The 72,089-nt window shown below is 41.6% G+C and overlaps 1 long non-coding RNA gene across 1 annotated transcript; it reads right to left on the reverse strand.

Annotated features, from left to right (window-relative positions):
- Nucleotides 1-12,081: 12,081 nt before the first annotated feature.
- On the reverse strand, nucleotides 12,082-33,115 carry LOC117514116. Its single transcript, XR_004561809.1, has 3 exons — nucleotides 32,987-33,115; nucleotides 26,517-26,528; nucleotides 12,082-12,092 (listed from the first exon to the last, which is right to left on the reverse strand). It is a non-coding gene; the product is annotated as an uncharacterized LOC117514116 (long non-coding RNA).
- Between the last annotated feature and the right edge of the window lie 38,974 nt (nucleotides 33,116-72,089).

Consider the following 72,089-nt stretch of genomic DNA (forward strand, 5'->3'; position numbering starts at 1 on the left):
TTTTGCGTGCATGCGTTGTACGTGTGAGCGTGTTTATGTTTCTTGTTGACATGCGGTCTCCGACTTTCCTGTGTTGCCAAATTTCACACACATTCCCTCTCACTTACACATACAGCCCGGCAGTCGCTTGTTGGCTGCATGAGAAGTTGCTTTTTCAGCAGCCTGTAAATGTACACACTTGTTTATGTCTTGAACAACACTGACGGTGAAGGTTTCTTTCCAGGACCACAGACCACACCCAAACTCAGATGCCACACAACAAACCCTTGTTTTTGTTGATTAGCTGTGCATGTGTCTGAGTGTGTTAATGGGATTTCATTGTCATAAATTTAAAAGCTTACACCACACAGCCCCAACCAACACACACTGATGTTATTTATCACTTACTTTGAAAGAATGGCATCAGCCATGTGTTGTTGCCCAGAATAGAGAGAGTTTGAAGCCATTTTGTCAACAAATGTGTTTACTCTTTTTAAATCATAATCACAGTAGAAACTACCCAAATGGCCATGATCAAAAGTTTACATACCCCAGTTTTTAATACCGTGTATTGCCCCCTTTGACATTAATGGAAGCTTGGAGTCTTTTGTGGTAGTTGTGGATGAGGCTCTTTACTTTCTCTGATGGTAAAGCTGCCCATTCTTCTTGGCAAAAAGCCTTCAGTTCCTGTAATTTCCTGGCCTGTCTTGCATGAACTACATTCTTGAGATCACAGAGAGGCTCAAGGATATTGAGGTCAGGAACTGAGATGCCCCACTCCAAAACCTTCACTTATTCTGCTGTAGCCAATGACAAATCACCTTGTGTTTTAGATCATTGTCATGTTGGAATGTCCAAGTATGTCCCATGCGCAGCTTCTGGGCTGATGAGTGCAAATTTTCCTCCAGTCTTTTCTGATAAGATGCTGCATTGATCCTGCCATCAATTTTATCAAGTTTCCTGTGCCTTTGTAGCTCACGCATCCCCAAAACATCAGTGATCCACCTCCTTGCTGTGTACCTTCATGATAGGCCTTGTTGAATCCAACAAGGTTCAATTTTAGTCTCATTACTTGAAAGACTGTTTTCTGTGCTGTTTGGCATATTATAAGCAGGATACTTTGTGGCATTTGCATAGTAATGGCTTTCTTCTGGAGACTCAACATGCAGCTCATTTTTCTTCATATTGTGCATCTTGAAACAGCCACACCACTTTTTTTCAGCGAGGTCCTGTATTTCAGCTGAAGTTATTTGTGGGTTTTTCTTTGCATCTTGAACAATTTTCCTGGCAGTTGTTGCCAGGAAGTGGTTCCAACAGAATCCCTCATTTTCCACTTCTTAATTAGAGTTTGAAAACTGCTGATTAGCATTCTCAGTCCCTTGGATATATTTCCTGTTTTATACAGTTCAGTTACATTTTCCATATGATTTTTTCACAATTCTTTTGCTTTTCCTGTGACTCAGAAACAAGAAACGTCGGTACAGCACTGGATGAAAGATGCAATGGTCTGTCAGTAACCCAGAATCTCATTGACCTCATACAACCCTGGCAAAAATTATGGAATCACCGGCCTCGAGGATGTTCATTCAGTTGTTTAATTTTGTAGAAAAAAGCAGATCACAGACATGACACAAAACTAAAGCCATTTCAAATGGCAACTTTCTGGCTTTAAGAAACACTATAAGAAATCAGGAAAAAAAATTGTGGGCAGTCACTAATGGTTACTTTTTTAGACCAAGCAGAGGGAAAAAATATGGAATCAGTCAATTTTGAGGAAAAAATTATGGAATCATGAAAAACAAAAGTACGCTCCAACACATCACTAGTATTTTGATGCACCACCTCTGGCTTTTATAACAGCTTGCAGTCTCTGAGGCATGGACTTAATGAGTGACAAACAGTACTCTTCATCAATCTGGCTCCAACTTTCTGTGATTGCTGTTGCCAGATCAGCTTTGCAGGTTGGAGCCTTGTCATGGACCATTTTCTTCAACTTCCACCAAAGATTTTCAATTGGATTAAGATCCGGACTATTTGCAGGCCATGACCTTGACCCTATGTGTCTTTTTGCAAGGAATGTTTTCACAGTTTTTGCTCTATGGCAAGATGCATTATCATCTTGAAAAATGATTTCATCATCCCCAAACATCCTTTCAATTGATGGGATAAGAAAAATGTCCAAATATCAACGTAAACTTGTGCATTTATTGATGATGTAATGACAGCCATCTCCCCAGTGCCTTTACCTGACAAGCAGCCCCATATCATCGATGACTGTGGAAATTTACATGTTCTCTTCAGGCAGTCATCTTTATAAATCTCATTGGAACGGCACCAAACAAAAGTTCCAGCATCATCACCTTGCCCGATGCAGATTCGAGATTCATCACTGAATATGACTTTCATCCAGTCATGTCCACGATTGCTTTTCCTTAGCCCATTGTAACCCTTGTTTTTTTCTGTTTAGGTGTTAATGATGGCTTTCGTTAGCTTTTCTGTATGTAAATCCCATTTCCTTTAGGCGGTTTCTTACAGTTTGGTCACAGACGTTGACGCCAGTTTCCTCCCATTCGTTCCTCATTTGTTTTGTTGTGCATTTTCGATTTTTGAGACATATTGCTTTAAGTTTTCTGTCTTGACGCTTTGATGTCTTCCTTGGTCTACCAGTATGTTTGCCTTTAAGAGTTTGATAATCCTCTCCTTTGTTTCAATTGACATCTCTCGTGTTGGAGCCATGATTCATGTCAGTCCACTTGGTGCAACAGCTCTCCAAGGTGTGATCACTCCTTTTTAGATGCAGACTAACGAGCAGATCTGATTTGAAGAAGGTGTAGTTTTGGGGATGAAAATTACAGGGTGATTCCATAATTTATTCCTCAGAATTGAGTGAGTCCATATTTTTTTCCCTCTGCTTGGTCTAAAAAAGTAACCGTTACTGACTGCCACAATTATTTTTCCTGATTTTTTTATAGTGTTTCTTAAAGCCAGAAAGTTGCCATTTGAAATGACTTTAGTTTTGTGTCATGTCTGTGATCTGCTTAAACAACTGAATGAACATCCTCCGAGGCCGGTGATTCCATAATTTTTGCCAGGGGTTGTATACACACACTGATTACAAGCAAACATATTACAGGTGAGGCTGGTTACCTTTTGTAGCCATTCAAACCTGTTTGTGTTACTTGTGTGCATGTTATCAGGCCCAAATCACCGGGGTATGTAAACGTTTGATCAGGGTCTTTTCTGTTGTCATTATCATTTAAAAAGAGTAAACAGTTTTTTTGACAATAAATTGCGTCATACAACCACTAACCATGAGTGAAAAAAAGGTTTTGTGTTATCATTCTCATTTGGCTGGTATCAGTGTCACTACTGGTAGCATGTTGCAGTACCTGGACCCTACAGTGGTGCACAGGTAGTCCAACCCCTCCAGGATGGCACAACTCCTCCAGGATGGTTTGCTGTTTCTCCCAGCACAGTCTCAAGAGCATGTATGAGATTCCAGGAGACCGGCAGTTGATCTAGGAGAGCTGGACAGGGGCCGTAGAAGGTCCTTGACTCATCAGCAGGGCCGGTATCTGCTCTGTTGTGCAAGAAGGAACAGGATGAGCACTGCCAGAGCTCTACAAAATAATCTTCAGCAGGCCACTGGTATGAATGTCTCTAACCAAACCATCAGAAACAGATTTCATGAAGGTGGCCTGAGGGCCCAACTTCCTGTAGTGGACCCTGTGCTCACTGGCTGGCACCTTGGAGTCAAATTGACATTTGCCATAGAATACTAGAATTCGCAGATCACCACTGGCAGCCTGTGCTTTTTACAGATTAGAACAGGTTCAACCTGATACATGTGACAGATGTGAATGGGCCTGGAGATGCCATGGTGCATGTTATGCTGCCTGCAACATTCAACATGATCAGGTTGGTGGTGGGTCAGTGATGGTCTGGGTCCTGGGATCCTCCTGGTACACAACAATGCCTGGCCTCATGTGGCAAATGTATGCAGGCAGTTCTTGGAGGATGAAGGAATTAATACCATTGACTGGCCCCCATGCTCACCTGACCTAAATCCAATAGAACACCTGTGAGACATTATGTTTCGGTCCATCCGACATCACCAGTTTGCACCTCAGACTGTCCAGGAGATAAGTGATGGCCTGGTCCAGATCTGGGAGGAGATCCCCAAGTCCATATCAGGAAACAGATGTAGTGCATTTCCATCTGAATCAGGACAGCTGGGAAAGGGACTGGGGGGGGGGGGGGGGGGGCCTAATTGCACTCCCAGCCATCAACACTCATAGGACTAACCACCCTAAAGCCTTACAGTTACTCAGCAGCATATGAGAAGCCTCAATCCCCACCCAAAACCCCAACAACAAGCAAGCCACTAGAGTCCTCCAGAGGACACAGACAACGGTTTGAACCCCAAGCACCAGGGGCCCAAATCCTGCAACCCAGCACTACAGACGAGGACCCAAGAGAGGTGCCAAATGATGGAAACACCACCACCTCACCCCTCAGGGGAGGGGGAATGACTTAGCTAGACATACCAGCCAAATTATCACCCCTGCATCCAAATAGCACCGATCATCACCAAACAGCCAGAGAACAGCACACACCAAAGCTGACCACTGGAGAGATCTCTGACTGGCCTGGCAGTCGCGGCACTTCTTGTCATGGTCTGGCCCTTTTGATTCTGATGATTCTGGACCTTTTTTCATGTTCTGAGCCTCGGTGTCATGTCTTGTTATCATGTTCATATTATGATTGGTTTTGTTTCATTTTTTCTATGGTACCTTGCCACATATTTAGTTTTGCTTTATTGTTTGCTTTCACTCTTGTCCCTTGAGTTGCTTTAGTCTTAGTTTTGTTCTGTTTATCACATTTATTGTATTAGGCTTTAGTCACAGGTTTTTGTGATTATCTATTTTTTGCTCTTTCTGGTTAACAATTATCTTGTTTTCTGTACTGCACTATTCTATAGTCACCGGTTGCGTTTATTCTCTGTTTGATGTTGCTTTGCCACTTTCTTTGTTACTTTCCATACTTTTACCATGTTCAGTTCTGTTCTAGTTTTGTTCAGCCATTTGTGTTTTTTTATCATTTGTGATTTCAGTATGTTATAATTCGGGTTTTGTTTTCAGCTTTTCATGCTCATGCCTTGTCCTAGTCCTGGGTATAGTTGTATTCGGTCCATGTTTTGGTTATTGCTTCATCTTCTTGATTGCCCCTGCATCTGTGTTTTCATCCACCTCCGCTCTTGCACCTGCTCGTGTCTTTGTCTCTTTCATCACTCCACTCTGTGTTTTCCTGCCTTCACTATCTTGCCCATGCATATCTTTGTTCACTAATCGCTTTCCCTTCTAGCATTTTCACTGACACCTGCATCTTGTTTCACTGATTACACCACCAGTTATTTAAGCCCTCACAGTCTCACAGCTCACTGCCAGGTTGTTGTCTTTGTACATTTTCCAGCCCTGTTCCTTGCTCTGTTTTTGCCTGCATGTATTTTGACTCTGCCTCATTTTTTGACCTTGATTTTGCCTTGCCTCTGATAGTCCTTACACCGTGTTTTTGGCATGTGCCTGTTTATTGTATCACGTCTCAGCCTCTCGCCTATCTGTACCTTTGCCTCGCTGCTGGACCACCCGTTGTACCGAACCCCTGCCTGTTATTAAACCATTTGAACTTTATCAGTCTTGTGAGCTTGCATTTGTGTCCCTCTGGTTTGTGCCACTTCTGGTTCCTTAGAGCACTTATGGTTCTAGTCTTCAAAGGCCCTGTGTTAATTGTGGTGTTCATTAGCTCCAACTCAGAACAAACCCATATGGTGCACAATGTTCTAAGTGTTGTGAACACTTTTCAGTCATAGACTCTCATTCACTGTCTGTGACAGACTCTGAGCAAAGAGAAATGAAAAATGTGCAGGTTAAGGGACCCTGAGCGCCAGGGTTGGGAATCATTGGCATGGAGTAAGGGTCCTAATATTCAATACAGTATTTGTGCAATAGTCACCCACTGGACACCCCAAGGGCACACAGTCGTAGAACCTATCAAAGTCTACAACTTGCATGTCGCCTGTTCAGCAAAAGTATAATTCCTCTACCAAGGTCCTTACAGGTATTTATGACCCCTTTCCTCTTACAAGGGACTCTGCATTGTTCCTCAGGGTTGAGGATTGATGATAAGCCAAAGTCTCTTTGACTACACCTGATATATGCTTTTTTTATGGCCATCCTTAAAATGTAACAAAAACCTTGCAGGGATTTGGTGTAGGTACAGCATAAATAACTGCAAGTTGTGCAGGTCACTGTCTACTTCACACCGAAGGCACAACATACAATTACTCAAAAAAAAAAAAAAATTACATCAGTGATTACTACCTTTATTATGTTATAATGACTTTTATCACATGCATTACACGTTGTGAGAAAGCAATACCTCAAAAACTGAAGTACACCCTCCTGTCATCTGCATTAAAAATGGAAGCCACCACACCAGACTTGGTTTCAACATCCGTCCAATATTTCAGATCTATTCTATCTCAACCACATCACTGTGGTTAGGCTGTGTTGTCAGGCTGTATTTAATTTTTCTTCTTTTTCAGTTTTTGTCTGGATTTATTATTGTATTCTTCTTTGTCTGCAGTTGTCTGCTATTCATCTGCTGCTAACTTGCTTTACTTTCTGCTGTCTTTACTGTGAGGTCTAAACAGTTTGCTTATGTCCACAAGTCCAACAGAAGCGAGCAGTCATAGACTCTGTACATATGCACATCCTGTTACTCGCACACCCCTCAGCCTCTGTATATGTGTGTTTCAGTTATTTTCACAGTGTTCCACTGGTAGCTGTGGTTTGGGGCCTGCTTCTATTTAGACTTAAAGAGAGGGGAGAAGATGGGTTTTGTGTGTATGTGTGTGTGTGCATGCAGACATTATGTTTGCATGTGTAAGTTCAGAATACAGTATGTATAGTGGAGGTCATGTCTTGCGTGTAATCCTGTCCTGCTGTCTTTGTTCTGTCTTTGTGGGTTTTTCTAATTGAAGCGTTCTGCTCTGGGATGCTATATATAAATCAGATGAGTGTCATTTTTGGTGTGTGTGTGGGGGGGGGGCATTGTTTGAAGGGGTTAAATGTTTCAGTTTCTTGAAGGTTTGTCAAAACTGCGGCACTTTTGAGTGCTGCGAGCCATTTTTAAAAATGGGTGGTCATTTTATTAATTTCCTTGAACTGGAAGAAAATGGATATAATGATCTTAGAAAGTGTGTGTTTGGTATTTCACACACACACATACACCAGTTTTAAATGAACTGCATTTCCTTGTATTTGATGTGTACCTTCAAAAGCATGCCAGACTGTATGTGTAAATTTGTGGGCTGTGTGTGTGTGTGTGTGTGTGTGAGGAGGTATTGAAATAGCGTAAAGCCCACAGCCAAATTGCTGGTAACCACAGCAGCACTGTGTGACCCCATCTTCAAACCACAGCCCAGAATAAAGCAGGAATGTGATGGTGTCTCCACACTACAGACCAAGACAGCACTGTCTATTGGAAACAGCTTTACCCCCACAGCCAAGCTGTCCAAAACTGTTCCAAAACATTCCCGAAGCAACCCCAACCTTCACAGAGTCACCCAAATGGACCTGTATTGTCCCACAGTATCCCAAACTATCATGGGCTTTCTCCTCATGCAGTAATCACATTGTCGTAGACCAACTAAAACTTTCCCTGTTTTTATATCCAGTTTCTTCCAGAATGCTGCAAAATGTAATAAACCGCTCCAAACTGTATCCACCTATAAACAAGCTATTTCAACACTGTTCCAAATCTCTTAAAATGTCTCCACTTGTCAGTACACAGCCTGAAATTATACGCTTAACTATCTTGAAACTTCATTCAAAGTCTCTTGAACCTTCCAGAAATAGTAAAAATTTTCAGCTGTTGAACAAAGGTTCCTAAAACTGTAAAATTCTGTTCAGTGTCTCTGGTGCTGAAGTAGAACCGCACAAATCACTCTACAACCTGTGACAACCCTCTATAACCTGTGCCAAAGTACTGCCACGTTCTGCCATACTGGTCTTTGAATGGCTCTCATTCTGACCAGTAGCAAAGTTTTTTCACTTTGCTGTCCTAAAAAATTCTAAACAAACTGATGGACTCATGCCCATCTGTGTCTCCCTTATGGAGCTTCACAGATAACAGCTTTTGTGTAGTATATTATTTCTGTCCATTTCTTTGTGCACCTTTGAGCTTGGTTGTTGTCTTCTGTTGAATGAAGGGCTGTGTTGTAGAAATGACAGTAAGAACCGTCTTTGGGACCAATGCCAGAGTGGCAGATGGTTGTCTTTGTAGTGTGTGCACATTTTGCCATGCCTACTTTGTGCACTTCTGGTTTGTAGGTGGTTGATATGGTTCCATTTGGCTCATTATTCACCAAGTCTTTTGGAGAAATTTTCAGGGGGTGTCATCACCATGCTGTGTTAAGTTTTGCTTCCAGGGTGGCTTTCCATTGCTTTAGCAGTTCTTCAGAGTGGTTGGTATATGTTTCAGAATCCTTGTTTTTTTACATTTAGATTAAGTCTGTTCCTGCAATTCCTTGTTATGCAGTGTTTTGTGAGTTGTTAGTCTAATATGAGCACAACACAACAAATTGTGCACCTGTTTTTCTTGTGTTAACAGTTGTCACTATGATTAAATGGCTCTTGTTTGCTTGCTGCACATTGCCAGTGACTTGGCAAAGATTCAGACAAGGTTGCATCTCTGTTCACCTCTGCAGTTTTGTATCACCACTGAGGGAAGTGGTACATACCACTAATAGAAAATCTATCAACCCCAGAGTTCACATGTTTATGTCAGGTGATGCTCTCTCCACATCATTTGTCTTTGTTAAAGCCTTTCATGAAACGCTGCATTTTGTGTGAACCTTTTCGATGTGACTTTTAAAGTGCACATTCTGTTTGGACTTGTGTGTGTGTGTGTGTGTGTGTGTGTGTGTGTGTGTGTGTGTGTGTGTGTGTGTGTGCGCTTGCAGCATGTCTTCCCCCTCCACGATGTGTTGTTGTGTTGTTTTCTAATATACTAACTTAAAAAATTAATTATATAAATACGAGGTCTGTTAGAAAACTATCCGACCTTTTTATTTTTTTGCAAAGACCATATGGATTTGAATCACGTGTGATTGCATCAGCCAAGCTTGAACCTTCGTGTGCATGCGTGAGTTTTTTCACGCCTGTCGGTTGCGTCATTCGCCTGTGAGCAGGCTTTGTGTGGGGAGTGGTCCACCCCTCTCGTCGGATTTTTGTTGTGAATAAAATGTCTGAACGATTTGGAGCTTTGCTGCATCAAATTTTTCCAGAAACTGTGAGAGACCTCCAGGTGGACACCATTCGGAAAATTCAGAGGCTTCATCACGGCGTTGCTTTGCACCATGCAGCTCTGTCCCGACACACGAATTTCTCCGCACGTCTGTCTCAGTGTGCCGAAAAAGTGCTGATATCCACGTCTTCTGCAATTTCTGTGGTAGTCAGACGATGTCCCGGCTCAACACAGCGTTCAGTTTGGAAATGAATGGCACATTCCACTGTTACAGGAGTTTTTGTCATGGAAAGAGGAGCGGAGAAATTCGCGCGTCGGGACGGAGCCGCATAGCGCAAAGCAAACGCCGTGATGAAGCCTCACAGGACATGTTCTGGCATGTCCAGCTCATCCACAATTTCTCGGATAGTCACATGACTGAAAAGCCACCGAAAGCCGTCTGAAAGTCATCTGAAAGCTGTCCTGTGAGACCAACACAGAGGTGGTTTTGTCCCACGCCATGAGCGGCTCCGTGGCACTTCCCTCCGCTTCTCTTTCCATGACAAAAACTCCTGTAACAGTGGAATGTGCCGAAAAAGTGCTGATGTCCACGTCTTCTGCCATTTCTGTGGAAGTCAGACGATGTCCCGGATCAACAAAGCCTTCACTTTGGAAATGATCTGGTTGTTTCACAGCGGGGTTTCAGCCTGTCGATCGGCGCTCGGAGTGCGCCGCGCTCTCAGACGCTGTGGGTGGTCTTTAAACCGGCTGGAGCACTCCTTAATCTGTGTAATCCCCATAAAATCATCCCTGAAAGCCATCTGAATTTTCCGAATGGTGTCCACCTGGAGGTCTCTCACCAGTTTCTGGAAAAATTTGATGCAGCAAAGCTCCCAATCGTTCAGACATTTTATTCGCAATAAAAATCCGACGAGAGGGGTGGACCACTGCTCACCAAAGCCTGCTCACAGGCGATGACGCAACTGACAGGCGTGAAAACTCACGCATGAACACGAAGGTTCAAGCTTGGCTGATGCAATCACATGTGATTCAAATCCTATGGTTTTTTGCAAAAAATAAAAAGTCGGATAGTTTTCTAACAGACCTCGTACATATAAACTCACCAGCTCTGATTATAATCCTATCCCGGTAGTCCCGAGCGCTGTAGTTGTAGTGTTCAGACATTGGACAACGTCATGTGACCTGTGTAACTTTTGTTACGTATAGCAGCCGATTTGACTTAGATGGCAGGTGAGGACTGCAGTACAGACAGAGATGGGATCTCGCCACTTTGCTATTTATAATGTGGACGGTCATCAGTGAGATTAGATTTGATCAGATATGCTTTTATTCCAATTTCACATGGCAGTCTGAACAAAGACTTTAGACTGACCACGACAGAGAGAACAGACAGATATATGGCAGGATTCTGACCAGTAACTGAAAGTCTGCTCTTTCTATAGAGATAGGAAAAGAATGTTTAAAATGTAGTGGTGAGACTGAGTGTGTGCGGGTGTGGTGCGTGCATGTGTGAGAGAGAGAGAAAGAAAAAGAGAAGTGATTTTGTTTCATGGTAAGTTCCTCCAGAGGGTGGGCTATTTCCTTTCCCGATGTTGATGTAACACGAGGTTTAAATCGCATACACACAGGCGCACACTTTCCCCGTGAAATTGTAAGACAGCATTAAAAAAACCCTGACTTGCCTTAGAAAAACACCCTGCCCAATTACGAACGAGGCATATCCCATTTCAAACAACTGTGTGTGTGTGTGTGTATGTGTGAGTGTGTGAAGCCACAGGCTGTGCTTTCACCAAAGAGAACAAGATTGGCTTTAGAAAAGGTGAGCATAAATATTAGAGAGGTCTTAGGGTTAATCTACACAGACACATATGTCGACATAGTGTGGGAGACAGACACACCACATTCTCAGACACCTTCAGTGAGACATGGTGGCAGACATGCACGCTGTGTCACGAGCACATACACGGATGTTAACTGGAAAGTACCATGAAACAGGACACCAATCCTTTGGGAGGAGAGGAAATGAGAGAGAGGAGTTAGAGGAGGGCAAGGAGGTTAGCACGGCACTAAGGGGGAGAATGAGTAGACAAGGGGAGAAGAAAATGAGCGAGGATAAATAAGGAACAATAGGATAAGAGAAAAGGGAGGAGAGGAATGAGGAAAGGGGATGAAGAACAGACAGAGAGGTGGGACAGAGGAGAGACAAGGCATCCAATTCATCGGTTTCGGGAGCTCCCTAAATCCTGACTGATCCATGGGATTCTAGCAGAGATTTTCTCTCTCTCTTCTCTTTCTCTCTCTCTCACTCACTGACTCACAACACACACACACACACATTTGGAGACCACATGTTCAGCAGCTTTTTATCCCATGCTTTATTGCATATTCTGCAACTGTCCTTAATGTTTTGTAACCTTTACTTGGAAGATCCTGCTTGAATTTTGTTAGTGTTTGTCGTCACATTAAGTTTACACTCTACTGAATTCATTTAAAATGTGGTGCAGACTCCGTACAACTTTGAGCTAAAGACGTAATTTCACACTGTGCAATAGAAATAAGTAGAGATGTTTACCCAAGATTAATCGAAAATTAGCTTTAAAGTATAGATAGGACTTCATCAACACAAGAACTTCTGAACCATTGAATGTAATATGATAAATTTTGTTATCATAATAGTTTGAATTGATCTTATTTCACTGCAGCTTCCATGTTGACAAACTCTTGAAAAACCTTAGAGATCAGAGCAACGCTTTCTTAGACTTTGTGTGGTAGGTGGTATCCTTGTTTAAATGTACCTGTTTGAACTTGACATTGGGTTCAGACTTTGTTAATACGAGGGCTGTCCGTAAAGTATAGGTCCTTTTTATTTTTTTTCAAAAACTATATGGATTTCATTCATATGTTTTAACGTCAGACATGCTTGAACCCCTCGTGCGCATGCGTGAGTTTTTCCACGCCTGTCGGTGACGTCATTCGCCTGGAGCACTCCTTGTGGGAGGAGTCGTCCAGCCCCTCGTCGGAATTCCTTTGTCTGAGAAGTTGCTGAGAGACTGGCGCTTTGTTTGATCAAAATTTTTTCTAAACCTGTGAGACACATCGAAGTGGACATGGTTCGAAAAATTTAAGCTGGTTTTCAGTGGAAAATTTTAACAGCTGATGAGAGATTTTGAGGTGATTCTGTCGCTTTAAGGACTTTTTCACGGTGCGAGACGTCGCGCAGCGCTTTCAGGCGGCGTCATCAGCCTGTTTCAAGCTTAAAACCTCCACATTTCAGGCTCTATTGATCCAGGACGTCGTGAGAGAACAGAGACGTTCAGAAGAAGTCTGTTTCAGCATTTTATCGGATATTCCACTGTTAAAGGAGATTTTTTTAATGAAAGACGTGCGGACGGGTCCGAGCGTCGGGACGCAGCCGACGCGGCGCGGCGGCACAGGAAAAACACCTCCGTGTTGATAACCATTTGTTTAAAATCCAGTGGCTTTTGATGGCTTTCAGTGGAGTGAGTATATGAGAAATGTTTATCAGCTGGAGATGTTCCAACTTGTCCTTAAGGCTTCCAGCAGAGGTGTTTTCCTGTGACGGAGCGTCGCGGCGGCTGCGAGCCGATGCTAGCAATCCGCCCGCACGTCTTTCATTAAAAAAAATCTCCTTTAACAGTGGAATATCCGGATAAAATGCTGAAACCGACTTCTTCTGAACTTCTCTGTTCTCTCACGACGTCCTGGATCAACAGAGCCTGAAATGTGGAGGTTTTAAGCTTGAAACAGGCTGATGACGCCGCCTGAGAGCGCTGCGCGACGTCTCGCACCGGGAAAGTCCTTAAAGCGACAGAATCACCTCAAAATCTCTCATCAGCTGTTAAAATTTTCACTGAAAACCAGCTTAATTTTTCAAACCATGTCCACTTCGATGTGTCTCACAGGTTTAGAAAAAATTTTGATCAACAAAGCGCCAGTCTCTCAGCAACTTCTCAGACAAAGGAATTCCGACGAGGGGCTGGACGACTCCTCCCACAAGGAGTGCTCACAGGCGAATGACGTCACCGACAGGCGTGGAAAAACTCACGCATGCGCACGAGGGTTCAAGCATGTCTGACGTAAAAACATATGAATGAAATCCATATAGTTTTTGAAAAAAATGAAAAGGACCTATACTTTATTGACAGCCCTCGTATTATCATACTGGTTCAGAACGGGAAAATTATGCTATACTGCTTATGCTATGATAACAACATGTGGTTCCTTCTTCTGCGCTTCTTCTGTGCAGCATGTTCTGCAGCACAGTGTCTTAGTGGTAAGCAATCTTGCCTTATCACAATAAGGTCCATGGGTCAGTTCCACCCATGCATAGTTCCTTTGGTGTGGAGTTTGCATGGTCTCCTTGTGTCTGCATGGGTTTCCTTTGGACACGTCAGTTTCCTCCCACCATCAAAACAGCACATTAAGAAATCTACCTTTTCTGTCCTGACCAAGGTAGTGTTTTTCAGAGCAAGGGTTGGTCTCTGGGCACCACACTATGTCTGCACATTGGTCCTTGTGGTTGGGCTGTGTATAATTGCAATTAAGATGGTTTAAATGCAAAAGACAAATTTCATTGGCTGTATACATGTATATTCAGTGATAACAAAGGCCCCCTTTCTTCTTAAAATCAGAACAAGGTATCTGATTTTCATGAATTTATTTGAAAGCAAGCAATGCCACTTTTGGCTAATTCTAATATATGTGCAAAATGTCTGCATTAAACAAAATATTGTTTTGAATATGTCGTATTGCACCACTTTGAATGGCATTGAATCAGTTCATTCTTCAATAAAAACAAATCACTTGTCTTTAACCAAATCTCTGACAGACATCTTGTGGCAAATTGCCTATTTCTGACAGATTTTAAGAAAATATACAGTTGCATTTTTTTTCTCTAACTAGCACTGTCATTTAAATCACATTGGACGATATACCAGGAGAGGGTAAATAGAATTGCACTCCATCCATCAGTGTGGTCACTCATCCATCTGTCAGTCACATTTCATTTCCAAATTGTACCAGTGTATATTGTACAGTGTTGTACACATAAATGTAGAAGTTTTGAAATTTGATGCAGTTAGTTGGGATAGTCAGGTAATTCTTAATGAAGTTAATGGTAAATGGACTACATTCATATAGCGCTTTTCCATCTGCATCAGACGCTCAAAGCGCTTTACAATAATGCCTCACATTCACCCCAATGTCAGGGTGCTGCCATACAAAGCGCCCACTACACACCGGGAGCAATAAGGGGATTAAGGACCTTGCCCAAGGGCCCTTAGTGATTTTTCTGGTCATGCGGGGATTTGAACCAAGGAATCCCTGTTCTCAAGCCCAACACTTAACCACTAGACCATCACCTCCCCAAAGGTTCATGTCAGTGCTTCAGCGCCACTATCAAGTCAGATTTGGAGTTGTGTTTATGCATTCAGCTTTTAAACTGTGTTACCCAGTTTCCAAATCCCAGGTACTTTTGGAATCCTTGGATCAAGCAATGTTCAGTGGAGTCAATATATTGATATCAAATTCTGTCACACCAGATTTTCTGCTTTGTTGGATTTTATGGAAAAGTCTCAAAAATATAAAATTATCATGACTACACATTGTTCGAATAATTGTAATAAATTAAACTATAACAAAGTTTGTTGTAAAAAATACTAAGGCCTTGCAAGTAGTATTTTGTCAGTGCTGTTTGAGCAAAATATTCGATAGCCATCCATTTAAACTTTCCTCCTGCTTTTTTTGTATGTGTTTGAAACAGTTGTTTTGAAACATTGTCTGCTGTACTGTTTCAAACTAACCTTCATGAGTCTTTTTGTGCTTAAATGATTACTTAGGAGTGTCACCTTTGTCATTCTTTTTATTGACAAGCAGCATTAGCTTTTAGTTATCTTGAGAGCAGTATGAATGTTAGGGCCCTGTCACACTGGCGTTTAGAAGGATTTGCGTATGGATTGCGCACAAAATTGACCCATATTCGCCAAACATCTGCAATATCCGTGTAACATGCCTGTATGAGTCGGCCGTCATCTTAACACGCCCGTGATCATCCGCAGAGGCACGCATGTCCGCAGCCAGGATTTTTGAGCTGTTCAAAATCTGAATGCGGATGACATCCGCCTTACATACTCCATATATACTCAATTCATACACAATACATACTCACTCTATGCGCTGTATATCTGCCGTTAACCGCTGATATCCGCAACTGATGGGGATTTGCGGCTTGACAGTGGACTGGGACAGTGTGTAAAACAGATATATTGCGCGCCCATCATGTCCACATCACAAACTAAAATATGTTGTAGCGAATGCATACAAACTGGCCACGAATAAAGCGCTTTTATTACAAAGCGACATACCTGCCAGTCAGTGCCAGTCCGGCTGTGTAAATCCACAAAGACGTAATAGCTGCTGCAATCCAGGACTTTTATTTAACACCAACAAAAGAAAGAGTTGCTGTTTTAGCCACAACTCACTCAAAAAAAAAAAAAGAAAAAAAAAACACCGTCTCACACCCCCAGCGGCTTCTCCCTCCCGCTCCCCAAACTCATGAACAGTTAACCCTCGCATGACAAAATAAACATTGACTCTGTGATCAACTGTCCAAGTCCAGCAAATGGTCCAGAGGCTGTATTGTTGGTGTGAATAGTGATGCCAAAAGGAGCGAGTGCACTTCTTTTATGACCACAATGCAGATGCCGTGCACACGCAACACATGCGCGATGCATTCATAATACACCCGTAATACTGCCGTGATAATCTCAATGTGTCGGATCAGTTTCCTCCACTACATGCGTTATATAACTGTGATTGTTAATCATATATTCGCTATATATTATTAATATAGCCGTATTCATACTGGGACATTTGTCATTTTTGGCCATTTTTGTTGCAGACGACAACAACGCCCGCAATTTGTATACTCAATTCATGCGCAATTAATCCTCTCCCCAGTGGGACAGGGCCCTTAGTGTGTGGAATTACTAAATCTGAAAGATTGGTACAGTTTCTTTTTTATGTAAAAGCTTATTGATGTTGTATACCCTTGTTCCCCATCGCTCAGGAGGTGTTGATCCAATTGCCGAAGTAACTGGGGATGAGGAAGACCTAGGAATCTCATATGAGTCTACCAAGTTCATCCAGAAGAATCAACCATCTAAGAAGGCCAAGAAAGGTTGGAACAATAAGTCATCTCCTAAACCCCCCAGCTTTTCTACTCTTCTCTGTACTCTTCTCTTTTTTCTGACTTTGACTTTTTCTTGGAAATGATTTTCTGTTCTTCAAAGAGACTCTTCCACATCAAACTATATCGCGTCACCAAGACATTTACAGGGTTGCAATGAGCTTGTCACTAAATCCATGCCAGAGCCTCAGTTTGCTGTCTGTCACACTGTGGTAATCTACCTTGATTTTCCCTTATGGCATAACACTCCATGTCATCTATTGTTGTACATACTTGATCTGCTGTTCTGCTGTTGGCTTGTAGTCCTGCAGAGCTGACATTGTTTAAAATGTAATATTTGCCAAAAGTTGAAATAAAACAGTAATTGTAGTAGACATATATATGTTATATTGGGTGATCACAATGTTACTGGACATTTTGCTTATTGCTTCTGGCTTTTTTATATGTGTCAAATGTTCTCAAAGTGTCTCAGTGTAATTAAAATGCTAATTCAGGCAAATAGATTTAAGTCTAACACAATTATTTTGTTTGTTGGCTTGGTTAAAAAATGTGAATTGTATGACCTCCAAGGTGATATGCTTTTAGGGCTATCCTCCAGGGAAAGGTCTGAAATGATGTTTTGCAAGCAAGTAACTGTTGACCAGGCCACTACTAATGTCTTACCTTGTGTGGGACCACCAACTATACAGTTGTGTATAGGGTCTATTTGTAGGGTTGTTAAGATGTGCCAGGTGGAAGCAGAGGTATTACAATTACTTTGTCAATGTTACCGTACTGATCATGAGGACCTGGAAGCTGAAACATCCAAGCTAGACTGACTTGTAAAAAACAAGGGCTTGTAGTAACTATTCCTGATCAGCTGTTTTAACAGGGCATCCATGTAGTTGGGCTGTCAGAAGGGAGCCTAGATATCCCTCTCCACAGCCACACCCACCATCTATCAGTCTTAGGCCAGATAACATATGAAACCCCCTTCAGTATATTCTGGCCCTGTCGTGGGATCTCCTCCCATTTTGACATGGAAAGCCTCCAGAAAGATTACACATCTTAGTCAGATACCTGAATCAGCTCAGCTGCCTCCTTTGTATGTGATTTATATTGGCTGCGTCGGATGTTGGTGCCCACACCCTTTCACTAAGGATGAATCCCAGTTCTCTATGAACGAACTAGTTCTTTTGGGCAACTAACCAAATTTCATAACCATCGGTGAAGTTCAGAACTTAAATTATTAAGTGAGTAGCTTGCCTCCTGGATCAACATCGCCTACACCATAACAAGGCCCAAGATATTTGAATTCCTTGCGTAGAGTAGTAACTCTCCTCCCAACCCAAAGAAACGCAACCCATTGGTTTCCAGCAGAGTACACTTGCCTCAGTATCATTTACTTGAATCATTGCAATTACAAACAGCATCTTTCTCTATGGGTTTTTCTGTCCCGAGTTGGCAGGTCCAAAAACTGTGTGACCATGTAAGAAGGGAGACTACTGAGGGCATCCACCAAGACACCTATAACAATGCTGAAGCAGTATAGGTTTTTGTGGCTGTGATTGGAGAAACTTTGCATAATAACTGGTGACCTACAGCTCACTAAAAGTCGCGTCGCCAAGGTTATGTAATGATTAGGATAGAACTGATATTAATCTGTCATGCATTTTCGGACATCACTCTTGCTAAATTTACTTTTATCAGCTGTATCAGTGCTCGCATAAGTTAAAGACTTGGAAGGAGTGATTTATGGTCTACTATATAATTTTTAAAAGATGGCATTGACTGTAGTGAGATATGCCCTTAAGTCTTCCATGTACCATCTGGCAAAAGTAGAAGAATGCAAATATCCAACTGTAAATGAAAGACATTTACATAAGACGCCAAGAAATAGACTAACGTGTATGGAGGATGAGATTACAGGATTTTCTTTTGGTTAGGGCAAAGTCATAATCACCAGACAAATAGAAGGAATGCCAAGAGCAATTTCCGCAGTCTACTTTTTTCATCATGTCCTGCATCCTGCACACTCTACCTGGCATATACCCTTCACTCAGCCAATTGGAGTATTTCCAGTGGGTGGGTAAATGTCTGATGTGGACAATCTCCTGTTTGTGCTACATGTGTGACAGGGCAAACTACGGACAGTGTCTGGACCTGATTTTCCCGGACATTGTCCCGGTGTTTCTATGAAGAACAGTGACAGTGTTATTTCTGTAGATGGTGTCTTGTGGTATTGTGCGAGGAGATCTGGGGTTCTGTCTGGTGTTGCTGGCTTACGGTTGCCAGGTTTTCACTCACTGTTTCCCTGTTTGAGTTGGACCATGCTCTCATCCTCTACTCAACATCTGTAATCTCTCTTTCTCACTCATTTGGTTTTTATTCATCTGGGGTCTGCTTTCAGTCCCTTCTCTGTTTTCTATGCCTAATAGTCAGAGGGCAGCAGAGGTGTTTCCTGCCCATTTACCAGTGTTATTTAATAGTCGTTCTCTCTCTCTCTCTCTCTCTCTCTCTCTCTCTCTCTCTCTCTCTCTCTCTCTCTCTCTCTCTCTCTCTCTCTCTTCTGAATTATGTACAGGAGACACACAAGGTTTTTATTTGCAGCATAATGATGATACCCCCCAATACAAATACTCTTTCTTGACAGTGGGGCTACATAAACATCTGCTGCAGGTGGGATTTGGAGCCTGTACAAGTTCATATCGCTTGTTGTGGGCATGTAAATTGAGCACCAAGGTCGGTGCTGGGTGCAAAAGGGGTTGGTTTTAATCATCATTGGTTTTTTGTGGGCATAAGATAAAGTCAACCAGTCATAATGCCGTCTGCCAATGACAAAATGCTTGTGATATTACTGTTCATAAAGGCAGCACTCAAAGGTGAGATGTTTTCTGGCAAGGAAACATGTCTGAATGGACCAGGGGCGCACCTCAAGAAACAGCTGGCAAAAGAGGCAGGATGCAGATAGTTGCTATGGCAGCTGGGTAAACATATATGTCAGATACTGCATCTGTGAACGCCTGCTGTATGTGCTGTGAGTGAAAAGTGTTCCCTGACCACTGTGCATCGCTGGTCTTTGTGATGGACCTCACATGTATATTCCTGAGTAGGTTGAACTATCACTCACCTGCAGTACTTTACAGGGTTAGAGAAGAACAGTTCCTTCTGTCTGCCTTTTACTATAATTTGCTTTTGTGCATGCTGTTGTGCGCTGTAACACATTGCTTTGTTTCTGTCAGTACTGGAGTGTGTTTTTAATGTGTTGTTGTACCAAAGCACAGGGAGTTACACATATTCAAGCTCTATTATCAGCAGACTACATTTTCATTTCAAAGTATGTTTAATGTCCAGACTCCCTGTGAACAAGTAACAGTGGTCTTAGTGGTCACCAGGACCCTGTGATTAGCATCAAGCCTGCGAGTTTGATTGATGCACAGTTTCTGTGAACTAAGAATAATATTGACCAGAGTGAGACAAAGGAAATTTTCTTGGAGTTCAAAAAATGAGAAAATATTAACCTTGCAGTGTTAAGGTTTGAGGAGTGAATAACAACATATTTCAACAGCATAATTCAAACAATTTTATGGAACACAGAGTTTTATTGTTGTTTTTTGCAGCAAAAATATGGTATGTGAATGACTGTCGTAGCTATTCAGGTTCCAAAGCACACAGCTCTGAACTCTGGTCACAGACTGTGCAGGCATGAAATAGTAGTCATTTACAGTCATAGTGCATGTTAAAAGTTGCCAACATGGCCCATAGTAGGAGGTTAACTTGTCCTCACCTGTATCTATCAGCACCCAAAATTTCAGGGCTGAATCTGTTGAAGTTTTTATGGCGTTACTTATGGAAATTTTACAGACTCCCTGACTCCATTTATCCTATACTCAAGCCATGGAGAGGAAGAAAAGCAGCTATAAATATGGTACAAACCAGAATTATTAATGTTTTGTTTTTCATCTGATTATCACAGTTCAGTTTTATGGTTTCATGTGCCAGTAGTAAGAGATAGACTGTGCTGGACTTCAGACCAGGCTTTTGTTGGTCTGTGGTTCAAAGTGCTTTCTGGGACAAGATGATGAGGACACGCCAGTGGTGCACCTAGTCACAACTTGATTTTAGACCAATACGCTTGCACGGGCACAACTGCACTCATGATTTAGACAGTGTGGGTGCTGGACATGAAGACATCGCATATTGGGTGGAAACTAACAAAAACGCGTGTCTTGCTTTGTGCTGAGTACAAAATAGAAGTGATACATTCTGTTTATCAGCTTCTATCTAGTGCATGCACACAGACCTCATGCACAACTCACAAGCCAGTAAGAGGCTTCTGGTTTACATTCTGGACAAATCCATATTTTATGTTAGTTTGTTTTTCCTAAACCAGGGTAGATAGACTCTCTTTGATGGTCTTTGGTTTCATTAGCTCTCTCTCTCTCTCTCTCTCTCTCTCTCTCTCTCTCTCTCTCTCTCTCCTCTCTCTCTCTCTTTCTCTCTCTCTCTCTCTCTCTGTGTATGTTTGGTTAATCCATGTAGGCGTCACCCTTAATAACAAAGGATGATGGAAGAGGCACAGAGAAGTCATGTAGATATCTTGTCGACTATTTTTAGTAATGCAGTACTTCACTGTTATTTCAGATACATTTTAAGTGCAGATAAACTGCTGTCAGTTATCTGGAATACATACAGTGGTTTGCAAAAGTATTCAGCCCCTTGGTATTTCACACATTTTAATTTGTTTATGGCATTTCAAATACAAAAAGTAAATCAGGCTTCTTAATATAAAAATTTCTAAAATGATCTTTCTTAGACTCAAACTGAAAGTAAATCTCTAAAACTTGATATAAATGAATTAAAAATATAAAAGCCAAGATGATGGGTTGCATAAGTAATCAAATTGCAGACGATGGAGTAGCATCCTGTTTGGTTTTTGGCTTTTTTTTTTTTTTTTGGTTGATTTTTTTTTTATATACAATTAATTTATTTCATTTATATAGTCCCAAATCACAACAAAGCTGCCTCAAGGCACTTCACACAAGTAAGGTCTAACCTTACCAACCCCTAGAGCAAGCACACAGGTGACGGACAAACTTCCTCTGATGATTTGAAGAAGAAATCTCAAGCAGACCCATCTCAAGCAGACTCAAAGGGGTGACCCACTACTTGGGCCATGCTAACAACACAGTTGACAATACAAATATCCAGGAAATTTTTGACTTTTGTTTGTATCTACACCTGCAGGAATGACCTATCACTCCAATGCACAAGTGACAGTCTATGCTGCATTTGTTGCACGTGTACTGTGATGCCTGTTGAGGCTGCTGCTGTCACTCCTGCCTGCTAGCTCGTTACTCAGCAAGACCTTGGTTTCTCTCCTGCTCAGCCCTCTGTGCACCTGTTCTGCCAGTAAGGCACCAGGCCGCACAGTCCTCTGCACACTGTTCCCATGTGTTGACATTGATGCTGCACATTTTCATATCCTTCTTGCAGACATCCCTGAAGTGCAAGCGTGGTCAACCAGCCAAACAAGTGCCCTCTGCCAGCTCACTGTACAGTAGATCTTTAGGAATGTGGCCTGGATCCATTCTCCTGACGTGGCCAAGCCAACAAAGGGCCGTTCACCAAGAATGGTGAACATGCTGCTCATGTTGGCCTGTTCCAAGACCTACGTGTTGGGCACCTTGTCTTCCCATCTGATGTGCAGAATTCGTCTAAGGCACCCTCAGATGGTAGCTGTTGAGCTTTTTCTTATGTCTGGCGTAGGCGGTCCATGCCTCACTGCTGTAGGAGTGTGCTGAGCACGCAGGTCTGGTAGACGCACAGTTTTGTCTTCTCAGTGAGGCTGGAGTCGTTCCAGACTCTGTGGCTTAGTCTTGCCATAACTGCTGCTGCCTTCGCAATCCTGCTGTTCATCTCTGCATCAATAGAGAGTATAAGTTAGAGATGGTTGACCCAAGGTATGTGAAGTGCTCCATGACTTCCAGGCTGTACCCATCAATGTCAAAGTTAGGCAGTATAACATTTCTTAGGGCTCCTTCTCATGTAGTATGACTAAGTACAAATCAGAGTGAATCATGACGGAACAGCTCCTATGAGTGAACCATGAAACATGGAGCCATATTGTATGCTATTGATTTTTATTTTAACATTTGCATTCAGTCATCATTTCTACGCATACTTATTCCATTTCAGGTTATGTGATGAGTGAGGGCACTGGAGCTGGTCATTGCGCAAGAAGCGGGTACACCATGGACAGGCCAGCCATCAGTCATAGGGTCACATATATACATATAGACATAGACATAGGAATGGCCACTCACTGTGCAACACCTGCACCTTATATTAAATAACTGCTCAGTGGCAGAAACAGACTGGCTTTATACAAAACATGTCAACCATCATTCACATCCTAGGTCTGTGAGTACTAATTGAACAGAAGCGCAAATATCCACTTTGCTTCTGTGCAGCCTATGTTTGATTTTCAAAAGTTTTTGATGTGATTGACCAGGCTGCTCTCTGGGGCATCCTTAGAATTTGCAGGATCCCCAACAAGTTCCTGGATAATACTGAGCATGTACCTCTGTACACCATTTGGACCCACTTTGACATGATGAGGGGAGGTGAAGGTGGGACCTTTGTGTCATTTGTGTGGCCTTTGCTTAATAATTACTAATTTATTGATTATTGCAATTGCATTTGCTCATGACTATTGATCACAGCAATATTGTGCTTGCTTGCCTGTTGTAACACACTCAACGTCAAAGTTCATGTGACAAGTAGAAATGTAGGGCTTCATATTAGTATTCCTCTCAAAACTCAATCACTTTCTTTCAATGAACCTCGACAGTTCCACCATATTCTGTCCAAATGTGCTCAAAATTCTTTGAGTTACAGTGTTCACATATGGACAGTCTGTCTCTCTCTCTCTCACACACACATACACACACACCCTTTACCCTTTCACTTACTCTGATATCACTGTGCTGCCATGCAAGGTTCTCAACTGCAGTCAAGGGCACCTCATGGTTTTCCAGTAAAACTGGGAATATCACTGAGGATCTTAAACGCCATGTGTATTGCTTATAGTTCTCTCTAATGTCAAGATGTCTGACTACAGATTTGAGCCTACCTTGAATATTCAGTTGACGTATCACAGACTGCTGTCTGCTCAGTGTCCAAGAGTAAATCTGGTCAGAGTTCAAGATCAGACTCTACCACAGGAGTTTGTGCAGAGTTTGGCAGGAGAACTTGCAGACATGGACACAATTTGTTATCTGAATGGAATATTCTACCATGACCAAATTCTGAAAGTTTCTTGAGAATTTCAATAAATTCTGATCTCAACACTGATGACTCCAATAAGTCATCAGTGTTGAGAAGAGAAGGAATTTCATATCTCAGGGCAGTCTATAAATCATCTAGAGGAGCCGTGGTACATGGTTTTGTAGATATACCACAGTGTATATGGAGCTCAGAAAGTGGGCTGTGTTGTTCCTCAGAGTAGACAAGGAGGCATTTTTTAAAGGAATCTGTGATCACATGACTGCTATCTGTGGTCTAGTGATCCTTGACCTTGGTCTACTTACTGAGGAATCAAAGCACTTCATTCCTTCAAACCTACTTCTCATCCCACCATAGTGATCATTCAGTCCTGACAGATTCCTCTGGTTACTTTGTGCAGTTGGATACGGTGGTTCCTCCTGCTGGGATGATAGACATCTACAGTGCCAGGGGTCCTGTGACTGATACTTCAGTCACCTGTGAACCACCAAATGCTGGTGACATTACAGTGGCAGTGAAATAACTGCTCAGTGCTCAGTGGCAGAAACAGCCTGGCTTCATACAAAACAACTATAGTTCACATCCTAGGACTGTGAGTACTAATTGACACACTCAATGTCAAAGTTCATGTGACAAATAGAAATGTAGGGCTTCATATCAGTATTCCTCTCAAAACTCAATCACTTTCTTTCAATGAACCTCGACAGTTCCACCATATTCTGTCCAAATGTGCTCAAAATTCTTTGAGTTTCAATGTTCACATATGGACAGTCTCTCTCTCTCTCTCTCTCTCTCTCTCTCTCTCTCTCTCTCTCTCTCGCTCTCTCTCTCTCTCTCTCTCTCTCTCTCTCTCTCTCACTCACACTTACACACACATACACACACATGACCAACAACAATACCCATGCTTCACTACCAGGCATGGTTGGAACAAACAAGTCTTTCATCAAAAAGCAGATACACTCTGGTTGACATCATTTATAAATACTTTTTGTTTTGTAAAACAACATCATATAGAGTTGAATTAATAGGATCATAGTATTAAAAACACTTCCAAAATGGGTCAGTGGCTTTAAAAATGGCAAAATATTGCAGGGGTCCTCACAGCCTCAACTTAAAAAAATTTAGAACATAACAGATAATTTCAAAGTAAACTACCTCTTTTTTCAAAGAAACATACACTCCTATTCTGTCTACCTAAATATGACTTTAAAGTAATTATTCACTGTGCCAACTCCCCCCCCCCCCCCCCCCAAGAGCTTAAAAAAAACTAATATAGTACACTTGAAAGGCATCAAAACATTTCTGAGAGTGGTACATTACGAGAGAAAGCTTCACTTATAGTCCTCTCTCTTCTATTTCTACAGTGACTTGAAAAGGAGAGATGAAAGAAACAGTCTCTTCCTTCTCTTTTTTCCTGGCAATTCATCTCTTTGTTTTTTCCTTACATCCCCCACAGCTCACCTAGGCTCAAATCTCACATAGAAACACACACACACACACACACACACACACACACACACACACACACACACACACACACACACACACACACACACACACACACACACACACACACACACACACACACACACACACACACACACAGGAGGGCGCACACGCATACACAACCGGACAGTGCACATCTTACAAACAACTCAGTGACTGACATGCACATGTAGGAGGTAAAGCATTAATAATTAAAGATACCCTCTGCATCCTCATAATAACAATGGGCCCTAACTTGATGATCTATAGCAAAGTTAGTGCACAGACTGTAGTTATATTGGTTTACACTCATTACTGCTATTCTGTACTGAGCAATTTGACCTGTGTGTGAAGGCCAAATAAGAAATGTGGCTTTTTGTTTGTTTGTTTGTTTCATTCTGCAGTGTTTGAAGTCAGTCATTAAGTTTTTTTTTTTTTTTTGGCCATGACTAGTTCATCTGACAGTCACGGTAGCTGCAGGAAATGGATTGCTATCTGTCATTGTTTAAATGAAGCAGAAAATCAGAGGTGGGATGAAGTCACTGTCATGTTATTCTCAAGTCAGCTTGCAAACAATTGGTGGTCGTTATGACTTGAGACTTGACTTGGGACTTGCTGATTCATGACTTGAGAGTGACTTGATTGTGACTTTGTCTCACCACTGCAGAAAATAATTGACAGTTAAAACTGATTTACCCTCTAAACAAGAGTATTTTCTTTCAAAGCTACACAACTTTGATGCTCTGTGACTGAGTTTACAATATGCAGGAGCTGAATGCTTAAAGTACACAGTCCACACACACGGTCCCTGTCGTCTGCCTGTCAGATTGTAGCAACACAGTGAACACAGCTATCATCATACTGTCAACCACTGCAGCTGTTTTTCACATCCAGCTTCTGCACACACACAAACAGCAGGCAGGTTTCCTCATCTCCAGCAGGTCCCTCTCAGGCCGTGGCCAAAAGTTTTGACCCACAGGTCTTTGTTGTGGATTTATGTTTGTGTGTGTGTTGATGTGTGGCCTGCCTGCTCCCAGCTCACTGCCATGAATAAAAACACAGACACAAAATGAACCCTTGTAGACTGTCACCGGACACACACAGACCTACTGAGACTAAATATCCTGGCAGATGGAAAGTAAAATGCAGACGTGGCCTGTGAATCTTGAATATTCAATCTGTGGCGTGTGTAAATGCGTAATGGGTTGATGGGTTAATGGGTGTAGGAAAATGGTTGTGGTCATTACTATTGATCACAATTTCCCACAGATTCTTCCTCCTTTTAGGGCTGCAACAATGACACGGATTCCGTAAATTATGAATGCATCGGTACATTGCATTTAAAGCTGGAAATAACAGCTCTTTGACCAGTGCTGGATCTTATTGGTCAATTCCTTCCTGAGATTGGCCAAGGATAGGGAAGTGTGGGTTGAGCTGCTTGGTCTTCTCTTACCATGACCTGGAACTGGATAAGCAGAAGAAAATGAATGAATGAATGGATGAGAAAAATAGGCAAGAAAATCTTCAGTGAATTTCATAAAACCTCTTTACGTAAATGTTTGAACAAGAAATATGTTTATTCTCACAAAGCTGCAATTCAAATAGCTAAAATATGTTTTAAAAAATTGAAAAACATGAACATGCAAATTAAATGTATGTACATAAAAATATTTTTAACATGATATTAAGGGCTCCTTCACACATAACACAATTTAAGTCAACTAGTGCACAGAGGAGGAATTGCATGCTAATTGTGAAAATTCGGAGCTGCCTCCAACGCCTTGTACATGTGTTGCTGCTGCCTCCAATGCTTAGTACACCTGTTGCTACAACTGTTTGCGCACACCAGTGGCTGAAAGACAGAGAGAGCCCATTCGATCCCTCTCGCAGCAGGTGTCGGCCAGATTCCAGGTGACGCACACGAACATCTAACACCGCTCGCTTGGCACTTAGAAAGTGTGTGGCCATTTGCGCTGCACAAAAACAGTCAGCAGACAATCACTTTCGAGCTGGATGTGAAATTTGTCTAAGTGCCCCCACGAGTGTGGCTTTGCAAAAGCAACAACATCGCACATGTATCGCACGTGTGCACGTGTGTCATGCTCCCCCCAACACATGTGGCATGCCGGGGGGGGGGGGGGGGGGGGGGGGGGGGGGGCACAAAATGCTGATATGTATGCTGCACAGACATGATCACATGGGGCCGGACAGGCAGGTTTGAGCGCACACAGGACAGTGAGGTGCCAGTCAGCTTCTGAGACTCACTGACAGCTCATATAACACAGACATAGAGTGACACATTGGTGAGTGCGCTGGACGGACATGAGGTGTGGCTGCCGAAAGCCACAGCTGTTGAGATCTCTGGTTTTGGACATCCCATTTGGAGAACACGTACCGTGCTTGGATGGACATGAACTTACAACTGTCTACTGTGATGCACGTGTGTCTGCTTACTCTCCTCACGTGGACATACATAAAAACATATATCGCTGTTGCGATGGGCTGCAGCGAGCAAGCGCACGGTCTGCCCCAGGTGAAACGGACCGTCAGATCATAACACGCAGCGGTCAATCTGAATGTCATGTCACCAACGTGAGCTCTGTTCCACATGACGCGGCGTCTGTCCTGCGGCATGCCGTCCACAAGACACGCGTGTCGGGCCAGCCACACGCGTGGGGGGGCTGGACACACCAGGCCAGTAGATGTGGATATGATAAGAGCGCCCTGCTTCATTCATGTCACATCATGACTGTACGTTTGTGACCATGGGTCATCTACAGAGGAACAGATGATTCATATTTGTATTGTCCACTTAATAAGAGGGATTCATTAAAATGCCGTGTTTTTTAAAAGTGTGTGGTTTTATTTTTTTTATACATCTATCTCCTTGTTGATTTTATGCATTTTTCCACACCTTTTACAGGACAGCAATGGTAGCACAGTGGTAAAGTTTCTGGCTGACAATCAGAGCTTTTGCAAATTGCAGATTCGAATCCCGTGGGTGACATGTATTTTTTTTCACAACAGCTGCGCGATGTGGTTACACATGCTCCAGCTGCTCGCACTGTGTTCCCACTGCGACAGGGTCGTGCACAAAAACATCGCAGTGGGATTGTTCACGTCTACCTGTCAGCTCGATGTTTTCGTGGTTCGCTCATATGAGCTGTTCCACCATGATTCACCCTGATTTGTACTTATTCATACTCTATCTCCTTGTTGATTTCATGCATTTTCCGCACCTTTTACGGGACAGCGATGGTAGCACAGTGTTAAAGTTTCTGGCTGACAATCAGAGCTTTTGTAAACTGCAGATTCGAACCCCGAGGTTGTTTTTTTTTTTTTTTCACAGCAGCTGCGCGATGTGGTTACACATGCTCCAGCTGCTCGCACTGTGTTCCCACTGCGACGGTGTCGTGCACAAAACCATCGCAGTGGGATCATTCACGTCTGCATGTCGGCTCGATGTTTTTGGGGTTCGCTCATATGAGCTGTTCCACCGTGATTTGCCCTAATTTGTACTTATTCGTACTATGTGTGAAGGGGCCCTAACACTTACTCCTGACCTTGCACTCAGATTTGTTTGAACAAATGAGAGGTGACCATAGCTGAAAGAGCTAAAAAGAAAAAAGAACATCAAACAAGTCTTGTCTGACAAGATATGAAATATCAGTTAGAAAGTCAAGGAAAAAAGTCTCCCCTGGAATCCCCTACACTTATTAGAATAAGAAGTGAAGATCATCCCACAATCATTTTGAACATTTGACTGCTTTTACTATCTGGGCTTGTAGCTTGTCAACAACATTTTTAGGTAGCAACATTTGCTGTTGTAACTCCAAAGCTCAGACGTGCCAACAAAATCCCCACCATATGTCTGTCACACCATCTCCAGAGCTATTTATTTGACCTAAGTGTGTTGGTGCAATGCTGATGAGATGTTTGGCTCTATTTTGTGCATGTAATGTTCTGCTAATGTCTCTCCTATGACATTATGTGATCAGCTATTCTTAGTCAAAGGCTAATGCACATGGCAATCACGGATAGAGAGGATCACAGTGTTCAAAATATTTGTTGCCTCGTTGGATACGAGGTGTAATCATGCCTACTGTAGCACACAACAATAAAAATTATTTCAGTGATTTTAGCCATTCAACAGCCTTTAAGTCCTGTTAGTGACCTTCGGTTTTGATAATTAAGTGTGGCGACAGAATGCTACTGAGGACGTTTCAAGATGAATATTATAGAGTTAACTAGTCCTATCAATGTGTTTTGGTGCTGTTCATCCTTGGCCCAAAATATGTAAGCATATCAAATGGCAAATATCAGCTCTCCCCAGTTTCTCTGTGTTTGAAAGTACACACACACATACACACACGCATACATGTACACAGAGGCCACTTTGCTTTTAAAATATAGTTGATGTGCTGTCCCCTGCTGGAATGGCATGCTAGTCCAGAATGTAATTACAGTATCAATGTCTGTTGTTCACAGTTGTTAGCTAATATCCCCAATTTCTCTCAAAATATTTGTCCTATCAACTTTCCATTTTTTCAGCGTTCATCCTTGACCCAAAATGCATAAGTATACCAAACACGAAACGTCAGCTGTCCCCAGTTTCTCCATGATCAAAGCTATACACACGCATGCATACACGTACACAGAGGCCACTTGGCTTTTAATGTATAGATAGTGTAATAAAGATCAGGAGTTGTTGGGGGGTCTTTTAATTGTTTTGTTTTTTGAAGAATCCGTCTCCACGGGCAATCGTTAACTACATAAAAGTGAAAGTACCAAATTTATTACTAGATATTGATAATATGGTATCTCATTGGCATTTATCATGCAAATCATGAAAAGGCCAAAAGGAACAGTGTAGGGGACAAAAGGATGCACTAAGCCAGTCTTACATCAGGTTTGACTCAACCATGCAGGACAATCCAGCGTCAATTTCCAAAACTACCATACCGAATCCCCTATTCTCATCTCACTCTCTGCCCATCACACACACACACCCATTTGGACAATAACACACCCCATGTCCCTCATCCCCAATGCCAGTCCAAGAAATTGTCCCATTCACCTTGGTCTTTACAACCAATCAGGTGAGATGGCAGCTCTCCATACCTTGAACTGTCAGGGCAAGAGGACATGGCAGTATTAACTCAAGGGTGCTTAAGGTGCCTGCGGAGTACAAGGCAGAAATGTTTCAGCTTTTCTTTGATGTCTCCGTGGGGCTGAAAAATGTGCCGAAGAAGGACCATCCCAGTGCTCTAAGTGATATTAGGCATGTGACTTTAATTTCACACATTATGGACCCCCTTGAGAGGCTATATGCCCAGGACTGCCTATAACTGCATGATGTGTGGGCTTGATCCAGCCTCAGTGCTTCAGGTACAGGACTGCCTTCATCTGCATAATCTCCGGTCATGATACAGTCTCAGTGCTTCAGGTACAGGACTGCCTGTACCTGCATGATCTGTGGTCATGATCTAGCCTCAGCGCGTCAGCATTGATGACCTCATTAACTGGCACAAATTTCACCTGCCTATGACAGATAGTTACTTTTTCAAGAGGTGGGGATGGGCTGGTTGCATGTTTGGCTGGTTGCTGTCCAGAACCCAAAACAGTTCCCATTGTGTGGTGAATGTGGTGACGTATGGCACCAGCACATGCTTCCAGCCCCATGATGAGGGCAATTTTGGGCTAGTTATGAGGTTAAATAAATAAATAAAATAAAATAATGATATTAGTTCAGACAGGTGGTATCAACAGGTGGCTGCAATTATGACTTGGTATGAATGCAGTATCTTTGAGGAGCTAAGATGGGATCCCCAGTTTGTCAACAAATGTGTGAGAAAATTATTGAAATATTTAAATACAGTGTTCCTCAAAAAAGACTAGAATGTCTTTTCAGTATTGTGAGAAGAAATTACATTACAAAGTGCTAAATGCTTTGACATCCCAACTTCGTTTGGAATGTTGCAGGCTTTAAATACAGGAATCACTGTATATTAACAAATTAAGTTGACAATACAAATCTTGGGTTCATAATGTCTGCAATGGAATTAATTTTAAAACAAATGTAAGAATCACTGTACTCCCCCACCCCAGCTCTCTCTCTCTCTCTCCCTTTGTGATTTTCCATACTCCCCCCACTTTTTATTATCCTATGGGGGATATAGAGATCAGCACGTATGTCTGTCCATTCATCTGTCTGTCCATTTTTGCTTGTTAGTGTGATATCTCAAGAACTATTTGTCCAAAGTCATTCATATTTAGCATAAGCGTGTACTTGGGTGATCCCCTGACACTTTGTATTACTGATTTTTCAGGGCCAGGGGGTATGTCATCTCCTGATGACGCTCATTCTGCTTTGGCATTGTGTAAAATTGCGCTGTGTGACAGCACTGCTCCAGCTACTACACAGTGAGACAGCTTTCTGCACTTTGGGTGCTCTACACATGAACCAGATGACAACATTACGTAGGCTTTTGGCTTCATTGTTTGCAAAGTGAGAATGTATAGGATTTAGCATTCTGTTTTGTTGACTGTCTGTGGTGACAACATGGATGGAACAAATCAGCTGGAATAACAACTACTATGGGAAAAATATATCAGCTTTTAATTAACGGTATGACGCAACAGGCAGTTTCATCAAAGCAGCATAATTAATCATAGGTGTGTTGATGCTTCCTCTAAATTATTGCTAAATGAGTCAGAGAGGTAGGGAGAGGGCACGTGAATCAAGAGATGGAGAGAGGGAGGAAAAGAAATGGAAAGTAATTTAGGGAAGGTGGGAGAAAGAGAGAGCAATGAGACGCAGGAACTATTCTGGTATGATAACCATCAACAAACCAGACAGTCTTTGAAAGATGGAAACAGATGTTTGTGTTTCCCCTCAGGATATGTAACATATGGTAAGAAGGCAGAGATTTGGCGGTAGTGTCCATTCAGACTCGGGCTCCTGCGGAAAACTACCAGAAGGAATGAACGCGCTACCTCTGGGAGGCCTGTATAGGAAGTACAGCTTCCAGTGGGAAGGAACCAGTCTTTACACCCCCTACTGCTTTTCACATTAAGGCCACAGAAGCTATACCATGGTAGGTGCCCATTAATCAAATGTAGTTTTTGGTAGCTACCACCTCGGGTCAGACATTTTATGGTTCATTCCACCTTTATAGTGTTTAAACCCCATAGCCTAAAATGAAGAAAGAAAAAAAAAGTACATGCTCGTTTTAATGTCCTGTGAAGAGCTAAATGTTGGATGGATAGAAAAACACAGTGTGTGAGAATGCTTGTTTGAATTCTTACAATTATTAAAGCATGATGTTCATATAGTCAAGCAGTATGAGAATATGGGAGTCTCATAAACACACAAACATGACACTGTGCTTTACATTGGTATTTCAGTTTTAAGATGCATAGTATAAATAACTGACCACTTTAAATTTATTGTCATGAATTTAAAAATGTTGATTAAAATCTTTGGTCCATTTCTGCACAGGAATGAAGTCATCTTATTGGGGGAGGTGATGGTCTAGTGGTTAAGGTGTTGGGCTTGAGTCCAGAAGATCATGGGTTCAAATCCCCGCCTGACCGGAAAATCACTAAGGGCCCTTGGGCAAGGCCTTTAATCCCCTATTGCTCCCAGTGTGTAGTGAGCGCCTTGTATGGCAGCACCCTGACATCGGGGTGAGTGTGAGGCATAATTGTAAAACATGTTTACATTTTCATTTCTACAGCCCTGGTCAGAATTATTGGCACATCTGATTTTTAACTACAAGATTTAAAATATCTTCAGAAATGAGTGCAAATGAACCAGTTTTGTATATTCAGATATATATTTAATAAAATGTCCAAGCTTATTGAACAACAGTATTTTTTTAAGGCTTTCATGAAATGGAAGCCTTTTTCTATGCAGAATTTTCTTCAGATGTTCATATTCAGTCTCCAGTTGAGTGCACCCTGCACAGAAACCATTTGCATTGCTTCCATAAATGAAATATGACATTTCTGGGCCCTGTAATACAATAAAGCGGTAATGGACCAAAGCTATTATTGTGCAGTTGTTTGCTGAGTCTGGATCAAAGTTTGATTAATGTTGTTTACACCACTCTAAGTGAACCATATCCAAGTTTATTTTTGTTGAATAAGCATGAGAGACGGACAAAGTCTTGATCTGGTGACAAACTTAGTACTCTAGCTGCAGCTAGAGTACTGACGGGGACTAGAAGGAGAGAGCATATCTCACCCATATTGGCCTCTCTTCATTGGCTTCCTGTTAATTCTAGAATAGAATTTAAAATTCTTCTTCTTACTTATAAGGTTTTGAATAATCAGGTCCCATCTTATCTTAGGGACCTCGTAGTACCATATCACCCCAATAGAGCGCTTCGCTCTCAGACTGCAGGCTTACTTGTAGTTCCTAGGGTTTGTAAGAGTAGAATGGGAGGCAGAGCCTTCAGCTTTCAGGCTCCTCTCCTGTGGAACCAGCTCCCAATTCAGATCAGGGAGACAGACACCCTCTCTACTTTTAAGATTAGGCTTAAAACTTTCCTTTTTGCTAAAGCTTATAGTTAGGGCTGGATCAGGTGACCCTGAACCATCCCTTAGTTATGCTGCTATAGACGTAGACTGCTGGGGGGTTCCCATGATGCACTGTTTCTTTCTCTTTTTGCTCTGTATGCACCACTCTGCATTTAATCATTAGTGATCGATCTCTGCTCCCCTCCACAGCATGTCTTTTTCCTGGTTCTCTCCCTCAGCCCCAACCAGTCCCAGCAGAAGACTGCCCCTCCCTGAGCCTGGTTCTGCTGGAGGTTTCTTCCTGTTAAAAGGGAGTTTTTCCTTCCCACTGTAGCCAAGTGCTTGCTCACAGGGGGTCGTTTTGACCGTTGGGGTTTTACATAATTATTGTATGGCCTTGCCTTACAATATAAAGCGCCTTGGGGCAACTGTTTGTTGTGATTTGGCGCTATATAAAAAAATTGATTGATTGATTGATTGAAACTCAGTGTACATGGATTAAATCCAAAGAAGACCAGTGGATAGTCGCTGACTGTACATTCTGAATGTGTTATTGATACAAATTCAAAAGGTTGTCTTAGAAATCTGTGCAATCATGATTAATGATCAGACTGCTCTTTAGCATATGTGTGGATTTAGTTTCTCAAGATAACATTTAAAAAAAATTACCAAATAGCAGACACATTTTTATTTCTTTTTCATATTTCTGTGTAATTTGACATTTGACATATCATTTGCTGCTACTGCTGTGTGTATAAAATGTCATGTTTTCAAAATTTAAAGGCTAATTATACTGATTTTTTCCAATGTGTTTTCACAGTAGCCTCTTACAGAAGACAATTTGTCTTTCAGTATACATTATTACACTAGTGGATAATTATAGAAAGCAGGAAAAATGTATTAGTTATGTGGAGGCACAGTGTGTATGCTCGTCTTCTACAGACCTTCAATGTTATGACTGCATGTCCTGTTGTTCACTGCACAATGATGCAGAAGCACCCTGCCGTCTCAGCAGCTCTGTGGCTGCTAACAAGAGTGCATACCAAGTGTTCCTTGACTTGTTTGATCACTGAAAGTGGAGTATTAAATTTCCAACTTTGTTATTATGAAGATAGAACTTTAATTACACTTCAAAAGCTTCATGGTGGCATTCTGATCCTGTTAAGTTACTGCAAAAGGCTGACAGTGTTTCTATGGCAAACCTGAATCTGGATTCCCAAAACCACCTCAGGGTTAAGGTGATCTCATCTATCGAGCTAAGATGCTGAGGTAAAGAAGTGATTGATTCACTCATTTTCTTTACTTGCTTCCTCCAAGTAAGGGTCACGGAGGGGCTGGAGCCTATCCCAGCAGTCATAGAGTGAGAGGCAGGGTACATCCTGGACAGAACACCAGTTTATCGCACATATAGACAGACAAACACAACCACACCCTCACTCACACCTACGGTCAATTTTTTTTTAACGTTTCGAATTCACCTAACCTGCATGTCTTTGGATGTGGGATGAAGCCGGATCACCCGGAGAGAATCCACGCAAACGCAGGGAGAACATGCAAACTCTACACAGAAAGGACCACATTGGAAACAATACCAGGACCTTCTTGCTATGAGGCGACAGTGCTAACCACTAATCCACAGTGTCACCTAAAGAACTGATTTATTTATATTGAATTTATTAATTTTGTTTGGGGTGCAGGGGTTGCTGACTGGAGTCACTGGGGATTATCCTATGCACATATGCCAATGAACATATCAAAATTGTCAACTTTATTTTAGAACATAAAAAAATTGCAGTACCCCCATCACACAAGCCTGAATCATGCAGAATGGTGCCAGAATGATGAATTGGCGCACATCCGAAAAATGTCGGATTTCAGTTACAAAACGTTCTGACAGCCATCTGCGGAAGGTGGAAGTCCACACAGTTGGTCAAAATGGTCCGGCGGCCCCAAGTGTGATGCACATGTTCAAAACCCAAAACCACCGTCGGATAGGTGTCTCATCTCGACAGCGGTCCATGTGCAGTCTGAGGAACATCTGACCACAGTTTACATATTCTGATGGCGTTAAAACAGCATCTGAAACAACTTGAGCCCATAAGAGGGAACCTGCACATGCCACGTATAATAATTTCCACCCCCCCACCCCCCGTGGTGCGCAGTAATGCGTCATTGCACGCCTCACGCTTATAGCTGAACAGATCTCACGCTGTAATAAATGACATGGAACCGTTGTGCCAGACTGTTACAGCATTAATAAACATGAATCTCACCTCCAACAGTGGTCCAGGAGTGTTTCACAGTGCAGACGTGGACGTGAAGCCGGGACCACACCCTGTGGTTAAAATCCTATCACCCAAAATAAAAAAAATTAATTCCATGTGATAATCCAACCATCGTGGTATCCAGAGTTGTGTTGTGCTCCTGAAATGAGCAAAAAAGAAAAAAGAAAGTTCCCAGGAAAGGCTCTGTCTGATAGGGGACAGCATGGCCAACTGCCAGCAAACTTTCAGCGAAGCTTTCCAGTGGCAAGCACATGCACATTCACCCCGCGCATGCTTAGTGGCTCATGCAGCGTTATGCATACACACGCATACACACAGACACATGGTAAAACTACTTCATGGATTATCACCAAATTTGCATCACAGATACATATTATGCCATGGAAGACTCCATTAAATTTTGGAGGCAATCTGGATCTGGATTCTAGATCAAGTTTCGTTTTATAGGCTTTTAAGGGCTACATGGGTGAAACCCATACCGGGAAATGTTAAAATACAGTTTCTGTTAAGATCAACCCATCTGAGAAAAATTCAGGTCAAAGCCCTGATTGTAATTTAGAATTCAATCATCACATGAGCACAGGACCAGCTTTATTTAATTACATTAAGTAATTTGTTTATTTTAATGACTGGCTTGCTCTTAGACAACAGGTAACAATAAAAATATATTGATAATAACAAATTATTATTTGGCTAGTCATTTTGCACAAGTGAACATTACGGATCAGATAAAATAATGTATATTCCGGTAAAAGCAGGCCATATGGCTAAAACTGGCCAGTCTAGGTACCTAAATGGACTTTTGTGTTCAGCCAGCTAGCAATAAGCTCATAGCACTGTTAAAGCCAAACGTTCAATCTAATACATAATATTATAAAGGTTAAGGGCAATCTGACATTATAATGTAAAGACTCCTGGATCCACCATTTGTGATAATAAGCAGTTAAGCTAATTGATTTTGACCTTGTAGCTTTTTTTTTTTTTTTTTACATCATGCCTGTGAGTTCAACGACTGTGATGGTTAGTGGTTATGCTAATTCATTACAGCATCAAGGTCGCAAGCAGTTACGCTAATCTACTTTAAAATGGTTGCAAAACATGAAAGTGGTTTAGGAGCACTCTGTTTCACTTTCTAGTAACTGGAATCAACCACAGAACAGGACAGGGCGTTTAGTAAAATAATCAACATTAACCACTTTGTTAGTAAAATAAATATTCTGTATTTTTTCACCAAGGCAATTTCTTAACTTTGAATGACTGAGAATATGCAGACTCTGTGTAGTTTGTGTCAATATTTTTTCTTTTTGTTTCTCTCTCTTGGACGTGTGCATGTACGACTCAACACACACAGACACACACACACACACACACACACACACACACACACACACACACACACACACACACACACAACTATATAATGTGTAGAAAAGTTGTCTTGTTCAGTGTGCAGTTTGACCTTTATGCAGACTTTGATTATTGATGTATTCTTTTACAATGAAAATGATACAACCCCAATTCCAATGAAGTTGGGACGTTGGGTAAAATGTAAATAAAAAAATACAATGATTTGAAAATCCTCTTCAACCTATATTCAATTGAATACACCACAAAGACAAGATATTTAATGTTGAAACTGATAGACTTTGTTGTTTTTGTGCAAACATTTGCTCATTTTGATATGGATGCCTGCAACACATTTCAAAAAAGTTGCCATTGATCATTGCCATTGATCATTATTTAGTCTCTGTGTTTCTGCACTACCCCTTCAGTCCTTCGCCGAATGATATTTTTCATTGTGTGTGTTTTTTGTCTGACTTTTTTAATCACTCATTCAGTTGTCGTTTTTTTTTTTCTGCTTTTCTTCAGTTAAATGTATTTGTTGTTTCAGGGTTTGCTTATTTACAGTGTGTTTAGAAAATATTGTACTTGTGTTTGTTGTCAGAAGTGATGTGTCAATTAGATGGAGTAGAAAAGGCAGGGCCAGAGGTCAGAGGTTGGGCAAGGTCATCAGCTGTCATTAACTATAAATGTACGCGTGCATGCGTGCATGTGTGTGTTTGTGTGTGTGTCTGTGAGATCCTTGTCGCAGGTCAGCAGCCTGTCAGTTCACAGTGTGTTTGGTGACACCATCTCATCTTCAAATTGACTGTTAGTTCTTAAACTATTTGTACACTTTAAAAGACAGTGCAGTTTTTTTGTTTGTTTGTTTTGCCACTGACTACTTTGAACTTCATGTGATTTGTTAGTTTTTTAATTTTTATAAATTTGCAAAAAAAAAAAAAAAAACTTTTTTCACGTTGTCATTATGGGCTTGTTGTGAGTAGAATCTTGAGGGTAAAAATGAATTTCATCCATTTTGGAATAAGGCTGTAACATAACAAAATGTGGAAAAAGTTTCTGGATACACTGTAAAATCTCTGTGCATGACTAGTATCTAGTATAAAGTGCAGGGATAAAGTTCAAGTAAATACAGCCAATAAATGTGTCCAGTCTCCTCCACACAACCAAACACGTTAATGTGGTGCAATTGTCTTCTTTGAGCAGCTTCTTTACAAAACAATGATTATTAACAATATTTTAAATCGAATTCTCAAAATATAAATCTAAAAGTACTTGTTTTAAAAAAATAATCCTTATTTCAACAAACAAAAGGTTGGATTTCAATAAGAGGGGACCATAAAGATGAGGTTAAGGTAACAATTTCAGTTTTACAAAGTTCAGAGATAGAATTTCTGGAGGTCTGGAAACTACCTGTTCCTTTGAGAGCTTAAGTATTTTCTCTAGCAGAGCGAGCAGCGATCAGTGTCAGTACCAGTCGTCAGGTCAGCGGTCTCAGTATTGGCAACCACTCAAAATAAAGTATAAGCCTTTGACCGCAGACAGAAGCATTATGAGCACATAATGCCTCCTTTCCTCTCCCTCTCATGCCCACCATTCAGACTCATTCCATCTCCATCTCTTCCTCCTCCCTCTTTGCAGTATTTGTGTGTGTGCCCGGTAAAATTGCAGTGCCTGTGATCACAGAGGACATGATTAGTTTCCTTCATTAGGCTATAGGCTGGGCTTTGCTCCATGGCAAATATTGGACCATGGAAATGAGACACACACACACATACACACACCTCTCTGACATTCATCTAATATGTGCTAACAGTCCTGGACAGTACATTCTGCCTTTATTCAACAAATGACAGAACATAGACACGTATGTTCTGAACACACTGTGACAGCCCCCCCCCCCCATGCCGAATAAACACGCACACACAAAATCAAAACACTGCAAACACACACACACACTTTTCTAGCTTCGGGCACACTCAGCATGCACTTCTACACACATCCTCTTTGAAAGCACACACGCTCACATAAATTCAAACCACACAAACATACGCGTGCCAAAGCAGATTGGGGCATGGTTGTGGTGTGTTCCCATGGCTTTAATTAATTCCAGATTAATGAGACAGGATCATTTCCAGATCAAGCTGGGCCAGGAGCCCCTGCTTCTTACCAACACACATTGAATGATCCAGATACACACTTCCACACACACAGCTTCACCATCTAAACAGGAGCCTGTGTACACTTACCTGCTGTTATTGTTGCTGATTATAATGCTGATCCTACTGGTGCCACTATTACAAATGCTAATAAGCGCTGTGCTACTAACAATAATACAGATGTTGTTGCTATAATCGCTACTACTGCTCCTGTTGTTACTACGGATACTACACTTACATGGTTTCCCCAACCTACATCACCATGTTGTTTCTGTTCTGGCTGCTGTTCGAACAAGTCCAAGTCCAAAAGTCACCATGTTTTTGAAGATGCACGTATTCCCGGGGGCACGGGGGGGGGGGGGGGGGGGGGGATGCGCTAAAAGACATGGCCTTTTCGAGCTAACACATTCCGATATTGTCCACACCTTGACAGATTACAGAGACCCAGTTTGTCCGATTGGAGCGTCTGCAAGTTTGCCTGAGGTGTGTTGGTTTTATAGGCTAATGTTGTTTATATTTATTTACCGAGTCTTTTTCCTGGTTGAAATACAGATGTGCATGTGTGCTTAAAAATGCACACATTACTTTTCATGCAGGAGCTGTGACACACGTGAGCTTTGCAGGTCCCTGTTCCTTTGCAGGTCTTCTGTGTTTTGTGATTCTTCTGTTGGCTCTGCAAATATATATCACAGTGGGACCTGCAGTGAAAGTTGGATTTTGATGATCTTTGACCGTGGCACACTTCCGCAGTTGCGCAGTGACAGCGTTTTCCACTTTGCTTGGTGCCATACCTGTGTGTGTGTGTGCTGGGCTTGTCATTGAAAATAATGGGTTTTAGAGTGCTGCGTGCCACTTTGCACTTCTGGTCTGAAAGCGCTTTAAGCCCTGGTCAGACCAAATAATGAATGATGAATAATGAGCCACGTAGCATGAATGTTTTTGTGCGAGTCGAGTTATTCAAGAAACGTGGGAGAGTAGTGGCTGTTAGAGGCAGATTATTCGGCTAACAAGGCTCATCTCTGAGCATAGCGCTAATATTGTGAAATTCAAAATTTAGCCAAAATAGCGTGGGGCAATATGTGTACGAGGTACTACGAGGACAAACGAGGATGATAGAGACTGTATGCTTTTGATGATAGAGCCCTGTAGCCTTTTTTAACATCTGTTTCCTGCAATTTCTTTAGAAGAACATCATATAGAACACCATCCCTGGTTCTCAAGACCAGGCACCTTAGTGGCTCTACTCTACTCTTTTCTACTCTTCTATTTTATTCTTCCTTTTTAGATATTTTGATATACCTTAGTATGCTAGCATAGTTTCACCTTAGAATCGGAATATAATATATAAGATATACCTACTGAATTTTCATATACGTGGCTCATTATTCAAATAATCACAAAATGTTTGATAAATCCATATGTGGCTCATTATTTATGGCTTTATTGTTCGGTCTGACCAGGGTTTTACATTTTAAATAACCGGAGCTAGCTAAGACCTCCTGGGGACAGTTCTGCCTTGTTTCTGTTGCTGCAAGAAGTAAAATGAAATGCGTAAAAAGTAAGTTTCTTTGGCTGCTCCCTTGTTTTGCACTCGGGGTCACCAAAGCAAACCCAAGATGGATCTACATGTAGAATTAGTGCAAGTTTGACACCGGATGCCTTTCCTGACGCAATTCCACAGTACATGGAGAAATATGGCAGGAGTGGTTTGAACCATTAACTTTCTGCACTGAAACCTAGTGCCGTTATCATCTGATTTTAATGCAGTTTCCTGAATGTGCTTCACAATAAAAGCTTTTTAATACTCAAAGACACACATACCTCCGCCATGGCATCAAGCCTCGTTTCCTAAGAATTTAGCTATATGATCATAAAATTTCATCAAGATCTAGTCATAACTTTTGAGCTCAGCATTGCTATATTTCTAACATTAATCTGGATCCCAGATCCAGAATATGTTCCGGATCGACACAAAAATTATATAAATTATTTCCAAGGATGTTATTCATCTGCTCACAGAAGGTTATTGAAGTTCATTATTTATCTTGTTGAATTAAATGTTACTAAAAAAATTGTGGATCCTGGATCCAAAATATGTTCCTGATCAAATTCAAAATAATACTTCTCATTTTCTAGGATATTATTCATTTGCTCACTAAATTTATTCCTCTGACAGTGTTTAGAGTTAAATGTGCCAAACATTGCTATTGGAGCTCAGTCCCAGAATGTATTTCAGATCACCTCCAAAATTTAATCACTTATTTTGTTGGAGCATGATCTGTCTGTTCATCAAATTTAATGGAAATCTGTTGATTACTTTCTGAGTCATCCTGCTAACAGACAAACAAACAAACAAACAGATCAGTGCTGGAAAAAACATTACCTCCTTGGTGGAGGTAATAAAAGCTACAGCATCCACACTGAGAAAGTAATCCTCACATTGCTAATGCAGCATTCCACATTTGCAAATAAACAATGTGAAGCTCATAATGGTTAGAGTTTTCCAAGCAACAATTTTAAATAATAGTGCCATTGTTGCAACTACGAATACTATGATACTTCTGTGGCTACTGTATTCATTGTTACTACAGTTAGCACGACCCCTATGTCGATGACATATTCCTATTAGTATAAATGCTGTGAACACTATGAACAGCATTACTTTTACATTATTCTACACCTGTTTCAAGGGCAGTTTGTGAAATACTTACTGGAAACTAATCCTTTCTTTAATGTGTGTGGTCTCTCACACTCAACAAACTTGAACACACGCAACAGACTGGTTAGACCAGGAATGTGCAAATTCAAGCTTCTTTTCCCTCACTTACATGTTCATATGTAAACACACTCTCACGCACTGGATGAAAAATGTGCATAGGTTCTTTTTTGTTCTCACATACACACATGCACTGTGTAACTATGTGCTGAGCTGGTGCTGTGCTGGATAATAGAGGAGGAAGAGGGCTTTAAGCAGACAAAGACTGCAAGGTCCTGCCCAGGGGAAGAGACCGCGGGAGTGGATACTAAACCTGACCCCTTTATCATGTGTTTGACCTAAAAGTGTGTATGTTTATGTAGTTGACAGAAACACAGTTATTTCTGTTTTGATGTTGTCTTTCTGACCACAAAGAAATATTTATCCCCAAACAGTAATCTATGACTACATTTTTGGTAAGGATTACAGCAAAGGTAATGGTTACTGATCTACACCCAGAACCACATGTTAGAGGTGTAAAATCAAGACGGAGGCATTCAGTTGATGAGTCTACGCTGACCACTTCTTTCATCAACATTCCAAAGATTCTGCAATTTTGGATTCCCTGTGGTTTGCTAATTTTCTTGATCATGATAGTTGGGGTTTACACAGATGCTATCTGTTAATCAAAGCAGCCTTTGTTCTCATTGGCGAAATGGCGCTGCCAAGACCAGGGGGATTCCTTTGCTATGTGTTCTTGCCACATCTTGTGGCATCATCCATTTGTCCAACTATCCATCCACCCATCCAGCCAACCAATCATCCAAGATCTTTCCAAGACTGGGACACGTGGGGTCTTCATTGGGACTGTTGAAATATGCAGCATGCCTATGAATTTGTGGGCCATCATATGCACAGAAACTGGGGAATGTTCCCTTCAATGTCTGATCTGGTATGAATACACATATTGTTTTGTTATTGCACAGTCCATCACTGAGGTTCTGCTCTTTACCATTTGGATGTCTTTTGAGCCATTGGTTGGTTGTCATGCTCACTGGACGCGATGTCTATATGGTTGCTCAACTACTGTTGTGTGGGTCGCCCGAAGAGGAGGTACTGCTGGCCAACACCAGAGGGCGCCCTGCCTGTAGACGGGCTTCAGGCACCAGAGGGCGCAGTTCGCCGCCAGGAGCTTCAGGGACCCTGACAGCTGTCACTCATCATCTCATCATGCCAACCATAAAAGCCTGGAGAAGACACCACACCCCTGCCGAGAAATCATCTGAAGTATTCAGGTAAACTCTCAGCCGTCTTGTGTCTTGATCAGTAAGTTTAGTTGTAACGTTCCTTTGCATCTAGGCTTGGAGAGCTGTTTAATTATATATTCTGAGTTTGCATACGTAACCCATTACACTTGCAGCTGGTCAGGAGGAGTTGGCGTTCCCACTCCTCAGCGGTTAAGTGTAAATTGGGATCTGCACGAACTGTGGATATTGGGAGAGTGGGAGGTGGTGTTTTCTCCCTTTATCATCAGAACTCTGCTGACTGTTTACTGGGTGTGTGCTCACACACCCACTCTTGACTGTTTCTGCTTCCTGCCAGCAGTACCCGATCTGACAGCTGGAGACGGTGGCCACCTGGTGACTCTGGACTTGGCGGCTCCGGTGTGTTCCAGATCCGTTGGCGGTGGAAATCGTGTGGGTCCCGACTCCTATCTGGACAGGCGTCTCCTATCCTCGAGCCTGCCCACACGACACCAACTGTATAATTGACTGTAGTATTGAATTGTATCTGTATCCGTTGTGCACATTTCACGACATTAAAAGTGTTACTTGTTATTTCCATTGACCGTTTATTTACGCCCCCTGTTGTGGGTCCGTGTCACTACACTTTTACACAACAACTACAGCATTTCTGTCTTTGCATGTTTGACAATTCTTTGGTGGGCTTTTGTTTTATTTCGTTGTTTTATTTTTGTTAGTAAGACCAAAGCAGGTGGTCAACCCAGTGAGTCTGGTCTGCTCGAGGTTTCTTCCTATAATCAACAAATGCATGAGGGAGTTTTTTTCCTTACCACTACTTCTGTGGTGTTTCAATCTGACTTGTCTGTAGCACAGTGGGGCAACTTATGTTGTGATTTTGCACTGTATAAGTAAATGAATTGAATTGTTTACTTTGTTATCTAGTTCTGCAGAGAACCCTGGATAAGATGGTGGTATACTGTAATATTAGGTATGCAAGCGCACCTCATTCACAAAAAGAAGGTAAGTTATCTTAAGTACTCTATGTAATCATACGGTAACATTGCTCACTGGCCTTATCTGGACCCAAGACCATTCATTTAAAGCCACTGATGTAACTTGTTGTAGTGCTCCCTGAAATGGAAGATATATCAAACACAGATATACAAAAGGTATTTCAGACAACCTACCATCCCTGGTTCTCAAGACCAGGCACCTAAGTGGCTCTACTCTACTCTTTTCTACTCTCCTATTTTACTCTTCCTTTTTAGATATTTAGATATACCTTAGTATACTAGCATAGTTTCACATAAGAATTAGAATATACAGTAGTGTTCAGAATAATAGTAGTGCTATGTGACTAAAAAGATTAATCCAGGTTTTGAGTATATTTCTTATTGTTACATGGGAAACAAGGTACCAGTAGATTCAGTAGATTCTCACAAATCCAACAAGACCAAGCATTCATGATATGCACACTCCATAGTAGGAGAAACATGCCCATATCATGATGCTTGCACCACCATGCTTCACTGTCTTCACTGTGAACTGTGGCTAGAATTCAGAGTTTGGGGGTCGTCTCACAAACTGTCTGCGGCCCTTGGACCCAAAAAGAACAATTTTACTCGCATCAGTCCACAAAATATTCCTCCATTTCTCTTTAGGCCAGTTGATGTGTTTTTTGGCAAATTGTAACCTCTTCTGCAAATGTCTTTTATTTAACAGAGGGACTTTGCGGGGGAGTCTTGCAAATAAATTAGCTTCACACAGGTGTCTTCTAACTGTCACAGCACTTACAGGTAACTCCATACTGTCTTTGATCATCGTGGAGCTGATCAATGGGTGAGCCTTTGCCATTCTGGTTATTCTTCTATCCATTTTGATGGTTGTTTTCTGTTTTCTTCCATACGTCTCTGTTTTTTTTTTTTGTCCATTTTAAAGCATTGGAGATCATTGTAGATGAACAGCCTATAATTTTTTGCACCTGCGTATAGGTTTCCCCTCTCCAATCAACTTTTAATCAAACTACGCTGTTCTTCTGAACAATGTCTTGAACGTCCCATTTTCCTCAGGCTTTCAAAGAGAAAAGCATGTTCAACAGGTGCTGGCTTCATCTTTACATAGGGGACACCTGATTCACACCTGTTTGTTCCACAAAATTGACAAACTCACTGACTGAATGCCACACTACTATTATTGTGAACACCCCCTTTCCTACTTTTTTTTACTAATAGCCCAATTTCATAGCCTTAAGAGTGTGGATATCATGAATGCTTGGTCTTGTTGGATTTGTGAGAATCTACTGAATCTACTGGTACCTTGTTTCCCAAGTAACAATAAGAAATATACTCAAAACCTGGATTAATCTTTTTAGTCACATACCACTACTATTATTCTGAACACTACTGTAATATATAAGATATACCTTACTGAATTTTCATGAGATAATGTGAGGACTGAAAATTTGCCTATTTTAGAATTCAGATGCTTGTTGATTCATGAGGTAAGTTAGGAGGGAAACTCCTTGATATTGAATCCTCTGGGTGCACACAGACACAAAATACACACAGAGATGTTTTTCCATCATTTGTGGTGAGGTGAGTTTGTATCTATGTATATGTTAACGTACATGATGTCTGTGTGGAAACATGTAATGGTGTGGGAGTACCTGTACAGGAATGCAGTTTTCTTGGAAATACACAGCTTTGACTTTTGTGTATGCGTATGTTTTTGTTTGTGCTATGTGTTTGTCTGACTTGGTTTATGCATTGGACTATCACTGAGTGTTTTGGAAAATGCCATGAAATTGGGCTTACTTTCTGTAAATGTCTATTCTCATGTATTTAGATTGTGAAGTTGCTCTCTTTATTCACGTTCCATGTTTTTTGTTTGTCAGCACTTCATATCCATCAGCTAAAGGATTTATAGATGTCTATGCAATATTACTAAGTAGGAAAAATAAATACTGAGAAAAAAATTCAAGTGTTGGTATGGGGCTCGGTATCAGTCAACACTGAATATGAGGTGACACCTTTGGCATTCACTGGCTCAGTGAAGTCGTGTGCCAAATTTGTAGAAAGGCAATACAGTAGGGGAAAAAAGTTGTTTTCTTTTCTTTTTTTCTTTTTTTTTGTGGATCGTGTTAGTACTCGTAACTCAGCCGATATAATTCCTTCAGTAAAAAGTAAGTTCTTTTTTCTTTCTTCCAGGGCACTCCACATGAAATTCTGCCTCAAAAAGAGGGGTGTGTATGTGTAAAATAATTAATAATTTTAAAAACAAGAATTCCGCATGCAAAACAAACATTATTGTCGGTCACCTGGTACATTTACAGAACTGGAAATACATTGCAGTTTGCTGACGACACCGACTCAAAAATGTCCCGTCCACCACGGCATAAATATATCCCATGTCAGGCGCAGTCTTACAGCGTGCCAGTGAACCGACCAGTCATCGCGGAGCACAGCTCTTCCATGCAAGCCATGTGCTCAACACGTCACTGCTGTGTTGTGTCCGTGAGCACAGTGCTGACAGTCCGTCATGTGTTGGGGACGCATGTCCATCCTGCCACTGCAATGTCCTGGTTAGAGGTCAGTGCGCGCGAGGGAGCGAGTGGATGAACGAATCGGTGTATGAGTGGGTGAGTGAGTGAGTGACAGCACTCTGTGCATCCATCCATTAGTCTGAGTGCTTTTGGGCTGCAGTTGTGCGGGTGTGCATGACTCAGTCTGGACTGAAACCACCCAAATTCCACGTGGTCATCTGGCAGTCCTACACGGCTGTCCGACTGTCTGTCCCTCTCGACTTTGTCTCAAGGTTTGGGTTTTTTCCCGTTCCGGCTGATTCTGCCTGATTCCTGCACATTCTTGCTATGTGTGATCGGGGTCTTAATTAAAAAAAAAGAGGAAACAGGAAATTAAAAAAGTATAAACACACTGTGCAAAACATTTCAATTTAAATTCAACAATTAAGTAAATTATTGTCCGTCTTATTATCTTTGAAAAATGACAGTGCCTCACATCACCTCCTGTAGTTTGCTGCTGTGGATAGAATTCTGCCATGATGATCTTTGTTTTTCAGACATGAGAAAGCAGTTTAATGTCGACTGGATGTCCAATGGCAAGCTATGAACAAGGAAAGGACAAAACTAATGTGCAACCTTCGATAAAGTTCTGTCTGATGTCCGCTCAAAGCTTTGAGCATGCACACAACTTGCCAACGGACTCGCCAGATAACAGCTGACAAGGAACACGTTTGATGAATCAGAAAAGGATTTGTACGAGATAAAAATGGACACAAGCAGGAGAATTATTTGGGATTTATTTTTTATTTGTGATGAAAGCAAACATTTTATTGAAATGGGCATTCCGACGAATGTAATATTGGCTGCGGTCATGCATTGGCCCACCCCCTTTTTAGGCAGAATTTTGCACAGAATGCCCTAGGCAATATGACACGAGTATGGAATTTATTTATGCGTTTTTTTGCTTTGTCTTAGTTGCTTGTAATAAATGATTGGGAGGTAGGCGCACTAAGCTGTAGGCAATTCTTCTGTTTTAAGCCAAAACATATCAATGAACCAGTCAATCCTTAACCTGTATTTGGAAACAAGTTACTTTTTACAGACTGTATACTTCGGCTGAGAATGTCTGTTTCCATCACCAACTAGTGCTGTAAACAAAGTGTGAGAGGTTTGTAAGAGTAATAAAAAACACAGGCTTTGTGCATGTTACAAAGGCTGTGCAGTAAAACAACACTGTGGCTGTTGTTCTTGGCCATATTAGGATAAATGGTCCATCCCAAAAGCACAGCAAACGTAAACATGCAAAATATGTTGAAAATACATCCAAACCAGACTCTTAAGTTGCTTTTTGAAGAGGATGCATTTCACAGATTCCCTGTTGGTTCATGCCGCTTTGGAAGTGGCCCAGACAAATTTTTGAAATCACTGAGGTTAAGAAAGCTGAGGTGTAATTATGCATGTGGCTCTTTGTCAACTCACCATACTGAGCATTCCCTGCAAACTATTTTTTTTTATGGGTCAACCGCAAACACATATTTAATTTCCTTGGAATACTTGTTCCTGTTTTTGTTTGTTGTTCTTTTTGTAGACTGCACACAAAACATCAAAATGTATACTGACGTTTATCCACAAACAGTACAAAAATGCTTCTTAATTTTACAACTCATTTTCAAAGCATACAACTATTTTCTTGGAACGTATTCAAATACCAACATAGTGGCACTTTGTCATGATTGGATGCATAGATCAAAGCTTACAATGCCAGTAATGTTTGTGGTGACAGACGGTAAATAACCAAGAACATCCCTGTGGGACTGGTACTGATTGACTCCGTCTAGCACATCAATCTGCTGCAACCACTGGAATGTCTGCAGGGAGCTCATATGCTAACGCAATTAACACAAGCTTTTAGCTACAGGTGTCTTTGAAACTCTATAATTTTCTATGCATTGGTTATTGTTATAAAAATGTTTCACTTCTTAAGCACTTTGTGAGACTTCTGATTAGTTTTAACAAGTCAGGTCTGGGAAGATACACTGTTGCTGTGCTTCGCAGCATCCACCACACTATGGAAATGTCTTGGGTCTGAGACTGTAACCATCCAGACAAACAAGCAAGGCATCCCATAGTCTCAAAATAGCTATCTGTCTGTTGCAGCCAGGTGAAACGTGCCTCCTCTTGGTGTTCTTCCACTGCTTTCCCATTCAATTGAATGCAGCTGAAGGGGAAAGTGTGTCCAAACAGGGAATGGGTCCATGAACATTTCCAAGACACTGATTATGTCTTGGACTTTATTTATATCAGTTGTGAAGAAAGCCAGAATTTTTGTTTTGTTTTGTGATTTCCTAAAAATTTTCAAACATATAAAAGCTCAGAGTGTTCATATACTTTCAAGCAGCACTGTATATACATGCAAGCCACTGGTACGGCAGAACAGGGTGTATTATTTTGTGAACCATTTAGTGATTTTATGAAATAGTTGAATCTTGAATTTGTAATGTTGCATATTTGTGTGTAATAAGCTTTATATCAGTGACACAGTGCCTTTTTTTTTACCAGCCCCTTCCATTTCAATAGAACAATCAAATAAAATTTTAATTGCCAGTCTATAATGTCACATTTATTGAAGTCTCTGTACTGGTAAAAGCATCCCACTTGGACAGCAAAAATATGGGTGAGTGATTGATGGAGTCAGTGAGTGAGTGAGTCCATCCCAGCCAGGTTATATGGATAAACCATAAATGCTATCATCTTGTAACTCACCGTATTTAAAGAACACATGAGGACAAACTCTGTTCCATGTGGTGAATTTTGATGACCAAATTGATTGAAGGAGCAACTTTGTTTTGTCTGTATAATATCCCAAAGAGGTACTTTCACCTGCTGGATGGTTTTGGAGCATCTTCCTGAACATGAATTCAGAAGTAATGGATGGTTAATCGATGCTGGATAAATTCTCAAAAATTATGATAAGCTGTGGTTCAAACTCCCATGTCACTTACTTAACACTGGATCACCCTGTGTGCACGTCACTGCTCTCCAACTAGCTAACCAGCTAGTAGGTGCTGAAACATGATGCTCATTGTGTTGGCCAGTTCAAGATGGAATATCCAGAACTGGAATCTAAAACCGAAATTATACAAAAGATAGAACATGTGGCTGTGCAATGTGGCTAAACCTTTGGTGACGTTAACTTGAAACACTGCTCCAGAGTGTTTAAAACCCTCTTTCTGAGTCTGTATCCAAAGAAATGTCTCCAAGTATGAACACACAACAGAATGAACTCACACTGTTTTTGAATGTCATATTTCATATTTAAGTGGGGGTGGCACAGTGGCTTAGTGGTTAGGTATGTTCTCCTTGTGCTTACGTGGGTTCCCTCTGGGTGCTCCGGCTTCCTCGCACTCTCAAAGAAATGTAGGTTAGGTGAGTTGGTGACTCTGCATTGAACGCAGGTGGAATATATTTGTCTATCTATATGTGGTCCTACGATGGACTGGTGCCCTGTACAGAGTGTCCCCTGTCTCTCACCCTGTCACTGCTGGGACAAGCTCTAGCCCCACCATGACCCTTGCATGGGGTAATCGGGTGAAAAAAGGGAATATTTGAATGCTGCCGTCTATGCATTGGTTGCTTGTACTGTAATCACTGAAGGAATTACAAAATTACAAAAAGCAAAATTCAAGTGTGTATTCTTCCATTTATTATTCTTTATTTTTTATTTCTTTGTTTCCATTGTAGATCTCTGCAATCCAAATATAGCCCTATGTTCATTAAATAACTGTATAAGCACTTTTAGGCCCCATTAAAAAAATAATAAATAAAAAGATTAGCTTATCAGCCTTAAAAAAGTGATAAGGGAGGGTGGATTTTTTATTTTTAGTTTTTTGTTTTCTGTGATACAACAAGAGAGAAAGTTTTTCTTCAAAAGAAGATGGAAATTTCAGCTACAGTTTGCCAGAAGGCACACGGAATAGAAAGGGTCAGCGCAAAGCTACAACTCCCTGAGGAAAAACTCACCTTGCAACCGTTGTCCAAGCCACATCCATTTTCAAGCAGCAAGTTCTGGACCTGGCTTGGTAAACTTCGGCCGTCTTCAGCCAAAGCATACTCGCCAATTAGAAGACATGCAGGTTCTTGCACCATCTGTACTGCCGTCAATGAAATTCACAATAAATAAATACACAAATAAATTGATGGGAATTGATTTCGGCATGTGGGTGGGGGTGATAAATTTTTTATGGGACTTTATCAGTCTCATTATTTAAAAAAAAAACTAGTGTCAGGTAAATTCTAGTAGAATATGGTATATTGCACTTTAGGAATATGTATAAATGTGTGAGATTATGCAAATTTATTTCTATTTAACATTATGGCAACAGTGCTGATGGATTTGGGGCTTCAGACCAATATCTTGAATGTGTGCCTACTTAAATGCACCACAGAAGAGTTTTTTGTTTGTTTGTTTTTGTTTTCTTTTTTTTGTTTGTTTGAAACATTTTCCACAATGAATCTGCAAATGAATGAATGGCTAAAGTAGTGGTTAGAAAGGAGTGGCTGCCTGAAGGGGAGAAAATCAGTCTAGAATCTTTGGAAATGTTCCAGTGTAGAGACAATTTGTAGTAAATGAGGTAAAACATAGTTGCTAATGTCGTGCTATTATCTGATCGCGGTTCAACTCGAGCATCTTATTGAATATGCTGCCAGCTATTCATAAAATGAGTCAGACAAAACTCATGCACTCACATTTAGTTGCAGCAAATAAAAGCCAAATATAGTGTGTGCGCGTGCATGAGAGAGAGAGAGAGAAAGAGAGAAGAAGGGATATGAAAGGGTTAACTGGGGAAGTGCTGGAGCCAGGGTGATTGACCTAGACATGACCTGCCTTATGAGAACATGGTTTAACCCCTCTCACACACACTAAGCAGCTCACCCTGAAATAGACTGAGAGATAAAACAGACATTCATGGCTCCTTTTGATTGCTGGAGTTGTAATATAAAGTAAAATCGTACAGTATGCTGTTATTTCACTGTCAAAGCAGTTTATTCACCTTTTCACATTTTTAAGTACACAAGTGCACTGTTTAAAAATGGAATTAAAATAAACCAAAAATAAAATCTCATTGTCTCGATACACATTAAAGGTTATGTTTACTTTGACATGTTTTACAGATTTTATGAAATCAAATAGGAATTACTTTAGTGCCCGCATAAATGTATGTAAAAACAGACTTGCTATAGGGTGTATATAGGCAATACTAGCGTGCCTTAATTGAGAGAGTGGCGTAAACTCAGAACATGGAACCATTTTGGTTCCAACTGCGCTGAACTATTGAATGAATCTTTAATGGTTTCATTTTCTTAAATCATTTAACCACATACAGCAACACATCCAGGTACAGATACTATTAAAATAAATATTAAAAGAGGCAAGCTATCAAATTTACAATTTATGATGATTTAGTTAATTAATTTAAAGCCTGAAAATAATTATCTGCAGCCTAGTAGTCACATGTGACCCACTGTCTTCATTCATGACCCCAAATGAAGTTGCAAACCCCTTGTTTCAAACCGTGAAATTAACTTGTGACTGACGAGCGTTGAAAAGGTCATATTAAATTAAATAAATCTGTTTCAGGAAAATACCATTTTTATTATAAAACTTTGTATTCTACTCCACAGGTTTTCTGCTTTTAATGATATTGATGCAGTTAAGCAATTTTTTTGCATGTTTGAATTAAGAATCAACTTAAGTTTGAAATCTAGAGAAGTTAAATATATATGTGCAGCACAAAAGTGAATTTTGTTGCTTGTTTTTGCTTTTCCTATATTTTAAAGTGCATTTTAATAATATGTTAATGTGTTTCTTTCACCCAGGCTTTTGTTCAGTCTGACCTCAGACAGACCTAAACTTGGCATTCGACCAATCAGATAACACCTCATCGGCAGTTTAGCAGCACATTGCCCGTGAACAAGTTGAAATGGGGCCTGTTTATCTGGCGTTAGTTTAGATTGTGTGTGTGTGTGTGTGTTTTACCCATACTTTTGGGGATTTTGTGTTTATATGTTTCATCTGAACAATAATTTCTTCATACATTTTGTGTAGTTTGTCTTGTATGATTGTTCGACCTCCTGTGTCATATGATCCACAGAGAAACAGAAGAGTGTATTTTATGAACTGTACATAAAAGCATTGCTTTGCAACTGTGTGTGTGGATGTTGCTTTGGTTATGTATTAACGGTGGCACGGTGACTTAGTGGTTAGCACTGGTGCCTCACTCCAAGAAGGTCGTGGGATCGCTTCCCGTCCTTTCTGTGTGGAGTTTGCATGTTCTCCCCGTGTCTGCGTGGGTTTCCTCTGGGCACTCCGGTTTCCTCCCACAATCAAAAACATGCTTATTTAGGGTCTGCTCCTTTCTCTGCCCCTGACCAAGGCAGCGTCTCTACATCTGGAGTTGGTCCCCAGGCACCGGACTGTGGCTGCCCACTGCTCCTAGTGGCTGGATTGTGTTTAACTGTAATCAGGATGGGTTAAATGCAGAGAACAAATTTTGCTTTATGTATATATATGTATGTGCAATGACAATCAAGGCTCTTTTCTATAACTATGAAATCTGTGAGCTGATGTTAAACCTGGGAATTGTCATCTGCTGTTGAACTCTATTCTGTTTTGTCTTTGAAAAGCTATTTGAAGTTATATGGCTAACCTGTTCATCTGTCACCATGTTACAAATTTTAGTTTGTCAAAACAAAAGTTGCTGCTGTTACTTTCTAAAAAATCCAGTGGACAGGTTCTGTCCAATTTGAAACAATATTTTGGGGGGAATTACTTAGAGTTGTCATGAATTCTACTAGAATTCTAGCTGTTCACTCAGCTAGAAATGAGTTCCAGCCTTTGCTCGAGAAGCAACGTGCATCATGTTTAGCCGCATGTTCTCCTTGAATTGCTGGCTGTCTGAGTGGTGTCCAAAAATGAGGTGGGCTTCATAGATAATTGGCAAAGCTTCTGGGGAAAACCTGGTCTTGTTAGGAGAGACGGCATCCATCCCACTTTGGATGGAGCAGCTCTCATTTCTAGAAATCTGGCCAATTTTCTTAAATCCTCCAAACCGTGACTATCCAGGGTTGGGACCAGGAAGCAGAGTTGTAGTCTTACACACCTCTCTGCAGCTTCTCTCCCCCTGCCATCCCCTCATTACCCCATCCCCGTAGAGACGGTGCCTGCTCCCAGACCACCAATAACCAGCAAAAATCTATTTAAGCATAAAAATTCAAAAAGAAAAAATAATATAGCACCTTCAACTGCACCACAGACTAAAACAGTTAAATTTGGTCTATTAAACATTAGGTCTCTCTCTTCTAAGTCCCTGTTAGTAAATGATATAATAATTGATCAACATATTGATTTATTCTGCCTTACAGAAACCTGGTTACAGCAGGATGAATATGTTAGTTTAAATGAGTCAACACCCCTGAGTCACACTAACTGCCAGAATGCTCGTAGCACGGGCCGAGGCGGAGGATTAGCAGCAATCTTCCATTCCAGCTTATTAATTAATCAAAAACCCAGACAGAGCTTTAATTCATTTGAAAGCTTGACTCTTAGTCTTGTCCATCCAAATTGGAAGTCCCAATTATCGTCCACCTGGTCATTACTGTGAGTTTCTCTGTGAATTTTCAGACCTTTTGTCTGACTTAGTGCTTAGCTCAGATAAGATAATTATAGTGGGCGATTTTAACATCCACACAGATGCTGAGAATGACAGCCTCAACACTGCATTTAATCTATTATTAGACTCAATTGGCTTTGCTCAAATGTAAATGAGTCCACCCACCACTTTAATCATATCTTAGATCTTGTTCTGACTTATGGTATGGAAATTGAAGACTTAACAGTATTCCCTGAAAACTCCCTTCTGTCTGATCATTTCTTAATAACATTTACATTTACTCTGATGGACTACCCAGCAGTGGGGAATAAGTTTCATTACACTAGAAGTCTTTCAGAAAGCACTGTAACTAGGTTTAAGGATATGATTCCTTCTTTATGTTCTCTAATGCCATATACCAACACAGTGCAGAGTAGCTACCTAAACTCTGTAAGTGAGATAGAGTATCTCGTCAATAGTTTTACATCCTCATTGAAGACAACTTTGGATGCTGTAGCTCCTCTGAAAAAGAGAGCTTTAAATCAGAACTGCCTGACTCTGTGGTATAACTCACAAACTCGCAGCTTAAAGCAGATAACCCGTAAGTTGGAGAGGAAATGGCGTCTTACTAATTTAGAAGATCTTCACTTAGCCTGGAAAAAGAGTCTGTTGCTCTATAAAAAAGCCCTCCGTAAAGCTAGGACATCTTACTACTCATCACTAATTGAAGAAAATAAGAACAACCCCAGGTTTCTTTTCAGCACTGTAGCCAGGCTGACAAAGAGTCAGAGCTCTATTGAGCCGAGTATTCCTTTAACTTTAACTAGTAATGACTTCATGACTTTCTTTGCTAATAAAATTTTAACTATTAGAGAAAAAATTACTCATAACCATCCCAAAGACGTATCGTTATCTTTGGCTGCTTTCAGTGATGCCGGTATTTGGTTAGACTCTTTCTCTCCGATTGTTCTGTCTGAGTTATTTTCATTAGTTACTTCATCCAAACCATCAACATGTCTATTAGACCCCATTCCTACCAGGCTGCTCAAGGAAGCCCTACCATTATTTAATGCTTCGATCTTAAATATGATCAATCTATCTTTATTAGTTGGCTATGTACCACAGGCTTTTAAGGTGGCAGTAATTAAACCATTACTTAAAAAGCCATCACTTGACCCAGCTATCTTAGTTAATTATAGGCCAATCTCCAACCTTCCTTTTCTCTCAGAAATTCTTGAAAGGGTAGTTGTAAAACAGCTAACTGATCATCTGCAGAGGAATGGTCTATTTGAAGAGTTTCAGTCAGGTTTTAGAATTCATCATAGTACAGAAACAGCATTAGTGAAGGTTACAAATGATCTTCTTATGGCCTCAGACAGTGGACTCATCTCTGTGCTTGTTCTGTTAGACCTCAGTGCTGCTTTTGATACTGTTGACCATAAAATTTTATTACAGAGATTAGAGCATGCCATAGGTATTAAAGGCACTGCGCTGCGGTGGTTTGAATAATATTTATCTAATAGATTACAATTTGTTCATGTAAATGGGGAATCTTCTTCACAGAATAAGATTAATTATGGCGTTCCACAAGGTTCTGTGCTAGGACCAATTTTATTCACTTTATACATGCTTCCCTTAGGCAGTATTATTAGACGGCATTGCTTAAATTTTCATTGTTACGCAGATGAGACCCAGCTTTATCTATCCATGAAGCCAGAGGACACACACCAATTAGCTAAACTGCAGGATTGTCTTTCAGACATAAAGACATGGATGACCTCTAATTTCCTGCTTTTAAACTCAGATAAAACTGAAGTTATTGTACTTGACCCCACAAATCTTAGAAACATGGTGTCTAACCAGATCCTTACTCTGGATGGCATTACCCTGACCTCTAGTAATACTGTGAGAAATCTTGTAGTCATTTTTGATCAGGATATGTCATTCAGTGCGCATATTAAAAAAATATGTAGGACTTCTTTTTTGCATTTACGCAATATCTCTAAAATTAGGAAGGTCTTGTCTCAGAGTGATGCTGAAAAACTAATTCATGCATTTATTTCCTCTAGGCTGGACTATTGTAATTCATTATTATCAGGTTGTCCTAAAAGTTCCCTAAAAAGCCTTCAGTTAATTCAAAATGCTGCAGCTAGAGTACTAACGGGGACTAGAAGGAGAGAGCATATCTCACCCATATTGGCCTCTCTTCATTGGCTTCCTGTTAATTCTAGAATAGAATTTAAAATTCTTCTTCTTACTTATAAGGTTTTGAATAATCAGGACCCATCTTATCTTAGTGACCTCATAGTACCATATCACCCCAATAGAGCGCTTCGCTCTCAGACTGCAGGCTTAAAACTTTCCTTTTTGCTAAAGCTTATAGTTAAGGCTGGATCAGGTGACCCTGAACCATCCCTTAGTTATGCTGCTATAGACGTAGACTGCTGGGGGGTTCCCATGATGCACTGTTTCTTTCTCTTTTTGCTCTGTATGCACCACTCTGCATTTAATCATTAGTGATTGATCTCTGCTCCCCTCCACAACATGTGTTTTTCCTGGTTCTCTCCCTCAGCCCCAACCAGTCCCAGCAGAAGACTGCCCCTCCCTGAGCCTGGTTCTGCTGTAGGTTTCTTCCTGTTAAAAGGGAGTTTTTCCTTCCCACTGTCGCCAAGTGCTTGCTCACAGGGGGTCGTTTTGACCGTTGGGGTTTTTACGTAATTATTGTATGGCCTTGCCTTACAATATAAAGCGCCTTGGGGCAACTGTTTGTTGTGATTTGGCTCTATATAAATAAAATTGATTGATTGATCAGATGGGTGTCTCAATCACAGACAGTCTTACACGCTCATCCCCTTCATGCTATGGAATCCAGAGATAAGTGCAGGCACTAGTGGGCCTCAGGACTTATCGAGCATTTCATGCTTAGAGGTCATGAACATGAACAAAGTGGCACTTTTTTGAGGAATCAATCTCCGTATCACCAACTGAACATTTCTGCTTAGAAGTGCACTCCAGTCATCACCTATCTCAGTGACAGATAACTGAAGATTGTGTACAACAATCATTTCCACATAAATTCAGCATTATTTCATCATAAAAGATGGAGGAAGCGATCAAAGCGCTGCAGCTACTCGAGCTGCTAGCTGATGCCATGGAGTATCGCCTCATTTCTGCTTGAAGCGGCCTTGTTTCTGCTTAAATCTGACTTTAGAATGATTTAAGAGGTTTTACCTTGTCATCTGATGGTTAATAATCCCATTAATGAACAAAGTGGCACTTTTTTGAGGAATCTTTTTAAGGAATAGCACAGACTTCTATTTATATACACCTACTGGCTCCCTTGTAAATACATGTATATATTCTTATTTGTCTTTTTATATTTATATTTTTATATTTACTTTACACCTTTGCACTACGGGAGTTGTCCTTTAATTTTGTTGTACCTTGTGTATAATGACAATAAAAAGCTTTCTATTCTATTCTATTCTATTCTATTAAATCATTTGATCGCTTTGGGTGAAGAGACTCTGTTTCAGATGAGCTGCTGAGCTCCAAAATGACAAATGCACTGTGGAGGCAGGGCAGACCAATTTTTAGGGGTGGACTGTTTGGTCTGTGACACCGGAACATCTGATCTGTATTCACTTGACCTCAGCACTACTCCACATATTCATGAAATAAATGTGGAGATTATGGCTTTAAGTGTATGAACTCCCATGGCTGTAACATTTAGGTACAGTAGTATCATGGTAGCCTCTCATCTTTGGCAACACGCCTCTCACAGTAGCCACAAGCATAAAAACAAAATCCATTAATATCATCAGTACTTCTGCTTGTATACAAATACAACTGAGATGTTAAAGCTTTAATTCAGGGGTTTTCAACATTTTCCTAACAAGCTACATTCTTTCCTTTATTTTCTCCTTGGAGATGTGCTCAGGATTTTTTTTAAATCATCAAAATACAGAAATACCTGTTCACTAAAAACCTGACTGAAAATGTACATCAGCAGGTTCAACAAGTTTCTGGGACCAAGGTATTAAGTACAGAAAAAATTAAATTGTCAAACAGTGGAAACTGCCTCATAGCCTTTATTAGCAAAGACATTTAAAATTTCCTGAGGAAAGACTTTGTTGATCAAAATGTCACTGTTAATAAAGTGAGCAAAGTAGTTTATGCTGTGCAGACTCAGTTGTTTTTAATCATTTTTAGTAAAGCATGTTCATACCTTCACATTTGTGTGGAATTCAACCAAAATGTCATGTTACGATTAACTCAGTTTCTATAAAGCAGCTGAGAAACATTAACCGATAATAAATATATGTTAAAGCTATGAAAGAAAGTATTGTTTCTCTACATGGTTACCATGTTAACTAAGTAAAGCCAGTTTTATTTATGTAGCTCCAAATCACAACAAATGTTTTCCCAAGGTGCTTTGCATGCTAAGCAGGTCTAAATAGTCCTGTATAACATGTCCCTTTGCAGTGGTTGATTTTTCCAGCTTTTGAGGTTGATGCAGTACCTGTTAGCATATAGTTTTGTTCATTTTTGATGAATGTGATCTGGTACTACACACAAATCGATAAGAAAATATTTCAGTAAGGGTGGTTCCAAATGCTTTGAGCCCACTTCGTAATGCAGAGTAGTGTGCTGTCCACGCTCATGTACTACCACTGGCAATAAATTGTGTATGTTTGCATCTTCAGGGTCAAATGCACATTGCGTTGCTTATGTTTGCTATGGCAGCACTTAAGCTTGGACTATGTTTGATTAAGATGAGTGGATTGTCTCTGGTGGGATCAAATTGCACACACAGGGCCTGTAGTCACACTGTCAGTGTTGTAACTATTAACAAACAGGTGTCACTGAAACTCACTGTCACACTGTCTTCGTGCCCATAGCTTGATGTCGAGGTCATAGCCCATCTAACCCGCTGCTCATCTCTGAAGTGAAATATTAGAGGTAAACGATAGCTGACATCACATCTATAAACCTTTTGAGAATTTATCCGTTGTGACATTTATATCAGCAGATACATGGCTGATGATTTGTAAATGCACAAATGTGTGTGTGTGTGTATATATATATACATATATATATATATATATATATATATATATATATATATATATATATATGTATATGTATACACACACGTAAATTTTTATATGTTAATGCAGTCACTGTTGCATTCAAAGTAAAGTTCCAGAAAAATGATGATGCAAATCTTCAGACTCCTTTTAATTCTTAAAACGTATTCTCTCTTTGCCTTGTAGTTTTTCCTCTCTCTTTCTTCATATGCAGTCCAGGTTCCCTCCTTCTCTTTCTTAAAAAACTTATTCATAGTGTGGACTGAAACGTCTCTATGGCGTGAGCAGCATAAACCTGTCATCAGGCCCGATCATGACTTTATCGTCAGCACTCTCTTTTTTTTTGTGACATGGTTTATATTTAATTTATCTGTTTTCACTTCTCTGCTCTTACAGTTCCTCCTTTTTTCTTCTTTTCTTTCTTGTCCTCAGTTTCCAGTGGTTGATTTTTCTCTGAATCTATCCTTTTCATTACTTTTCCTTTCCCTTTTTTGTCTTTCTTTCCAAAAGGTTCATGCTTCCGCTCACTCATACACTTGTTTTTGTTTATTTGTTTGTTTTTTAACACATACCAAATGTATGCAGCATTGCACATTTTCTTTTGTCATTGGCTCTTCTTCATTCTTTTCTCATTTTCTTTTTGACATGAGCCAATCATATTTCAAGAAAGGTCAATCCTCTGACAGCTTGATTATTTGTAGTTGTAGTGCTCAGAAAAAGCAGTCGTCCTGTCACTAATCTTCCTTCTTGTGAAACGATCAGCATACTTTAACCAGCAGATCTCTGTGTCCACTGTTTGAACTGGCCCTATCAGGTAGCACCCTCAGCTGTTTTGAGTCGTCTTATGATTGACAGTCGTGATTGGACTGGAGAAAGCAAATGTGTAAACCACAATGGTTATTGACTTGCTGAGCTCGTGGTCTTTGAGACCTCAGTTTCTATATATACTTGTACTGTACACAGCCTTGTGCATGCTAGTTAAGACAATGATCATTAGGTCTCCTCAGCCATACTGCCAGAAAACTCTGCAGTCCCTGCCTGCCCCTTTGACATGTCAAAATGGCAAAAAAGGGACTTCTTGGCATTTTGACAATTATTCAATACAAAATCACATCAACTTCAGCAGTGAAGTTGATGTGATGGGGCTACCTGTCCCATGTAACCAAATCTGTAAGAAACTAGTGCCTAGTAATTGAGAGCCAACTGCATGTCATTGAATGTGTTTGATCTGTTTTAACGTTGTTATTTCCCTCTGCTGTTTCTGTAACACTGCCCTACACAAAGTACAAACTCACTTTTAAATTTATTCAAAGTCACGATGAAAATCAGGCCTGGTTTCTGAAGAACTTCTCTCACAGACAAGATCTGCCCTTTCAGAACCAAGAACAAATGGACACAAGCAGTTTTATAAAACTCTCCATGGGCGTAACAAAGGCAAACCTTATTTCGCAAAATCCTTCCCTTATTGGTCCCCGTGGACATTCGAGGGAGGTCCCTGCCACTGACCCGCACAATAACGGGACATGTATGATTTATAATGTAATTTGAATCTCTTTGTGGTAAAACTGGTTAAATCCAGTTCGACATGCACATTCCATCAGAGGCACATTCCAAAAGAGAACAGAGAAAAATGTATGAAACTAAGGATATATCCTAAGTAAAATAACTACTTTAATACCAAAACAAGTAAAGAAAACAGTAATTAAACACACAAATATATCTAACAACATCATGCTGATTGGCTGTCTGCATCAGCAATTCTCCTCTTCCTGGTCTTGTTGTCTCACATGTACTGTACTTAAAATAACATTGCTTTGTTGGTTCCCAGTTGTAATCATCATGGAGTACCATCTACTTGTCTATTGATTTGCTGGTCCCAGTTACAATCATCCTGGAGTACCATCTGCTTGTCTATTGGCTTGCTGGTTCCCATTTGCAATCATCATAGGCTACCCATCTGCTTGTCTATTGGTTTGCTGGTTCCCAGTTCTAATCACCATGGGCTACCATCTACTTGTCTGTTGGTTTGCTGGTTCCCAGTTGCAATCATCATGGGTTACCATCTGCTTGTTTAATGGTTTGCTGGTTCCCAGTTGTAATCATCATGGGGTACCACCTACTTGTCTATTGGTTTGCTGGTTCCCAGCTACAATCATCATGGAGTACCTTCTGCTTGTCTATTGGTCATTACTGTTACAGATTTCTATTTTGTCCAGTCTTCAGCAGCTCTTCCACTTTCTCTAGATGTCAGTCCAGTCCAGTCTCTGATATTATTCATCCATTCAGTTCTTGGTTGAAAATGACCTCTCTTTCCTTACGTCTTTCCGACTAAGTCTGTGAATACCATGTACCATTCTTTCTCATTTTGATTATTGCAGTTGAGGATCTTTTAAAATGTTATCTTTAGTACCTTTTTATTGCTCTGGTGTTCAGTCCAGGTTACTCTCATCGTTTGTCTGTATATGCACATTTCTGATGCTCCCAGCTTGTTTTGTTTATTACCTTTGGTGTTGTTAGTGTTTGTGTCTGAGCTATAAAGTAAACTTGACCATATATAGCATTGTAATACATGATTCCATGAATCAGCCTCAACAAATTCATGTCTGTGTTGCTGACCTACAAGACAGTGACTTCAGCTGCACCCACTCTTACATGAACAAACTTATTGGTGTTCCGCTCCACTTCTACTCCACGTAAATTTCAGCTGAGAATCTTGTTATTTGTGGTTCCTCAGTGGTGCAATAACCTGTCCAACTTCAGAGTCAAGAAAAGGAGAAAGATCCAACTATTCCAGGAGCACTGTTTCATCACTGCTCAGCTTTGCCTCGTTTCATGGAACATTTCATCTTTTGCCTCATGAAATATTCTTACCATTGAACTCATAAACGTTCATTATTTGTATAATAATGCATGCTAAATACATAAATGAAAATGGAAATTCATTCATTCATTTTCTACACCTGCTTACTTCAGTTGAGGGTCATGGGGGGTGCTGGACCCTATCCCAGCAGTCACAGGGCAAGAGGCAGGATATAGCCTGGATAGGATGCCAGTTTACTGCTGAGCCACATATACGAGGTATCTTATAAAACTAACCGGCAGTTTTATTAAAAAAAAAAACTATATGGATTTGAATGACATGCGATTACACCAATCATGCTTGAACCCTCGTGCGCATGCGTGAGTTTTTTCACGCGTGTCGGTGACGTCATTTCCCTGTGGGCAGGCTTTGAGTGAGCACTGGTCCAGCCCTCTTGGCTGAATTCCTTTGTTTGAGACGCTGCTCGAGACGGCGCGCGTTGCTTTATCAAACTTTTTTCAGGACCTGTGAGGGATATCCGACTGAACACTATTCGAGAAATTCAGCTGGTTTTCGGTGAAAGGTTTAACGGCTGATGAGAGATTATGGGGTGTTTCTGTTGCTTTAAGGACTTCCCACAGAGCAGGACGTCGCGCAGCATTCCCAGGCGACGTCGTCTGGCTGTTTCGAGCTGAAATCATCCTAATTTAAGGCTCTGTTGACCCAGGACGTCGTGAGAGAACAGAGAAGATTCAGAAGAGGCCGGCATGAGGAGTTTATGCGGACATTCCACTGTTAAAGGTCATTTTGTAATGAAAGAACGTGCGCGCAAATTCGCCGAGTCGTTTCCGTGACGACGACGCAAATCTGTGTGCGCCGCGACAGGAAAAACACCTCCGTGTTGAAAACCATTTGTAAAATTCAGGCGGCTTTTGATGGCTTTCAACAAGTGAGTAAATTGTTTAACAGTTGGGCATGTTCCAACTTGCCCGTTAAGTTTTCCAACGGAGGTGTTTTTCCTGTCGCGACATGCGACTCGACCCGCACGTTCTTTCATTACAAAATGACCTTTAACAGTGGAATGTCCGCATAAACTCCTCATGCCGACGTCTTCTGAAAGTTCTCTGTTCTCTGACGACTTACTGAGTGAACAGAGCCTGAAATGTGGAAGTTTTCAACTTGAAACGGCGAGATGATGCCACCTCAGAGCGCAGATCGTCGTCAGGCGCCATGGGCCGTCCTTACGGCGACACTACCAGACCAAAATCTCTCATCAGCCGTTAAAATTTTCAACGAAAACCAGCTGAATTTATCGAATTGTGTCCACTCAGTTGTGTCTTACAGTTTTGAAAAATTTTTTATCAAACAAAGCAGCAGTCTCTGAGCCATTCCTACACAATGAAAAAAATCAACGAGAGGGTGGGCCACTCCTCACTCAAAGACTGCCCACAGGCGAATGACGTAACCGACAGGCGTGAAAAAACTCTCGCATGCCCACGAGGGTTCAAGCATGTCTGCTGTAATCACACGTGATTCAAATCCATATGGTTTTTGAAAAAAATAATAAGGTCGGATACTTTTCTAATAGACCTCGTAGGCAGACAAACACCACTATACTCACAGCTAGGGTCAATTTAAAGTTTCCAATTCACCTAATCTGCATGTTTTTGGAAGTGGGAGCACCTGAAGAGAACTCACATGAGCACAGGGGGAACATGCAAACTCACACAGAAAAGCCCAGGCAGGAAGGGATCCCAGGACCATCTTGCTATGCGGCATCCACACTAACCAATACATCACCATTTCACCCTGAAAATGGAAATATGTTTAATTAGTTCTTTCATTATCTTTTGCTCCTTTTGCTTCTTTACAAAGTTTGTGCTCATCTCTTTTCCCCCAGCTTTCCTTTATTTTCTACTGCTTTATTTACGAGTATACGTATTTTCCTGCTCACATAGCTATTTTTCTGCTCTTCATCTACTCTCATCTTTTCTCTCATCTCTCCTCCTCTCCTTCTTTCTTGACATCAGCAACCAGAGGAGCCTTTTAGCCACAGACTGCTCCTTCCCAAGTGCAGGGCCAATGGACTGAAAATCTCCTTTATCCCTCAGGCCATCAGACTGTATAACTCCTCACTCAGTGGGAGGAGGAGTAACATGAGGACAGAGGACAGGAAAGAGGGGAACACTAGTAACCAGTAAACCAGTATTGTTCAGTATGTCTGGTATTTGTATTTGTGAATTTATGTTGATATTTGCAAATTGTTTTTTTTTTTTTTACTTTCAGTTTTGTTACTCTGTGTGCTTCTTACCCTGTGTGCTGCTATACCATGCTCCTGGAACCTCAGTTTCCCTGAGGAAGTCTGCCCAAGGAATTAATAAAGTTCTATCAAATCTAATCTAATCGAATAATCTCTTTTCATCTCTCATACCTTGTGTTCATGTTATCTCTCGTCATATCTCTGATTTTTCCTCTCTTCTCCCATCTTTCGCCCAGTCACTTTATTTCTCCTCTTTACATTTCCTTTCTTCTCTTCCTCCCTCTTTTTTCACCTCCTTTGCCCTTCTGCTTCCCAACATGGCTCCATTTTTCAGCTGCAGTCAGCCACCTCTTTTGCTATTTTCATCATCTTGTTTACTTTCTTATCTTTTTATTTTTTTCTTTACTCCCACACTTTATAAACGCTGCTATTTTCCTGTCCTGGTCAGTGGAGACAGGTTGCTTCTTTCTCTTTCGGAGACTCCACTGTCTCACAAACACACACTGTGTTGATGTGTCCAGAGCTGTGAATGCACTTTAAAACTGTCCATGTTGTGTATCTGTGTGTTTCTCTGTGTGCGTGGAGTATCCAAGGTAACAGGTTTAGTAGTAATCTGTCGTAATGAGACTCTCCCTCTGAAGACAGGTTTTTAATTAACAAGACAGCGGGTAGTTCTCTGTCTGTCTCTTCTTTCCCACAAGTCACATAAACCTCATCCTCCAAGACACAACTGAACACACCCTCTGACAAACATGCGCATACACTCACATACCTCATGCCCACTTTCTCCATCTCTCTTTCGCTCCCTCTGTCTCTCCTCCCCTTGTTCCCTGTGGAAATACAGGCCATAAATAACCAACACACAGGAGTGAGTGTCCTAGGAGAGTTGAAAGAGCAGAGATGAATGTGAGAGGGAAACTAAGTGTAGTGTGAGAGGCAGACAGAAAACTGCGATGGTTGATAAGATAGGACGAGTAAATGATGTCATCACATAAAAAACAAAAGCAGAGAGAAAGATGGGAGATGGAGAAAGTGGCAAAATTATTTCTCATAATTCAACTCACGCAGCGTCAGTCCTGGTCAGGAACCCTGCTTTTTGAGATCATGTACCCTGCACACCTTTCCTCTCTCCGTGGCCCACACACAGATAATTAGCTAGCTCTAGTATCTGCCAGCATGTGATTGGCTGAGTACACCTGACTGAGTGATTTCGCTGTGGCTAAAGTGGGTAATGCTGCATTCACATGTCGTTGATAGAGAAAGCTAGTAGTCTCTGTAGCAGAATCAGTCTATTATGGAGGCAGACAGTAAATAACAATGGGAGACGCGGCGGTAATTAGGCAGGCAATGATTCCTTTAATGAAAAGATGTCAGAGTGGTACAGTTTGGGTTGTTTTTTTGTTTTTTTTTTACTATTATATAAATACAGGAAAATTTTGGCTCTGGTTGTTGATTAAAAGATCTTCTTTGTATGTTTTGTGGACGTATGTCCACATTTTCACAGTAAATTACATTTTGCACTTGTGTTAATTTCATCAGACGAGAGGAGATGAAATATGTTCGTCAATGACCATTTTTTTTCATGATGAAGGTGAGATGACTACAATACTACATCATTATTCTAAAACACTGACTAAGACGAAATTAACATGAATTAATGTTGACAAAAAAGACGAGGCTCAAATGTTTTGCATGAAATAAAAACAAAAATAAAATCTGTTTCCATTTTTGTCTACAAGCTCTTACACTCTGAAAATGTTTCCCAAATGTGTCGCATTCAGGTTGATGCTGTTCTGATGCAAAGTCATCAGCCTGGACACAGTATATAAAATGTACCACGGATGCCTTTGAGAATGCACTGGGATAGCGCCCCCCCCACACCACCACCCATTTTTATTGGAATAACCAGGTATAGAAATGAATGTAGTTGTTCTATTGAGACAGTTTATTGGAAAATATATATTTTTAACCTCTGTATCCGGATCATCATTTTTTTTTTCACTCTCTATTATTGGTATCAGTATTGGCTCCCCCCCCCAAAAATCCATATTGTTCAGGCTCTACTGCATAGGCACTTGACTCACACAGACAGCTACTTATTGCTTTCTTCTCTTTTTTTGTATAGAGGGATGGCATTAAATTGAACCCTAGATGCATTCTTAATCAGTCATACTTCAGACACATAGTGTTGGCAACTCCTGTACCTCTTGAAAGTGGAGCGAGAGCTAATGTGATGCTCCAGTTTTTTTTTTTTTTCTTTTTCAAATAAGCCACTCCATACTCATATGTTTCTGTTCTATGCACCCTGTTCTAATAGGGCGCACACATTTTTTGTTTAATCGGCCTCATGACCAGTTTAATCAACCAATGCCAATTATGAAAAAATGCCATTCATTGGCTTGATTAATTTGCCAGACGATTAATCAGTGGACCACTAAACACTTGCTTTGCACTGTGTGTTCCTGTGTAGTGAGAGGGAGGTAAAGGCCTTTGACATATTTTATTAAGATGCATGAATTTACACAGTTATTTTGCATTCACTTTTGAGGATATTTTTGCAGTGTTTGTTTACATTTAGTGGGTAGAAAACGGTGAGTTGATCTGCACTAGGGACTGGATCCCATGCACCAAGCTACCTGTCTTCCAGGTATGACTTTCAGCTGCAGGTTAAGGTCCTCGTTACTGTTTTTAACTGCTTGCAGTGATGCCGAACTCTATGTAATTTTGAAAGTGACATACACGATGTCATAAAGTGCAAGGGTTCAGTGGTTTAAATTGTGGACCCCAAGGCAAACACTCAAGATGTTGAGTAACAGAAAACACAGGCATCATTCAAAAACCAATAACAGAATAAAACAGAGGAAATAATCAAACAGACCAATCTAGGATCTGTAATAATCATAATGTAGCCTTTATTGTCATTGTACATACGGCGGCGGGAGGCCCATGACGAAATTTGTCCTCTGCATTTAACCCATCCTGATTACAGTTAGACACAATCCAGCCACTAGGAGCAGTGGGCAGCCACAGTCCGACACCTGGGGACCAACTCCACATGTAGAGATGCTGCCTTGGTCAAGGGCAGAGAAAGGATCAGACCCTAAACAAGCATGGTTGTGGGTGGAAACCGGAGTGCCCGGAGGAGACCCACCCAGACACGGGGAGAACATTCAGACAGTGCCCCTGGACCCTGTTGGGGGCCTACCTCGACCCTTGGGACCCTGCTGATTTTCAGAGGTTTTTTTATTTGCCCATTCTCATCCCTGCTGCTAACAACTAAGCCAGCATGCCTTTAGTGCTAAACAAAAGGTCAGGCTTGCCAAAACCAAAACGCAGTAAATGTACGAAGGCAAGCAAAATGCGCAAAACTAAATACCTCACTTGAAGAATATAGAGTAAATATTAAGGCAGTTAAACAAAGAGTTCTAACAAAACTCCTGCTTTAACTGTGCAGGTTATTGGAAGTAAAAGAATACCACGTTCTACAAACATAAACAGGTGATAAATTTCAACTGTGAAACACAAAACAAAAACAATGAATGCTGCGATATCTCTAGGACAGTCAGTAACAAGGACCAGACAAGAAAATGAAAAGTCCAAAGAAAGCAGAGTTCAGTATGTATGTGTCCAGGAACACAGGGTGACAGTATGCACAACAGGAGGTTTGATCATGGTCATGGGCTAGCAGAGATCAAAACACAGCAAAGCAATAACTCAGAATTCCCAGAAGACAAAACTCACAAGAAATGTTTCTTCCACATGGAAGAAACAAAATTAATCAAAACTGTTACTGTCAGAACTACTAACTTTATTATTGACCCCAATACACTGTCAGCTCCTGACAAAACAGTTTGGAGTTTAAGCACCGCCAACAAAAGGTCAAATAGCAAAATAACAAAATGCATAGAACACTGCCATCTACTGGATGGCAGTGTGAATAATACCAACCAGCTAACACACGGTTGCTATTTGTTGCGCCGAATCACACTTAACAAACAGAATTTTCAGTTTTGCAAATGCCTTTTTTTACAAATGGAAAAAATGATATATTTACAAATACACATTTATTTGTAAAAAAAAACAACACACACTTGTATGTTTGATTTTACAAATAAATAAACCAACCAACCAGTGATCAGAGAAGTCTCATTTTCCCATAATGCCTTTTGGCATATGTTTCTGTAAATGCTCAAACCTTCACAATTAGCGCATTACTTTAAAACTAAAAGATATTGTTGGGAAAGTGTAGTGACACGGACCCACAACAGGGGCGTAAATGAACGGACAATGAAAGAGTCGAATATGAACACTTTACTGTTGTGAATGAGCACAACCACAATACAGAGGAATACAGAATTTTGCAAACAGTCAATCCACAAAGGTGACGTGTGGGCAGGCTCGAGGATAGAAGTCGTCTGTCCTGAGAAGAACCGAAACCACACGATTTCCTCCGCCACCGAACCCGGAGAATACTGGAGCCGCCAAGTCCCGAGTCCCCAGGTGGCCACCGTCTCCGAATGTCGGATCTGGTACTGCTGGCGAGGAGCAGAAACAATAAGATGTGTGTGTGTACACCCAGTAACAACAGTGGTGGAGATTCCACCTCCACCTCTCACACACACTCGTGCAGCTCCTGTCTCAAACACTTATCTGGCTGGGGTGTGAAGCGAAGCCGTCACTGATTACGCCAATCTCCCAGATAAGGCACTCCACAGGAAAACAGCTGTAAAACGAGTTCAGACTAAGACACAGTTAGTTTTAAGGCTAAGAATATTACCTTCACAAGTCGATGATATCTCAGCAACGAGGTGGAGATGACGTCCGGTTTTTATGGAGTGGTATGATGAAGTGTAGATGGGTGACAGCTGTCATGAGATAATGAGTGACAGCTGTCACCCCCGGCTGTGTCCGTGGTGGCAGCGCCCTCTCGTGCCTGAAGCCCGCACTTCAGGCAGGGCGCCCTCTGGTGGTGGGCTAGCAGTACCTCCTCTTCTGGCGGCCTACACAACAGGACCCCCCCTCAACGGGCGCCTCCCAGCGCCCGACCAGGTTTATCCGGGTGACGGTGGTAGAAATCGGCCAGGAGGGCTGGGTCCAGGATGAAGCTCCTCTTTACCCAGGAGCGTTCTTCGGGTCCATACCCCTCCCAGTCCACCAAATACTGGAACCCCCGGCCCATTCGACGGACGTCCAGGAGCCGGCGCACTGTCCAAGCCGACTCCCCGTCAATGATCCGGGCAGGAGGCGGCGCCGGACCGGGAGCACAGAGGGGTGAGGTGTGGTGTGGTTTCAGTCTGGACACATGGAAAACAGGATGGAGCCGCAGTGAAGCTGGGAGTTGGAGCTTCACTGCGGCAGGGCTGAGGATCTTGAGGATTTTAAATGGTCCGATGTACCTGTCCTTCAACTTAGGGGAGTCCACTTGGAGGGGGATGTCCTTCGTTGATAACCACACCTCCTGCCCAGGCTGGTATGCAGGGGCCGGGGACCACCGGCGGTCTGCATGGGTCTTAGCCCTCGTCCGGACCTTCAACAAGGCAGAACGGGCGGTGCGCAACACCCGACGGCACCTCCGCAGGTGGGCCTGGACCGAGGGCACACCGACCTCTCCCTCCACCACGGGAAACAATGGGGGCTGGTACCCTAGACACACCTGAAATGGGGAGAGGCCGGTGGCAGATGACATCTGGCTGTTATGTGCAGACTCGATCCAGGCCAGATGGTTACTCCAGGCCGTCAGGTGCGCGGATGTCACACAGCGGAGGGTCTGTTCCAACTCTAGGTTGGCCCGTTCTGCCTGTCCGTTCGTCTGTGTGTGGTACCCGGACGAGAGGCTCACGGTGGCCCCCAGTTCTCTGCAGAAACTCCTCCAGACTTGAGAGGAAAACTGGGGACCACGATCTGAGACTACGTCAGTTGGTATCCCATGCAGATGGACGACGTGGTGGACCAGGAGGTCTGCTGTCTCCTGGGCCATTGGGAGCTTCGGGAGGGCCACGAAGTGGGCCGCCTTGGAGAATCGGTCCACTATCGTGAGGATGGTGGTGTTGCCCTGGGACGGCGGGAGGCCCATGACGAAATCCAGGCCGATATGGGACCAGGGGCGATGAGGCACAGGTAGCGGCTGGAGAAGTCCTTGGGACCTTTTGTGGTCTGCCTTGCCCCTGGCACAGGTGGTGCAGGCCTGGATATACTCCCGGACGTCGGCCTCCATAGACGCCCACCAGAAGCGCTGCTGGACAACTGCCACGGTCCTTCGCACCCCTGGATGACACGAGAGCTTGGAACCGTGACAGAAATCTAAGACTGCAGCTCTGGCCTCTGGTGGGACGTAAAGTCGGTTCTTCGGCCCAGTTCCGGGATCCGGGCACCGTGCCAGGGCCTCCCGGATGGTCTTCTCCACGTCCCAGGTGAGGGTGGCCACGATAGTGGACTCCGGAATGATGGGCTCCGGTGGATCCGACAGCTCAGTTTTGACTTCGTCTTCGTGTACCCGGGACAAGGCATCCGATCTCTGGTTCTTGGTCCCGGGGCGATAGGTGATCCGGAAGTCAAAACAGCCGAAGAACAGTGACCAGCGGGCTTGCCTGGGGTTCAGCCGCTTGGCGGTCCTGATATACTCCAGGTTCCAATGGTCAGTGAAAACCGTGAACGGCACAGACGCTCCCTCCAACAGGTGTCTCCACTCCTCAAGAGCCTCTTTCACCGCAAGGAGTTCTCGGTTGCCGACGTCATAGTTCCGTTCAGCCGGGGTCAACCTGCGAGAAAAGTAGGCACACGGGTGAAGAACCTTATCGGTCTCTCCGCTCTGGGATAGCATGGCTCCTATCCCTGAGTCAGAGGCGTCCACTTCAACCACAAACTGGCGGCTAGGGTCGGGCTGCACCAGAACTGGTGCAGTCGAGAACCGTCGTTTCAACTCCTTGAACGCGGCTTCGCACCGATTCGACCAGGTGAAGGGGACTTTTGGAGAGGTCAGGGCTGTCAGGGGGCTAACTACCTGACTGTAGCCCTTAATGAACCTCCTGTAGAAATTTGCAAAGCCGAGGAACTGTTGCAGCTTCCTGCGGCTTGTTGGTTGGGGCCAATCTCTCACCGCCGCAACCTTGGCCGGATCAGGGACGACGGAGTTGGAGGAGATGATAAACCCCAGGAAGGACAAAGAAGTGCGGTGGAAACTCGCACTTCTCGCCCTTCACAAACAGCCGGTTCTCCAACAACCGCTGCAGGACCTGACGTACATGCTGGACATGAGTCTCAGGGTCCGGAGAAAA

Source organism: Thalassophryne amazonica, chromosome 7 (genome assembly GCF_902500255.1).
Source record: "Thalassophryne amazonica chromosome 7, fThaAma1.1, whole genome shotgun sequence".
NCBI classification, from domain to species: Eukaryota; Metazoa; Chordata; class Actinopteri; order Batrachoidiformes; family Batrachoididae; genus Thalassophryne; species Thalassophryne amazonica.